The sequence below is a fragment of the Phyllostomus hastatus genome, unplaced genomic scaffold (assembly GCF_019186645.2).
Source record: "Phyllostomus hastatus isolate PE091 unplaced genomic scaffold, TTU_PhHast_1.1 phas_contig_40, whole genome shotgun sequence".
Taxonomy (NCBI): domain Eukaryota; kingdom Metazoa; phylum Chordata; class Mammalia; order Chiroptera; family Phyllostomidae; genus Phyllostomus; species Phyllostomus hastatus.
Window position 1 is genome coordinate 14,779,315 of NW_025333872.1, and position 72,089 is coordinate 14,851,403.

The 72,089-nt window shown below is 41.7% G+C and overlaps 2 protein-coding genes and 1 long non-coding RNA gene across 3 annotated transcripts; 1 reads left to right on the forward strand and 2 right to left on the reverse strand.

Moving 5' to 3' along the window:
- Nucleotides 1-683: 683 nt before the first annotated feature.
- On the reverse strand, nt 684-6,147 carry IL17F (interleukin 17F). Its single transcript, XM_045842838.1, has 3 exons — nt 6,139-6,147; nt 2,073-2,278; nt 684-948 (listed from the first exon to the last, which is right to left on the reverse strand). Exons 1-3 carry the CDS (start codon nt 6,145-6,147, stop codon nt 684-686), a joined length of 480 nt encoding a protein of 159 aa, XP_045698794.1.
- A 17,890-nt stretch (nt 6,148-24,037) lies between these two features.
- On the reverse strand, nt 24,038-43,151 carry MCM3 (minichromosome maintenance complex component 3). Its single transcript, XM_045843863.1, has 17 exons — nt 43,002-43,151; nt 41,809-41,921; nt 41,139-41,347; nt 40,538-40,668; nt 38,350-38,588; nt 37,682-37,790; nt 36,857-37,010; nt 36,383-36,514; nt 35,572-35,780; nt 33,430-33,604; nt 32,940-33,066; nt 31,960-32,110; nt 29,800-29,940; nt 28,720-28,823; nt 28,138-28,226; nt 27,620-27,689; nt 24,038-25,265 (listed from the first exon to the last, which is right to left on the reverse strand). Exons 1-17 carry the CDS (start codon nt 43,077-43,079, stop codon nt 25,067-25,069), a joined length of 2,430 nt encoding a protein of 809 aa, XP_045699819.1. The 5' UTR covers nt 43,080-43,151; the 3' UTR covers nt 24,038-25,066.
- A 394-nt stretch (nt 43,152-43,545) lies between these two features.
- Nucleotides 43,546-57,837, forward strand: LOC123821956. Its single transcript, XR_006786190.1, has 3 exons — nt 43,546-43,925; nt 55,308-55,928; nt 57,394-57,837. It is a non-coding gene; the product is annotated as an uncharacterized LOC123821956 (long non-coding RNA).
- Nucleotides 57,838-72,089: the final 14,252 nt, after the last annotated feature.

Here is a 72,089-nt window from a genome sequence, read left to right on the forward strand (position 1 = left end):
TCTGATGAAAAAGTATGAAAAAAATGACAGGTATATAGAGCTTAAAATTTGGGGGGCTACAAGGTCTGTGAGTACAATCTGAGATGAACACGAAGTGGTTTGTAATCATTAATACTTTATTATAATAGTACTTGATATATTAATTTTTCTCCTAAAATTTTAGAGTCAACATATCACAAAAACATGAATGATTTCATTGCAAACATAAATATCAGGCCAACCTCATCTAGATTTAGCAAATGCTTAATAAATGTATATATTAGATCCTCCTCCCCACCCCGCCCCCCCGCCCCGCCTCAGCGTGGACAACTCCTCCCACACAATTACGTTGCGGGTATATTTTCTTTGTTTCTATCCGCAGGGAACAGAGGCCCCTTGCACCAACAAAGCACCCAGGGAGTGGTGCTGCATCACAGCGACCGCATGGTGGTCATCACAGCACATGAATGGTGTGCACCAAGGGCTCCTAGATTCTCCTGGATTCGTTTTCAGAGGTTGGGACATTGAAATAGCTCAGGACTATGTTAGCATTCGGAAAGCCCCCAGAAAGTTAACACACCTAATACAAAGCTTTGAGAATTCCGTTCAGACCTCATTAAGAGTCCCATGAAGTGGTGAGAATCGGGGACGACACAGGACTTGTTGCAGAGCGCTGGGTGAGGCGTGGCACTGCTACAGCTTCTTCAGCTGAGTTGATGTGCAGCTCTCAGGTCACGTGCATAGCGGATGATGGGGGCGACGCAGGTGCAGCCAACAGTCACGGTCACCTTCTCCAGCCGGAAGGAGTGAGAGCAGTCCTGGGGCTCCCTCCGGAGGACCAGGAACTCTTGCTGGATGGGGACAGAGTTCATGGAGCTGTCTTCCTTCCCCTCGGCATTGATGCAGCCCGAATGTCTGCACTGGGCCTCTGCAATCTCAGAGGGGAACCGGTGAGGGTCCTGGGTGATGCTGCAGGAGGAGCAGGTAAAAGCCGGTGGTGAGACAGGGTGGGGAAGATGGGCAAAGGATGAGAGCTCTGCTGCACTGGACAGTCACCTGCAAGGCGGTGGTTCTGAGTAACCCAGGGCTGCAGCGCAGGCTTGGGAACAGACAGCCTGTATTCACACACAGCCCTCTGGCAGGTGTTTAACTCCCTAAGCCTCAGTTTCCTCAACTATAAAATGGAGATTCTCACATATCTCTCATGGAATTGTTGAGATCATTCAGTGATACAAATGCATATTCAATGCCATACCGTAAAATGTTGGCATTCAATAAATGTTAGACCTTTTAGTTCATTTCTTACAATGTTATTATTAAAATTATTATCCATCCTTTTCTTAGAGACTAAAATCACCAGTAGGCCTCCCAATATACAGTCTACAAAGTCTGCTGCTTGAAAAGGAAAACCAAAGCCCCAGAGGCTTGTAAACCCAGTGCCTTCTCTCACTTTCTCTCTCAGTAGCCTCCTTTGCCAGGGGGCATAAAGGCAGTCAAGCCAAATCAGCCAACTTGCCACCATACACACTCCCTTCCCGTGGGAAGCCATACGGGCAGCCCAGAAGCATTTGTAACTATTCCTGGAGTCTGTTTTTATACTTATATTGGGAGGATTTAGATGAACTTGATATTTTAGGAATCTATATATAACACAAAGTCACAAGGCTACCCTGCACCTTCCCACTGAGCACCCCACTTCCCAAACACTCTTTCTCCTCCACTCCGCCCTCTTCTTTGTTCTTTGAAGACCATTGTTTAGTCTGGGTGGATCTGTCTAAACTAACTTTTCTGGTTCCCACTTATTCCCATGCAGAGATGTTTGCGTGGGCTGCTTTAAAGAGACCTCTCTTCCAACACAGAAAGACTCCGTGAAGCAGAACAAGGCACAATGGGAAGTTGGAAGCAAAATAGTAAGACTTTCAATCACCTAGCCCAAAAGAGCAAGAAAAATGGGAGCTCCCGGGTAAAGTGGGGTTTCTGTTTTTAAGAGTAAATGTGAGGGCTTTTGGCTTTTCTAAATTTTCTACTTTCTGATTGAAATAAATTAACATATTTTTTCAAAAGACAGTGAAGATAGTTTCCTCTGCACTTACTTGTAATCCCAGGGGGAGCTGGAGCGGTTCTGGAAGTCATGTGAGATAGAGGCAGCCTGGTTTTGTCTGAGGATGCGAATGTCAACCTTCACACTGTTGCCCTCCAGAGGAGGACAAAGGGCAGCGCCCCCCGCTTTGATGCTTTTCCGAGCTGCCCCCTCCCTCAGGAGAGTGAGTTCTAATATCAACAGCAACAGACACTTGACCTGGAAAATAGCAGAGGTTGTAGCTGGTTAGGGACTCTGGTGTCACTTGTTGGCAAGAGACATCCCATGATGTGCCTGAATTTGGCATTCCTGGTCTTTTATGAGATCATAGCTTCTCTCTGAACCTCAGATCCTCACCTAGAAACTGGAACAGTCATACACAGAAATGTCAGGGCACCAAGCTGAGAACTAACCTCATTAGCCTGATGGCTGAGCCACACAGTGTGGGAGCTCCTAACCAGTGAGACAGAGCAATGACAGGATCTGGGACAGGGTTTCAACCTTGACCTGGCCTCTTCCTGAGCCTCTGGTTTCTCTTCTTTCCAACCGGATGGTAATCTTGCTTTATGGTAATATTCACAAGGTTAAGTGAAATGTTCTATGTAAAGCACCCATAAATCTATCTAACAAAAAAATAGAGGCTTACTAAATGATGAGTCTTGTTTTTATCGTGTTTCCAACATCATACCCCATGAATCCTTCACAGAATCCTTCCTTCCAGTCGTTCCTTCACCTATAACACACTGCCCGCCACTATCTCTCCGAATCCCACCCTTCCATCCAGGCCCCGCTCAGGCATGGTCTCCTCCAGAAGCTGTCCATAAAGTAATTCAGTTAAAAGTATGTTATTTATCCTGAAATCATGAAAGTCTAATTTAACCATCTACCCCTCAAGCATCTTTTCTTTACTGTCTGGAAATGTTCTGTTTGTGTTGGTGTCAGATCAGCACCCACTGGACTGTAAGTTCCTGCAGGAGAGCGTGTCACAGATAGGGGGTTTAATAAACACTCTCTGGAAGGGAGAAAAGCGGCTGAGTGAATGAATAAACAAAACAATACAGTTATATTAATAATATAGTTAATCTCCCACAATCTCCCAAAGAAAAACACTATAGCAAAGTTCCAATTATCCACACTAATTGAAAGAAGCAGGGGCACTAATAATGCCCAACAACAGAGACTATGGAACTATTTCTCTTTAACTCCAGAACATAAATATTTTTTATACCTGCACTGAAATACTGGTTTATTTGGTGTTACAGGCATGCACCAAGAAAAAAAGTTCTCTGTGAAGACCTTACAAAATAAAAGAAGAGCTAAAATCCCTTCAGCTTCCCTTTGTCATGACAGTGCTTTGCTCCCCTCGCTGTTACCAGGGACCCTTCCTGGGGATGGATAAGGCCCATCAGCGACTCTCAACATAATGCAGAACAAGAGCTGAAGCTGAGTTGCTTTCATCGTCTGGCCTAAGTGTTGCTCAGGCCCACACCTCCCATGAGTTAAGGTAGGTGAAGCAATCAGACACGTTGGTTAAAGGACCTCCTTTCTCTATCTTGCAGATGCTGGAGGCAAGAAATGATAAGAGCAAACAAAAAGGTTTTGGTGTCATCCTGCTGTACCAGGTAGTTGATACTAGAAAGACATTGAAAGTGAGATTGACCCAGATATGCCTGACTGAGGCTGATTTGCCTTCAGATAATCAGCACTCATCTACTTTCATCCCCCACAATCATTCATTCATTCAACAACTTTGTCTCTATGGTATGGTGATTCTGAACACGGGCTCTGGAATCAGATGTCCTGGGTCCATAACTCAGTTCCAGTACTCTTACTAGCTGTGACTCAGTTTCCTCCACCAGAAAATGTGAAGATTGAGTGATATGATCCACGTAAAGTGTGGAGAACACAGCTGCAGATGGTAAATATTCAGCACAGGCGATGATTATTAAATCAACATTGTTCTGATGATGCACAGAGGACAGGAAAGATATGAAATTTGTCCTCATGCACCTTCTATCTGGACACAGCACTATGAAGTTTTAAAAAGTAAAAGGATGCCCTGCTTAGACAGGAGGGTCCTTAGATAGCTTCCCAAGCCCATCTTCCTTAGAGTTTTTACATAAATTCCTCCTTTGTGTTTTCTCTTTTCTCTTCTGCATCATGTTCACTAAGTCTTTGTTATATTTCTTACCAAAGCTTTCAAATAACTGGACCTTGCGGTTATATGATTTAGCAAAAATTTCCCTGCTTCTAATAAGTTGTTATTACATTTGCTTATGTTGAGTATTTTAGAAAACACTTTCACCTCTCTTTAAACTTCAGATTCTCCCAACTTTCTCGTTGAGTAGGTAGAGCTGGTGAGGTAATTATTCCCATTAAACAGGTGAAAAAGTTGTGTTTGAGAGGAAACAAGTAACCTGGTTGGCTTCACTAGCCTGCTAGTGACAGTCTGGGGGCTCAAACCTAACTCTCAGTGGTCACTGCTATTGCAATTGTAGACCCTCATCGTTGTTACTAACATATAGCCACTCACAGGTATTTACTCTTAGCTTTGTCCTACTAGAGGAGCCAATCATTTTAAGCAATGTGACAGCTGTGTCAGGAATGCACACGTGTCATAGGTCACATGGCCTGTTATCAGGAAATCAGAGGATATCTGCAAAGTCCTCTAGTTTGCTCTCAAAGCTGTGGCTCTGAAACTATAGATGTGAGTGGTGATGTAATACAGAACAGAGGCTCTGATAAGGCTCTTCCTAGTTCTTAAGAACATATACAACACTTCTCTGAGAGGTTCAGAAATCTTGCTTCTGAACCATTCAAGGAGAAGAATACTGTACCTGGAGCCATTAAAATTGGGTCCATGTCCCAGTTCTTGTGTGAACAGCACCCAGTGGTATTAAATCATTCAACTTGAGGTGTTGTTCATGTGTATAATGGGGAAACTAGTTCCCAACCTATCCACTGGGTTGATGAGAAGTCTCAGAGGTAAAAACAACAATAATGTTATTATACTAATATTTAAACTCACTGGATACTTTCTCAATCTTCTTTTACTGTTGTACTAAAATGGCCAAGTTAACTGAAAACTATGTATGCATAGATCTGCTATTTCAGAGTATAGATTTAGTTATTTGCAATGGTATTAATTAATCCCCCCCAATCCCATGTGGGGCATACCATTATTACTGCCCAATACTGATAAAGGGAATAAAAATGCAGAGTGGTTAAAATTTACCCCAAATCCCACATTTAGTAAGTTGTGGAACTAGGTCTTACTCCAAAGCCTATGCCCCTAAATGCTGCACTTTATTGCATTTCTTGTCATCTCTAAAACAATATGTAAATGTAAGTATTATCATTACCATACACCATGACTTTTTTATGAAACCCAAGCTCTTTTAAGTTGCATGGCCTATTAACAGGGGAATTTAAAAAAGGGGGATTATTTAAGGCAATAAGATGGTGAGTGACTTCCCAAGCTCTGTTTTCATTCTCTTCTATATTAAAAAGTCTCCCCAGGTCTTACTTCCCAGGCAAGATTCTAGACCCGGGGAGGTAGGTTTCCATCACACTAACATCTCTCTCTCCTCAGAGGAATGAGAGAGCAAAAGTAATCCATTACCACAGACATGGAAAATTCCCCTACCCTGGGAGCTGTCCAAAGCTCATCATGGCATGGTCTCACTTCCCTCGCAGGGCACTCCTTCTCTACTGTAGTCGTGGGGAAATCATTACACCTCTTTGGACCCCAAGTTCCTTGATATGTATCTCCTAATAGCTGGCTAGACTCCCGCATGAGATTAGATTTTTAAGCCAGTCTATCTCTACAAGGGTGGCCACAGGAGAGATAACATGGTTTGTGACACCAACTCTGCAAAAGCCACCAGGTAAAGAGCTGATTTATACCCCATTATAACTTCTAGCTATATTTTCTATTTCTCCACCAGGCAGATGTGAAATTAAAGCCAGCTCTGTTTTGAAAAGAAATACCCCCAATAGAACCTAATTCCCTACAATTCTGCTTTTCTGGAATCCTAGGGAGTAACTGTACCTAAACAAAAATTGTTGTTACTACTCACCACAGCCATGTTATGCAGGATAGTCATTGCTGTTTTCCTCTGGCTGCCTGCTTCGTGCAGTAAGCTCCTTCTGTGTGTTCCGTGAGTAGACCTGTGTTGTGTCAGTGAGAATACCTGTTGGTTTTATAGCAACCACTGTCCTTGTTTCAACTGACCTGCTTACACTCTTAGGTTGTGGTTGCCCTGAAGTGACTGACGAATGTAGTTTCTTTTTCTATTCCACTTCCTGAAGGGAAATTAAAGGGGGACCCCAAAAGAGATGACGGAAAAAGGACCAGACCTTTCTTTTCTTCTACCCCCATTTCCACCCCCACTACCCTCAAATCACAGCAAAGTCCTTAACTAATTTGCTACAGAGATTTAACCAATAGTTAAAAATTGCTGTCATGATATTTTATGGTCTTCCACAAATGGCTAAGGCCTCTTGACATGAACCGTATGTTCTACTTTCTAGTCATGCAATATGAACCATGATTTAAGTGGGAGACAAGTCATCCTTAGAGAGGCCTTGGTATTAAACGGCAGGCCTCCATCTAGCTCCAATTTAAGAATGGAAAAACAAAACCAAAGAAATGAATGACATCAGTGAGAGATTCGGAAGTTATATCCCCAGATAGTTTCGTGGTAATCTGAACTAATTCTATCTTAACCCAATGGTTAGATTCCTACTGATGCTTAATAAATAATCATTATTAATACAACATATAAATGACCACTATCTTGGCTATCTCTGATTGAGGATGATTTTTAAAACTAAATGGATTAGCAAGTAGAGCCTTTAAATGCTCTGATGTGTAATTTTAAATAGCCTGCAAAAATTTAATTTGTCTCAGTTAAGTGCAGGTCAACAAACATTTATTAAGCACATGCTATGTGCCAGGTATTTACCTTAGTAATACACAGATATTTTGAAATAATAGTAACTTAGTATTTTATATCCATTAAGATTAAGTAAAAATATGCATGCTTGTCCAAAATAGCAAGACACATTCTATCACAGCAAAGTTATTTTCATCTATCACATGTTTGACAAACTTTCCCCCATTTTCTTTAACTGAAAAAATGAAGAAGCATCTCTTGGGTTCATTGGAAGACCCTCCAAATTTTATCAAAATTCTTTTGTAATGATGGGCCTTTCATCCACATTTCTATTCTCCATGACTGTGGATTCTTCTCTGCCCCTCTCCTCTGAAACAATCAAAAGTTTAAGTCCTATAAAAAAACTTTCTTGAATTATTCTTTAAGGCATCATCCCTTTCTCATTACCTCACTGCTCATAATTAGTTTATTTCACACTTGCTTATATGTTTTAGGAGGACTCTCTGGCATATTCAATGGCCTTGGGGTAACTTTAGTTTCCCCCCAATAATCTCTACCAGTCTCCTTCTCTAAATGTGCATCCCCAAATATATAATCTAAATTAAAACAGTATATTTTTATGGATACACAGATTCAAGACAGGTCTCCTAGCCAGCCCCATCTAGCTAGACTGAAGTGCTTAAACCCATTTGATAGAGAATTTTTAAGACTTCACCAGATACATCCTTCCACACATTCAGTAAAACTAACACCATGAAAACAGGAACCATGTTTTCATGTATCACTCATGCTACCAAAGCAATATATGCAATAGACCCTTAAACATATATTAGAGTGGCTGAACCATTCACCTTCTTCAAGGGTCTCTTATCCATTCAGAGACATGCATAGAAGACTACACCAGCTCTCTTGAAAGAGGGAACAAGTAAATTACCTTGTATTAAAAATGCCTAATGTAATACAAGAGGATTTTCTGGATTGCTGGGGAAGACTAAATGGTCTTTTGTGTAAGAAAGAAGCAAACATGGATGTTTTACATCCTGTGGTCACAGGATGTAACAGCATTTTCACTCATCAAGGTAAAAGTAACTAACTTAAGAGGTTAAACCAGTAACCAGCTTTCACCAGGTTTGAAGTGAATCAACAGATTCAGATCATTATTTGATCTATAGTATAAATCATGTGCTAATACTGGGGACACAATGCCAAATATATAATGAACACACCACTGACGGTGTTGGAAGCTCTTCACTAACTGGCATGTACCAGCCATGACCCAAGCTGTTACCAGCTTTAAGAGTTTCCGTAAAGCAAGTGGAGACACCACTCAACACAGTGACAGCTAGGGCACTCTACACACAATGCAAGGGCCCACAGAGAGGCAGCTGGTACTCTGCAGTTCCAAAAATGAGTTACACACAACCTCACATGAGGTAAAGCATTTTGCTGGTCAATTATCCATGTTAGCAAGATTTTTTTAATGCCCAACTACATGTTTGTTCAGGCCATTACAGGTAATAGACTGTACTATTATAGTCTTTACTTTAATTAGTTTAAAATCTTATTATGGAAAGAAAGCAAACACACACAGAGTAACCAAGAACATAATGACATGAGATTGTTGGAGATATGTATAGTTAAATGTACACATTTAGTTTTATTTATTTATCTTATATCTGAAAACATAGCACTATTGAGGGAATGCTACATCACATGGAGAATTTTAATCTTAGGTCACAGCATTAAGAGTTCCTGGTTTTGTTCCCATAAGCTTTCTTTGAAATGACCTATAAATTAGTATCTTTTCTAATGTGTACATAGCTTTTAAAAATAATTTTTGCTCAATCCAGTAGTCATGTCAGCCCTATGTAACAGGAATAGAGAGGATCACATGAATCATAAAGTGTCAGGTCACTGGCAACCTGTAGGATTAGCTAGACAAGGATCACCTGCAAGACTCCAGACGTCAAAGACAGCTATTGCGAAATCTCACTGCCTACCGATGGCTGTTACAAAACTGCATACAGCTTTCGTGATATGTATATTGAACAGTGCTGATCTAGGCAATGAAAATAAGTAAGGGTTAATAAAATGTTCCCAGTAGATTAAATGCTAACAATGTAGCAGAAAGAAAACCTAGTGGTTAAACACATTCAGTTTTAAATGTCCAACCTGAAGAAGTTTTTATGGGGAGAAAGGGCTGGGTGAAAAAGTTGCCGGGATTAAGAAATACTAATCGGTAGTTACAAAATAGTCAAGGGGATGTAGAGTACAACATAGATGATATAGTCAATAATATTGTGATAACCATGTGTGGTGCCATGGGGGTACTGAGAATACCAAGGGGACCACTTTGTAAAATACATGATTGTCTACCACTGTGCTGTACACCTGAAACTAATATAAAATAATATTGAAGGTAAACTATAATTAAAAAATAATTTTAAGAAGAATTTGTATGTTTACTCAAATCAAGACATGCTGCCATAACCTAGTACTATATATGTGGATACAGAAACTAATGCCTAGAAGTGAAGGGCACCCAAAGCAAAAGGCTAAAATAGTGGCACTGTCACAGAGGCCAAGTGGCAGGCTGTGGCGACCTGCCCTATGCAATGGAAAAACTTTGGGCAGAATTATTCCCTGCAATGACTTAAGAGGCAGATACTGTACCTAGACATACAAAAGTTCTAGAGGAACTGACTAGAAAACAGAATGTTAGTTCTGTGTGTGGATGCTATTTTCTGCATCTGGCAAGGCAATACAAGAAAGAGAGGAGTTCAGGAAAGAATAGGCAGGTTTGCAAACAAAAACAAGAGAATGAAGGGAGTCCAGAAATTCAGAGCCTTGCAAGATTAAACAACAACAACAACAATTTCTATCCCCCAAAAGCAAAAGATAAGATTGAAAAAGCCTTTGAGGGAGAAATGTCCAGTAAACCCTTTCAACCAAATAAATTTCCTGTGGGCAAGACTTAACATGAAGCATCTGTTACATCCTTTTAACTGAATAAAAGAGCTCAGAATAAAGAGTTTAGGGTATAGTTCTAGTAAACCACCACTAAATCGAGACAGAGAGAGAGTTAGAGGAATGCAAGGCAAAGAAACAGAGATATTCTGGGTTATTCTGGGCATGCCACAAAAGAACCAATTTAGATAAGAAGCTTACTGAATTTGTGAAAGAGTTCTTGAAATTAATCATGAAGTAATGATTAATTAGGGATTAATTAGGGAACCAACCCTCAGCCCCCTAACCACCTAGGAGCAGGAACGAAGGCACCAGGGAAGGCATATTGCTGACACTGTTACAGCTGTGGCAAAGAGATTATCGGGGCAAAATTACCTCCCAGGGGTTGGAGCTGGAGATCACAAAAAGTTCCTGGGAGTTGGGCCCCTCTCGGGTCTGATTCAAGAACTTCCTACACGCCCTGGCTGCAGAATCCCCACAATGTCAGCCAAGCAGGATTTCAAGGTTGCCACAGGTCAAAACTACTGTGCCTCTCCCACTCTTTCTTTTTCCAAATAGAAGTATTTAGTGCTATGTTCCTGCTCTCTTCTACCCTTTCAGACCTTATATGATGAACTACAGTATACCATTTAGAAATTCTAGACTTTGAGCTACACACTCTGAGAGGATAGAACTTTTGGCTGCCCTCCCTTAGGGAGAGGGTGAAGATATTACATGTGCACGGAGAATGAACCCAGTACCTGGTGAACAAAAGGGTGGACTATGGTAGACATAGTGATCCCCAAAATGCTGTTCTTCTCTACTTCCAGGAACCTGGAAGATTATACTTCTTTGCCTCTTTGCTGTGTGAGTTGCTTTGGCCAAAGAAAAGTGAAGCGTTTCGCTTCTAGGTAGAATAATCTAAAATCCATTTGTTATTCTCCATGACCGCTCCTCCCCTGCCTCAGGAATTGTGTAATATGTGCGGAAATGACGGCACAGTAAAGGGTCTGGATCTCTGAGTGAGAACCATGAGCAGGGCCTCCCTGCTGACCTAGCCGGACCTGTCCGCATGGTCAGGAAACAAGCCTCGGTTTTTGTAAACCACTGCAACTTGGAGACTGTTGCTGCAGCAGATCCTAGTCTAAACTGACTGATAGAGACATTAAATGATTTTACAGCCTTCTCCATTTATTTTTACTTTTTATCAGAGCTGTGACTCCTCATTAAATAGCCAAACAGTATTATCATATATTTGGTTTGAAGGATACTTATAAAGAATTAAATGCAAAAAATAAACAGACTTATTCACTATCTTATTCATTAAACCAAAGCTAATTGTATACTTTATTTTAACTCCAGTGTTATCTCCAAATAATATTAAAACACTTCTACTTTCCCTGAATATTTATTTATGTTAAGGTCAGACCCTTCTGAATAAGGGTTAAGAACATCATGTCAGAATGGCCTCAAAGTGCTATGTTTTTATTCCCAACCTTTAAGCCTCTTGCAGCTCTTTTCCCCCTCAAGCACAAATATTCTTTCTGGCACAAATAGGCCAGTCAAACCTATTTTTTAATATTTTATTTATTTATTTTTAGAGAGAGGGGAAGGAAAGGAGAAAGAGAAGGAGAGAAACATCAATGTGTGGTTGCCTCTCACGTGGCCCCAAATGGGGACCTGGCCGCAACCCAGGCATGTGCCCTGACTGAGAATGGAACCAGCAACCCTTTGGTTCACAGCTCACACCCAATCCACTGAACTACACCATCCAGGGCTAGTCAAACCTATTAAATATATAATTTACCTGCCTTTTGAGTCCCTAGATCATTTAGAAAGTCCATATCCCTTTCCCTTTCAAAGCCCCACCTCTCTGTCCCCAATGAAGAATTTTTTTTTAATTTGGAAACACAACAGCATCTGTCACTATAAAGCTACAGACCCCACAAACTTCACATCATCTTTACCCCTCATCCCCTTTAATGGAAAAGATTATTTCCAGGCTCAGAATCCTTTGCACCTATTTAGTTTTACCTATTTGAGTCAACTATTCAAACCTACTTTGTATTTGCTATAATCTCCATAAAACCACGCTTCATAGCAATTAGCTCTTTTTTATAAAGGTCAACATATTTTCATGATGAAAAGATTTTCAAGCCCTGACTGGTATGGCTCAGTGGGTAGGGGATCATCCCGCAAACCAAAAGGTCACTGGTTCTATTCTGGTCAGGGCACATGCCTGGATGGGGATGTGCAAGAGGCAACTGATTAATGTGTCTCTCACATACCAATGTTTCTCTCCCTCTCTCTCTCCCTTCCCTACTCTAAAAATAAGTAAATAAAATCTTTTGTTTTAATATTTCCAAGAACAAAACAACATTACTTTGGGTTTAAAGATTAGAAAGAGATCATTATAATGATTCTTTGTCAGATGAAAATACTATACCAGGGTCTTCCTGTTCTGATGCCTGTGGGATCAGGAGTTACTTGGGGCTTAGGTCATCACAGGATGAAAGACACAGAAGCCCTTTCCTTTCTCCACCCAGAACTGTCACCCAGTCTTTCTGAGCACGTGTGTGCACATGCTTTGGTCTCAGAGAGTATAATTTCTGATGAGAAACATTAATAACCTAGGAAAAGAGTCACAGGGGAGAAAGATGAAGAAAGGGCATAGAAGCAAAAGCTGAGAGAGAGTAGAAGTAGGGGGTGGCGGAAAGACTTAAGAAAGGAGTTCCCCCAGAGTACTGTGTGAGTATCCTGGGTGGGACAGGGTGGGGGTCACTGGAGAAAGTTCCAGATCAAATGGATGAACCCCTCAATTCTGAATCTATTCTATAGACCTTTAGAGGCTTTTGCACCAGAGTTTTATCTTTGTTAACTAAGATACAATTTATTACACTCCCTTGCTGTACCAGTCACTATGTAGGTACTTAACATGGGTAAGAAGAAGAAAAATAAAAATACTATAAAAAGATAGAGGAGGAAAATGACCACAACAATTTCCTGTGTCCACTAGTACCATGAACTTTATGTCAGACCAGATGGCACTTCTGGTTTGGAGAGAATTTACCGTGGTTCATTTTGGAAGCTCACGGAGCCTATTTCAGCATACAAACAGAGAGCGAAATTGCTACATATACAAATAACAGGAACTTGATTCTTCCCTGGAGAGAAGAGAAATGGAGAGAGATGCCAGTAAGAGACCAAGCTGGGTTGGCAAGGAAACTTTTAAGAGTCATGAGCTTAGCATTCAAATTTTTCCCACATCTACATTGTGCTTTAATTTTCTTCCAATATTTCCAGGTCTAAGGGAAAATTCTTTACATAAAAAACAGTCATAATGTCTATACAGCATCAAAGTGACGTAGAGAGATAGTAGCAGCCTCAGGAGGGGAAGCAGCAAGAATGAGTCAAGCGAGAACTGGAAATGAGAAGGCAAGCTCCATCCCTCACCCCACCATGCAGGGGCGCCGTCCTGCTCAGTGTGGTCCTGGGACCAGCAGCATCTAGCTTGCTAGCACCTGGGAGTTTGTTTAAGTTGTAGGATCTTGGGCGCGGCCCTAAACCTATAGAATCAGACTGCATATTCATAAGATCCCTAAGTGATCATATCACATGGAAGTTGGGGATGCACTGCTTTAGGGAACATAAAAGAGAGGGCCAAACTTCCCACAAAGTACGGTGGGGCTCACTAGATGCATTACATTTTGTGAAACTGAGGAGGTGAGAGACAAGCAGCCCTTAAAGTGATTGGGATAAGCACACGGGAGCCTGAAGTCTCACAGCTGCACTCCCTTATAGCTGAGAAGCGCACCTGTTCTACTCTGGAGGTTCCTTGACAAAAGGGACCCTTGATGGCAGGGGCGAAGGGAACAATAGGAAAGTGACAGGAAATCGAGCAGCAGCTGGTCTGGGTTGGCCTAACTGAGCTACCCACAGGCTAGTGGCAGGCAACTCAAGGTTTCGTGTAGACCTTCACTTACTCAGCAGCCAGGCTGATTTCCTGCATCGGGTGGATGGAATTAGTCAACATGTCACGGAGTGCCAACGCCTGGGGAAAGCCCGTGTGAGCATCCGTCAAACACTGTCGAATTTTCCTGGCTTCCTCCCACTGAAACCTCTCTTGAGCTTGTTTCTACCAGGTCATCCAGGAACTAGTGATGAGCAACAATTGCTCCTGGGCTGTCACCATAGGACAAAGTTCTAGGGTGGTGAGCTGGGGGGGCCAGTCTAGCTCCAGAAAGGTGACCTCGCACTCCGTTTTTTTGCCTGTAGATCAAATAATCAATTTCTTAGACATTGGCCCAAATCTAATGGGTGGCCCCAGCCTAGTTTATTAAAGAAAATCACCATCCCAGACCTTTCACATGAACTCATTTCTCAGCTTCTGCCCCACAGAACGGTTTGTGTTTCTGAGCCCTGGCCATCTCTGAGCCACTTCCTTTTCCCTAGGATGACCATTTCCGTTTGCACTGCTCATTGAGGTTCCCCCAAAGACCTGGCCTCTTCCTTAAAATCCGTCTCCTCTGACCTGCGATGCGCTTCTGCCTTTCCCTCTCCTGAGCTCCCCACTAACCCTCATGGCACTTCATTTAGCAATTACTTTTCTCCTGTCCACTTGGATGACTATGTGTGTGTGCTTTTGCTTTTTCAGTTTTCAAGGGTGTATTCCTAGTCTGCTCTTAGACAACTGTGACTTCTAGGCTGTTGTTTTTTTTTATGTTTCCCCCCACTCCTACACCCCCAGGAAATTATTCTACCCATAGCTGGTGCTCAGGGAATATTCACTCAATTTGACTTAATTTGATATTGATCCTGGTTAATTTCCTCTTCCACCTGGTTTTTTGCTAATAAGAGGATCAGAGTATGTCACCACAAAATATGTCATTTGGGCATAAGGACGATTTTAAGCTGAAGGCAATGAGAAACAGCAGACTCAGGAAAGGCTGCCCTCCCCCAGTCTAAAAGCAGGGCATGAATTTCCCTTTGTAAAGGTGCCTCCCTCTCTTATATTAGAAAGAGGACGGTGACTCTTAATCACAGGGGAGGGAGACAACTCATCAATGGAGTGGGCACCAACTTGAGTCTGCATAACAAACCCTACTAAACAACCCTTAGCTTCTGTTGGTTTCCCCCATATATTCCCTTTCCTACAATTTACCTCTGCTGGGCATCCAAAACCCTCTCCTTCCCTAGTCGAGTTAACTCTGAGTGCATATGTGGGGTGGAGGGGGGAGGACCAGAGAGAGAGTAACAGAGACAGCCACTCCTCTGAGAAATGTGTCACTTTCACTCCTGCAGGGAACTGACTCAGAGTGATAAATCTCTGGTTCTTCTAATTTTCGCAGAAACACTGTAGAATAACAGAATGAAATGGGCTTCCTGTGAGGGATGGTTCTTCACAGAGGTAAGGAACTGAAGGATGTATGGAGAAAGGTGGAGGAGAAGAAAATAAAGAGAAAGAAGAGGATGGGTGTGGAAAGGAAAAGGGGAACCCAGAGGAGCAAAGAGAGGTGTGCCCAACTTATCAGGGCTCATTACACACACTCTCTCCACTATAGCTCACCAGAGGGAGATCACGGGAAGGTGGTCGGGAAGGGACATCAAGGGGAAAAAAGACTATGAGAGGTTCATGGCTGGGCATGCAGAGCCCAGCTCTTAGAGAAAGCTTCCTGCAGAGTGCACACATTTATGTCCATTATGCAGGTTTTGTGCTGAGCAAATCACCCAGGAGAATGTCCCTGTAAACTCTTTTATCCCATGATACCTCTCACACCCTACAGAGGTCCAGAGCACCTCTTCACCTAGCACCCAACTTAGCCATTACGTAGGATGGACTTCTCTTCCCCTTTGCTTCATCGCAGATTTAAGGAGGTGTGCGGGTCTTTAGAGATAATTTTGTTCAGTCCTCTCAGCTGATGATGGTTGGATGGCTTTCCTACAGGCAGCCCCTGGGAGAGGAGCCCAGCCTGGACCCAGGCCTTTTGACTCCCTCTACTCTCCATCTGCACATGAAAAGGTCTCTCTTTCCAAGTCTTCCAAGGCCATTTTTTTTATTTAAAAAAGTGCTGCTAAGGGAGGAAAATTATTATATGAATAGCCTTACATTGTAGATCAAGCCAAATGGCTCCCAAAGCATTTTCATGAACATTTTTAATTATATTTTTATTGATTATGCTATTACAGTTCTGATTTTTTCCCTTTGCCCTCCTCTACCCAGCAGCCCCCACTCCCTCAGGGAATCTCCACACTGTTCATGTCCATGGGTCATGCATGTAAGTTCTTTGGCTGCTCCATTTCCTATACTGTACTTTATATTCTGATAGCTATTCTGTGACTGCCTATTTGTAATCCTTAATCCCCTCACCTCTTGACCAATTTCCCCACACTCCCTCCCATCTGGCATCCATCAAAACCTTCTCTGTATCCATGATTCTGTCTCTGTTTTTCTTGTTTGTTTAGTTGGTTTAGTTGATTTTTTGGATTCAATTGCTGATAGATTTGTATTTTTTGCTGTTTTAGTGTTCATAGTTTTGATCTTCTTTTTCTTAAATAAGTCCCTTTTACATTTCATATAATAATAGTTTGGTGATGATGAACTCCTTTAATTTTTTCTTGTCTGGGAAGCTCTTTATCTGCTCTTTGATTCTAAATGATAGCTTTGCCAGGTAGAGCACTCTTGGCTGTAGGTCCCTGCTTTTCATCACTTTGAATATTTCTTGCCAATCCCTTCTAGCCTTCAAAGTCTCTTTGAAAAATCAGCTGACAGTCTTATAGGACCTTCTCTGTAGATAACTAGCTTCTTCTCCCTTATCTTTAATCTTTGGCATTTTATGATGTGTCTTGGAGTGGGTCCCTTTGCATCCATCTTGTCTGGGACTGTCTGTGCTTCCTGGATTTGCATGTCTATTTCCTTCCCCAAATTAGGGAAGTTTTCTTTCTTTTTTTTTTCAATTAAATTTCTGATTTCTTGCTCCCTCTCTTCTCCTTCTGGCACCCCTATGATGCAAAAGTTGAACCTGTTAAGGCTGTCACAAAGATTGCTTACACAATCCTTATTTTTGTGGATTCTTTTTCTTCTTATTGTCCTGATTGGTTGTTTTTTGTTTCCCTATATTCCATACCATTGATTTGAATCTCAGCTTCACCCACTCTACTATGTATTGTTCTTTATTTCAATTACTGTATCCTTAGTTTCTGCCTGGGTCTTTTTTATGCTGTTGAGGTCCTCACTAACTTCCTTGAGCATCCTTATAACCAGTGTTTTAAAACTGCATCTGATAGATTGCTTATCTCCATTTCTTTTAGCTCTTTTTCTGGAGTTTTAATCTGTCCTTTCATTTGGGCCATGTTTCTTTGTCTTCTTGTTCTGGCAGCCACCCTGTGTTTGTTTCTATGTATTAGGTGGAACTGCTTTGATTCTGTGTCTTAGTAGTGTGGCCTAACGTAGTAGGTGTCCTATAGGGTCTAGTGGCACAGCCTCTCCTTTCAACCAAGCTAGGTATTAGAGGACCACCATTTGTGTGGGCTCAGCACACCCTCCTATTGTAGTTGAGCCTTGGTTGCTGTTGGAAGATCAATGAGAGGGATTTACCCAGGCCAGTCAGGTGCAAGAACTGGCTGTGGCGACTGACCACCAATCTCCACCCTCCATGGAGGATCAGCTGTGCAGGGACAGGGTGGTGGTACTTCAACGTGGTCTGAAGATGTTTACTGGGTACATCAGCCCTGGGGTTTCCCAGGTGGTGCAGGCCAAGGTCAGCCCCCACGTGTTTTGCCCAGGGTCACCTTGCATGAGCTATGAAGCAAGATGAGATGGCTGCTACTTATGCTGGGCTTAGAGATTCCCAGGTGAAGCCAAGCTGTGAAATTGATTCACCCTGCATTTTGGTTTTAAAGAGGCAGGTAAAGAGGCGACTCTTTAAACCTGTGAATCCAGACTGGCTGCTTCTTGTGCAGGGCCTGGGGCTCAATGGGGCCAGCTTGTTGCTTATTTGACAGGATTTAGGACATTCTGAAGCATGAGCCAAGACCAGCCATTCATCTGGGAAAGCAGCTTGGATGGGCTCATAAATTGGATGAGGCAGTCTCTGGGGATGTCCAGGGCAGGCCAGGCAGTGGTAGCAGGTTGATGGAGTTTCAGATATGGTATCAGTTTGTCAGCTGTGTGGGGAGAGGGTTCAGAAAAGGGACAACAGCGAGTGCCTTGATGCCAGACACTTCCAGTTCCTCTGTGTATATCACTGGTGCCTTTCAAGCTGCTACTCCAGTGCTGGGGCTCAGAGGGAGTGAGACTGAGTAGATGAGTCTGTGTGTGAGTTAAGAGGAACTGCTTGAGGCTGCAGAAGTTTCTTCCACTGACTCAATCCTCGCAGGTTTTTTCAGCCAGAAGTTGTGGGGACTTATCTTCCTGACACTAGAACACCGGGCTGGGGGGCCTGGCATGGGGCTGTGACTCCTCAGCTCCGAGATAGCCCTCCCGAATTTTTATCCACCACAAACCAGTGAGGAAGCAGCCTTTTCTGCGTCTGCACCCCTCCCACCAGTCTGGGTGGATGTGGTTTCTTTAATTCCATAGTTGTCAGACTCCCCTTCAAGAAGTCTTTATTTCTGACTGTTCTGAGTGATGGCTGTTCTATATTTTAGTTGTAATTTTGACGTGGGTATGCAAAGAGGCAAGCCATGTCTGCCTATGCTATCTTAACTGGAAGTTCATAGACATTACTGTATTTGATTCTCACAACAATCCCATGAGAAAAAGATGATAAATCTCTCCATTTCACAGATGAAGTAATTGAAACTTAGAGACTGCATGGAAAAATAACAGGGCTAAAATGCAAACCCACGGCTTTTGACTCCAAGCCAGAGAAGGAGAAATAACTTTCCCCAGGCGCAGGCTAGAGAAGTTGGAAATGAAGATGCCCTGGGCGCGGTGGCCAGGGGACGGGCTGTCGGGGGAACAGACTTACAGAGTGAGCAACATGCTCTAAGTGGTGTCAGGACACCCAACTGGCTCTGCCTGTTTGCTGAAAGTCATGAAAAATGAAACCAGTCTTTTTCTTATTCTGAAGGCTTTTTAGCCTTTTCATATTATTTATACACATGTACCTATGTATTAACAAGATAAATGGAGACAACATCCAGCCAGCGGGTTTTGATGACAGCTCATAAGATACCTTACTCTACCAATTTTTCACCTCCAGCTCTCAAAGATTAGAGTGGTGGAAAGTTGTCTGTTCTGCCCTTGCTGTTTACTATAGGGAGAATTGTTAAACCACTTCCATAACTCTGCAGGTACTAACGAAGGTATTGTATGAGAAGTGTGTGGTGTGAGATCTTAAATATAAACTTAAAATTTAACAAGATTAAATCTGGTAATTTTAAAAAGAGTTGGCGATAGAGATGATATCAAGTGTTAGCAAGGATGTAGGACAAAGGGCACCCTTTATATATACATGTGGGAATATAATTTGGAAATTTACTGGAATATATCTAAAACATGAATAACATTCATAGTTTTGGTCTAGCAGTTATACTTAGCAGTTATACTTTCTAGGAAATTATCCCTAGAAAATAAAAAAATATCAATTATATATTCATATACACACATGTATCTGGGGAAATAAGCCAAGGTATGTTTTCTCTGGTTACCATCTGATAGCAGTTTCTGTTTACTCCTTGTGGTTATTTTCTAGTGTTTCTCTAACAAAAAGATACTGTTGTATAATAAGAAAAAGTTATATGTGAATTGTTTTTAACTTTAAAAACTAAACAGTTTTCAGGAGGGTAGTTTCCTGGTAACTATGATGCCCACCTACCGCAGCACACACTTTGTGGGAATGTACGAAACAGCAAATACCAGTCATTGCCAAGTAAGCTTCTTGGCCTTTAGAGTAAATCGCTGAGATTATGCAGAGAGCATTATACACTAAGAAAGGTCTTTAATTTCATCTCTGCACACTGACAACCACAGGCCTTATCACCCCAGGATTGCTCATAGATGTAGCTCTGACCACCTCCAGCTCCTAAAACAATCTCAGCACTTTGAAGTACTAAACGGGAGCAGCAGAGCATGGTGATTAGAACAGGACAGTTAAGAATAAAGATAGCCCTGAGTTTGAATCTGAAGTCCACCTGACTAGCTATGAGACCCCAGGCAAATTATCTAACCTGAGCCTATTTCCTCTTCTATAAAATTGGGAAGATAAAATCCACCTCACAAAATTACAGGAATAATACATAGGAATGAGATCATTTATATGATACTTAGGACTTAAACGCTAGCAACTAGCAGGACCACACCTGCTCAACTGTCCAATCACCAGGTGCATGAAATGTTTCTGGAAGTCGAAGTTTGCGTGGGAGCTTGGGACCTTTATACAACATCCCAATGTTAACTGTTTGGTTTCTTATTGTCCATTAGAGTGAAGTGTGACACGTGAATGCTTGCATTTCTTCTGCAGACTGGATTTTCAGAATTCTGACTTGAAGTTCAGAGTTTTGGAAACATTCTTAGTCCTTAAACTCCTACACACAGTGTTCATTAATCTCAGTCTCAAATGCCTAACCTGCAACTTGCTGATAAAATGGCTATATTGTGAAGTGTGACTTTCAAACACTTTTAAAACTGGTTTTAGAATTCACCAAAAAAAAATAGTAGTCATATTAGGGTGGTAAAATAATTTTGTTCTCTATTTCCTCAATAGTCCATGTTATGTTTTATTAGACATAGCGATACTTTAAAAAATAAAACCCATGCACATAGTTAAATCCAACTTTAGGCTGTTTTTGGATATACAGGGTGAGGTCAAAATAAGTTTACAATTGTTCATATGGAAAATAACAATACTTAATAAATAACGAAACAAGAATAAACTGTTTCATATACTCACAGCTGTAAACCTACTATGTGCCCCACTGTATTATCTGTCTTTATTATAGCTCATTCAGGGCTTCATCCATTTAAATGACTAGAATAGTAACCTACACACACACACACACACACACACACACACAACACACACACACACACACACACAAGATGGCATGACCTGACCTTTCTATGCCAAGGTTAAACATTGGTACTTAAAGGTAGGAAGGCTTAGCTTGTTACAAGAAACACCTGCTGGGAGAATTATCATCAGAATGGTAAATCTCAGCAGAGGAGGCTAATATCCTCCTACAGGTGATAGGAAAATACTCAGGATTTAAGAGTAAAAATATTTAGGAAAAGAATTGAGAATCTTTTCAATTCTCTCCCTTGGGGAAAAACAAAAGAGAATGAGCTAGAATTACATGCTGGTTAATAACGGAGCAGACAGAAACCAGCCCTCATCACTGAGGCATCGAACCTGAAAAAGAAAGTGAACCAAGTCTGTATTTCAGTAAACTCAAGTGGAGCTGTACAAAAATTGTTTCAAAATTTTCCTAGGAATTAAATCTCAAGATAATTGGAAACATCCTGGAGTTCTACCCACAAAATACAGGGTCCAACAGAAGTAACACCTACTTGAGTGTGGTTGGCAGGCTATGTGTCTCGCACAAAATGGACAGCAACTTGAACATTTCACCTAAAATGCCATATGGTGTGCTTGAATGGGATAATTACATTACAGAACTACATGCTTACGATTTTGTAATAAAATAGGGACTTTGCTTGTGCCAGACCCTGCAGAGAAGCAGACCTCAGCACTCTGAAAAAGGTATTTAACAAGATGATAGAAGGCTCCTTCTGACCTTGCTAACATGTCTCATGGGTAGAACTGACTCAGGGTGTTCAGTCATATTTATTACCAGAAGGGACCTCAGAGATCACCTAGTTCAACCACCTCCTTTTCCAGATAGATAAAGAAACCAAGCACTCCCCTCTAAGGAAGTGGCTCACCCAGCCTGGCATGCTAACACAGCTGCACGCTGTCAGAAAAGGAACTTGGACATAAGGCCCCCACTTTCCAGTGCAGGGCTCATTTCCCTCTGCCAACTTCTGGCTCTCCGGAGGTTTCCTGTGCAACCGCTGCAAAATACACCACCTCTGCTTCCCCACCTGGCTCCTGAGGGGAGGGGAGGGGAGGGGAGGGGAAATGGCAGGGCTGTTTTTAGGTCTGCATAGCTGAGGCAGCCAGTACACAGGTGACTCTCGCACCTGCCTGATTCCGTTTCAGTGATGTCATCTCAGACCAAGTCTGGAATCAGTAGGACAACTGGTGTGATTTGAAAACTGGAAAATGAGAAGGGGATAACCTAAAGATTCTCTGGTTTCTGGGAGCCTTTTTCAAAGCTCTTTATCTTCCTCCTCCATGTTGTCTCAATAACCCTACCTCACAGGGATACTATGAGGGTTAAGGTGGCAATGCCCGTGCTGGACAGACTTCAGGCGTTAGGAGAAGCCGAAGAACCCACTTCCAGAAGCTGGGAGTAGGGGGTCCTCCGTGTGAGAAGTGCTTGAGTGGGAGCCAAACTGACAGCACCAGGAACAGCAAGGAAGGGAAGAGTTCAGGAACTCAAGGGAGAAGCCACTTTAAATGGTTTCAATCAAAGGATCACTTTTTAGAAAAGAAACACCTATCAAAATGAATCATTTTACTTCAGTGAAACCTGTAACTTGCAGTACTAATGGAAGAATCAGGGAGTAGTTCCATGCTGGTGGGCACTTAACTTAACCCCCTGCTCTGTTACGTCTCACAAGCACGCTATGGGCAGTCATCATCCCATTCCACAGGTAATACAAGAAGCAGCACAAAACTTAACCAAAGTTATTTGGTCACAGAGAGGAAATTTAGTTCCAGCAACTTAGCAAATCCTCTCTTGAAAACTATCCTTTTGATATGGATGTTTCACTTATCCAGGAGAGTTAAAAAATAAGGCAGCGTAACTTTTCAAGGTACAATTTATTTCTCTAGGCCCTACCAATTATTTTAACTATTTCGGATGGCAGACCTAAATGTAAACACTTCTCTTTTGGAACAAAGCCCGTGTTTCTTCTGACAAATCTGGGTCATCACTGCAATCTATGCCCTCTGGGGCCACCAGCCTGCCACCTCCCTCACCCGGAGCTGCCTTTCTCAGGTTCGGGCAGCAGAAATTGAAAGCTCTGGGCAATAAACTTCTTTAGGTGCTTACTGACTTCTCTTATTTTTTCCTAAGTTGGGAAATAATACACACAAATTTTTAAAAACTCATGGTAGAGATTCATTGAGTCCCTAACAGTTATTTTAATACAATTAATATCCATTGTGGCTGCCTAAAACAGCCTTCTACCTTCTGTCCTTTCGTTTGCTTGCGGAGAGCTGAGCTGTCAGCACGGTGAAGTTGGTATTACAGGTACCAACAAAATGCTGGGTGCTCCTGGTTACTCTCCCCCTCTGTGTCTCGGTTTCCTCAGGAGTGAAGGATAGAGAGTAAGAGTCCTATTGACAAAATGTTTGGCCTTTTTGGAACATATGACTTGAGAAGACCCCTGAAAACTCCTGGCTTTTCTTTACACCGGCACCCCACCAGTAGCTTCCTCCCTCCCCCCATTCTCCGCTGGTCCCTCAACTCCTATAGCTCTTTACTTTGTGCATCCTTATTCGGTATACAGGGATGGGCAAAAGTAGGTTTAAGTGAAAGTTTGTTCTTATATTATTAACTTTTGTATTGTTTTCCATACACCCTGTAGACCTACTTTGCGCACCCCTGCCTACTTTTCATTTTTAGAATGCTGACACATTAGACATACATATCCTCAGCCTGCAGGCCTCAAGAGCAGGAAACCCCACCTTTGCGCCCACTGTTGCCTCCAGCACATCATACCCATTACCGGTCTCAACATCAAACTCATTCCGGGACTACTGTACTGCCCTCTCCCCTTTGAAACTGGGCTCACTCCCACTAGGACCTGGATCTCACATTTGTGAAATAAATCACAATGATAAAATGGAACTCCCCAACAGTGCTGTCTTCCCCTCAAAAACCTTATGCCATGAAAAAATAAAGAAAAAAGAAAATGTGCTTCACAGCTTCAGGGGTTGGGGCTCCTCCCAGCACAAAGAAGGAAGGAAGTGCCTCACCCATCTGACAGCGGAGAACCTGCGGACCCTCTGCTCTTCCAAGCAGCTTCCAGTGCATGTGACCCAGGCCCCCAGAAAATCACACATTTTTAATTTAAGTAACTTTAAATGTTTTTCAGAAGGTATTCAAACCATACAACAGTAGAAATATTGCGCTGGCCCCTCTACAAACTTCTGTACAGACTAACGAATCCCAAAGGCTTTACACACAGGTGTATGTGGTTTCACAAGAATCCTGTAAGGAAAATCTCTTTATGGGCAAAACTCACATGATTTTGAGTATATCAGGTATTGTTTCTCATGAAGAGGATTTGATTCGGGCTCAAGAAGCCAGTAGAGAATCAATTCTCCTCCTAGACTTCCACTCACTGGCCTCCTGTGGCCATTTAGCTATTTCAAATCAGCAGGGTCTGGTGTGTAAAACTTAAACTGATAAATGCTGGTGTCACTGAGGAAGAAAACTGCCTGAAGACCTAACCTCCAGAGTGCACGGTAGCCTGCTGCCACCTTGTGGTGGATTCATGCAAATATAGGAGCAGTAAATCTTGTAGGGCAGAGCTCTTGAGAAAAACAAAATGAAATGTGTCTATAACAGCACACAGTACTAAGGCCATATGCATAGAATAAGAATGGGTAAGTATATTCAAAGTCTTGAGTATTTAGGTCAGAGATTCATCGTATTGGTCTTGACTGGTGTTTGTGCAAAGAAAGCTTTCGTGGCCTCCATGACTTGCTTCCAGAACTTCTCTCCACCAGTGTAAAACGACCTAAAGCCTGCTCTAGACCAAAGTGCTTGGGAGAAAATAAAAGCCAACCAACACAGAAAGGATGAACAAAAACCAGATGAGCCCCAAAATACTCAGAAGTCCTTTGTTTGGGGATCCAGTCTTTTGCGATGAGAGGCAATAGTCTTGGCTCGTTCCCACTTTACTCTCTACCTCACAGCAGTTTTCATTCCCAAAGTTGCCACCAAGTCCTGATTCAGCTTCCGCACATGTCCCTGGGCTTCAATTCAATTAAACACTGTTACTCATAGGAATAAAGGCAAAGACCAAAATGGGGATTAGGGTGGGGACTTTCTCAGCAGATCTCCAAAGTTTAGACATGAGGCCTCCTCAGATGAGGAAGATGATGCCCTCCGACACCATGACCTGGTTGTCGTCCTGCATCTTGCTCAGCGCTGCCTGGATCTCCTCCGAGGAGAATGGCTCTTCTGTGTCCCGGTTGATGGATTCCGTGAGGCGAGTCATGCCCACTGACTGGGCATGGGCTTCCCGGAACACTTCCAAGAGGGCCACCTTGAACGCCTTCAACCTGCCCAAGACAGGCAAACATGGGTGAAGGAGGAGTCGACAAACCCAAATGCTTTCAGGCAAGATCTGTGTTGGCAAAACCTAAGGTGTTAGTGCAGTATAGTCACCCCCTGCACATACACACACGCACGTGTGCACGCCTCTGATGGCTGTTCCATGCCCGAGTTTCCCCCTTTAAAGCTAAACTGGTGTATTTCAGAGTTTACTGAAACCTTCAGTTTGAGCACACCAAGAAATAAAAGTATTTTAAAATAAGAGGCCTTTGAGGGTGTGGGGAAATTGGCATTCCCATACACTGTTGGTAGAAATGTAAACTGGGATGGCATCTTTGGGAGGCAATTAGCAACACGTACTAAAATTTTAAAGTACATATCCTTTGACCCAGGAAGTCCATTTCTAGAAATTAACCTTACAGCTAGCTACACTTGCACAAATGCACTGATAAATGAGAATGTTCTACTGTAAACAGATTTATAAAACCTAAATATCCATCATTAGAAAACACAAATAAAATTTTACACATCCATACCATGGACACTCTGTAATAATTAGAAAGAGATCTGTATGGGCTGATTTAGAAAGCGCTATCAGATGCAGTTCAAATTATCTCTGGTGAGTGGAATTACAATTGATCTTAATGTTTTTTCCTACTTTCCCATGTTTTCAATTTTCTTCAGTAAACATATTGTGTTGTATGCGTGTTTAAGGTAATAAAAGAAAAAATCAAACCTTAGTCAGTTTCTTTGGTGTTCAGTAACAAAATTTATAAATAAAACTTTCTAAAACTAATGGTAAAACTCTTCATCTCAAAACAAATAACAATTCAGTAAGAAAAAACAAATACAAGTATCCAGCCATGTAATATGAAAAGCAGAGACATTCACTGAAGATACAAGATACAAGAAACTTTGTACATAGGACAATGATGCCTCAGTCCCCTTCAAAGTAGGTACCTTGGGACCTCACACAGTTCTCCCAGCATCTGTTCCACTGTTCAAAACACTGCAGAATCTTTGTTGGAATCACCATCAGCTGCCCCATCATATTTTCCTGAATTGCAAAACGAATTTTGCCACAACACATTTCATGCCAAGATCCTGCTTCAAAATCTCAGACACAGTAGTTTTTGGAATCCCCAGATCAGCTTCTAGTTCTCACACTGTCACACCGACCCCTGTACACATTCATCATTCTCAGGTGTTCTGCTTGTTGCAGGCCTTCTAGAATGTGGGTCACTTTCAACAGATTCCTGACCATCTTTGGAGTGTTTACACCACACTTTTATTTGCGCTATACTCATTGCATCATCCCCAAAAGCCTTCTGAACCCCCCAAATAGTTTCTGCGGAGGAAAGTTCAAGCTTAACACAAAATTTGATGTAGACTCATTGCTCTACTCTCTCAGCTCAATCATTTTGAATGTGACAGTCACACAGAACACACATCACTAAATAGTGTCTACCACCCTCACTGACCAGTACAGTGAGGTCATCATTGTTCATACATACACATTCCAGCCCACTCTCCTTGGCTGCCAGGGTACATTGATGTCGTGCAAACTGTTCTGCTTACATTAGCAATGGCTGGACTTCTTCCAGATAAGACCTCATACATATGTATATATTTATATTTGTAAATATGTGCATATTTTATATTTAAATTTACAAATATATATAACACTTAAATTTATAAACATAAATACATACTTATGTTTATGTTTTATATAAGTATAATTACATATTTTATGTTTATATATTTATATAATTATATCATGTATATACAATATACTTATTTACTAAATATACAAATGTTTACATTTATAAATATATACATACTTTTATATTCCTAAACATATATATTTGTTTTTTCCTTACTGAATTGTCATGAGATGAAGTTTTTACCACAAGAGTTTCAGAAAATTTTAGCTATAAATTATATATAAATCCATTTCTACTTTTCGTGTATTTTTACTTATACACCCATCTATCTATCTATCTATATCTCCTACTGAGAAGAACCAAAGGTTCAAAGACACAAGTTTTGTCCTCGCTCTAACTTTTCTTCCTGACCTCACAAGGCCTTCAGGTTTAAAATTCCCACCCAGAGAGAATTATTTAGAAAGCAAATGGTAAAGTATAAACTAGGAATTATTTTTGTAAAGGGTATAGAAGAATTCTTTACAAACTATTTTTGCAAAACTTCTTAAGTTTTAAATCAGAAACAGAGTATAAAATGTGTTTTAAGATTCCTGTGCCCCTGGTTCTGAGCTCCACTGACAGGCAGCTTGTTTCACGCTCACTCCCCCAGAAGATGCCCGTGCTGTGCCTGGACACGTGGAATTCACTTCCCTACTCACCTGGACTCACTCAGCTCCACCTGCTGGGATTCCGTGGCCTCCTGTGTGTCCGCTGACTTTGGAGTTTGCACTTGAGAGGATAAATGGTTGCAGAGTGAGAAGACAACAAGGTGAAGAAGCCATTTGCAAAAACACCAGAGAAGTGACCATTTCTGCTCCCCCTCCCTCAATGACCCTGCTGAAAACTATTTCCTGGGGTTCCTAAGGGACCAGGAAGGACAATTAAACAATTAGGATACAGGGAACTCTCCAACAAAGGAACAATGTAAGAATTGTGTCAGGCAGGAGACCCTCAATACGCGTTATCTGGGCGCTGGCGCCAGGCTTGGCAAACAGCACAGCTTATTTTCCAAAGTTTTACTATGAGTTTCTGAGAATCTCTTGGAATAAACCTCTTGGACACAGGGTCCCAAGCAGAGCAAATGCGAGGCCCCCCCGATAAAATGCAATGCACAGAGCAACTAAAACATCAGGAGTCAAAGGAACCACCTCATTATCAGTAAGGGACACGCTCTTACCTTGAGGCATTTCCTTCTCTGTGTCACTGAAGTCATAGGGGTCATATGAGTCCCCATCCCTGGCATCTGAGTGATGACGAGTCTTCCTCCTAAAATACCCACAGCAGTTCAGAAAAGCTTTAGGAAGCCCTACCCTGTTCCTCCGACCATGAGAAACAGAACCAGAAGTTTCTAGAACCAAAGTGACACACTAGGCCCAGGCCTGTATGATCTGTTACTTTTCCTGCTTCCCAATGCTTTTTCCCTATCACCCACCCTCACAAATTCAACCATAGTCCCAGGAGGAATAATTAATCTTGAGGAAAAAATTCCAAAATGTATACTCAAAAACTTCTGAGTGAGTTACCTACCGCTCCTGCCATTCAACATTTCTCGAGCAGGAAAGAGGACAAACGCCATCCCTCTGAAGACAGTGAGGACTCACTCACTCTCCCGTTTGTCCAAGTCAACTTCACCCCAAACCCTGAAGATCCAGGTACCTTTCCTGGGAGAACCCTACGTGTACCAACCCGATCCACCCTCCACACCTCCCCCAGCCCTGACTGGAGTCTTTTTCTCTCATTTCCTTTTGCCCCACCTTACCTCTTCCTCTTCTGTTCTTGGTCTTCCTGGCTTTTCTCCTCTTCATCTTCCGTCTCTGATTCGTCCTCATTTTGCTTCTTACGTTTCTTCTCCTTCTCCAGAACCTAGGGCCAAGTCAAGCATGTATGGGTGGGCGAGAGGGGTCACTGATGCCAGAGAACTGAATGAAGACCACTGAGTACGAGTCCCTTCTGGACCATCAGCAGAAATGATGTCCATGGGTCTAATGACTCACTTAAGCCTCTCTTGTCCCCAAGTCCCAGAACAAGGACCAAGGGATAGGCTGCTACCCATCTTTAGAACTGCTGGGTGATGTGTTCAATGCCTTTCACACAGTAGGCACTCAATGAGTGTTTACTGAATAAAGAAATGAATGAAAAAAGACAAAAACAAAAACAAAACTCTAGGCGATAATGGTTAAGTGGGAAACAATTCATTTCTTTATAAATCAGGTGTTTACATTTAAGACTACCCCCACCCTAGCAAGAGACAGCCAAGAAAGGCTTATCAGACCCACAATTAAACCCCAAAAGGCTACAGTTCACCAGACTCGGGGATGGGGGTCCAGGGACAGGAATAAAGAGTAAAAGGGAGTCAAGTCTTCAAGGTCTAAAATGACAGAGATGCAATGTCAGAAACAGAAATATGATGAGAACCAAGTTTGAGAGTTCAACTTCTGATGTGAGGTTTTGAGGTGTCACTAGAACACCTACCTGAAGAGGCTGCCAAGGGGAAGGATACAGAAGGAAGAGGAAGATTATCAGGATCAATCCTTTAGAAACATCTACTCTTCTAAGAGGAGAAGGAAACAGAGAAGCTACAGCACATCAGTGAAACCAGCATCCCTACAAGGGCTCTAGCATCAGTATTTTAAAGCTTTCCGGCTGGTTCTCACATGCAGCAAGCATTGGGAACCACTGGTGCTGCAGGTCCCAGAGAAAGGGAGGCCAAGTGAACACTGGCAGACAGATGCTGCTTTCTGCTGATGACCCAGACACAGGTGACAGCCGTGGGGGCTCTGAAGTCCGAGTAGCAATGATTAATTCAGAAGAACCTCTCACCGAGCATCTGAATCCTCACCTTTTTGAAATAAGCATACTGGACCAACTCCACGGCTTCCTCTGCATCCTGCAGGTCCACAGTCTTGCTCATGCGGGCTTTGGCATGGGCCGTGGCCAATCGAATCAGAGTTTCCAGTGTCCGCGCTGTAACTGGAGATGTCTGCAGAAGAAAACAAGAGGATTACTCATCCAGAATTACACATATTCTTCAGGCAAGCCCACCATCCCCACTGCACCGAAAAGGAAATGACACTACCAGAAAAGCTCTAGGAAGTCCAAGCAAAGGATTCTGAGCCCTGTGTTCTCTATAACTACCATATACACTTCAGAAAGATGAAAATTATCAAGGAAATGTGTGTGAGAAAGTGCTGAGGGAGGAGTGGGTGAATAGGAAAGAAAATTAGGCATCTTACAGCTGGAAAAGTTAAAAAAGCCTAAAAAGAGTACAAAAGTGATGGGAGAGAAGTAATCCCTTACAGCAGGCCTGAAATGCATCAAGAACTTTGCTTTTATATTCTTTGTGTCATCATACACTCTTTCTTGGGTAGTTTTATAGATGAGCAAAATGAGACTCAAGTAATTTGTCCAAGGCACATTAAGGGAAAGGTATGAAAGAGGACACATTTTTAGAAGTTGGCTAAACTCACTAAGTCCAGAGGAAGAGCAGAACTCTGACATGTTCTTACCAAATGGGTTCTCACGGGGTGGGCGCCTGTCAAACTAGGGTGCTCTTATCCCTTTTAACTATTATTGTCTGAATAGGATCCCTGGCCTAAAGAATCAGAGTGTGTTTAGTACTAGACGTATGTACTTACTTTTTTTAAGTCCCAGGTAATTCTGATGTGCCCTTCTAGTTAAGTCCTGACATTATCCAACCTTCTCATTACTTTATGAATAAGGGAACCATGACCTGAGAGGTGAAAAGGATTTGTGCAGGGTCCAAAAACTAGCTGAAGACCTGGGATCGGAACAAAGGGCTGGGACTCTGCCACACCTCTCCTCTCCTGCTGAGTGACTCATCAGTGATGGATGTGGTTAATTCTACTTTCAAGTTTTCAAAATTATCGCTTAAACCCAATCTGACATTCAAAAACAAATACATTCATTTATCCAAATCTGTCAACGATTTAGAGAGTTAACAGAGTTTGCAGGTTATATACTCCATTATAAGCTCTGATTGGTATACTATGTTCAGTGAGAGGGCCTTTGACACTCTGGAATGTATTCACATGATGGGAAACTTAAAAAGACAAGACGGGGGCTATTTAATCTGGAGAAAAGTCATACAAAATCTCCAGAAAACAAAACTGAGACCCATGGGTAAAAGTCACAGGGAAGCAGTTTCAGTTCAGTAAGTAGAAGCATATTCTAACACCTCAATGCAGTGACACACTAGGCATGCTTTCACTGGGGGTGTCAAGGACGTCCTGGCAGGAATTCTGGAAAATGGAATGCCTGTCCTGGTGTAAGGCTGGAGTAGGCGATCTTGGATCACATCTAAATCCAAGAGTCTGTGTCTCTATCGCATAACGAGGGCTTTGGGCTTGGGTTTGTGAAATCCTGTATGAACTGAAGTGCTCCAAAACATTTAGATAAATCCATGGGCTGGTGCATAAGGTTTCAGGAATAGCTCTGGAAAACCAGCACAGTTGCCCAGCTCCAAATCATTGGTCAAAGTCCAATTCAAGTATCACAGTCTGGGAATCCTTTCCTGAGACACATACCACTTTTGGGAAATCTAAAGGAAAAGTTGATAGTGTCTTCATCCATCTCCAGCATTTTCAGGTGCCACACTGTGATTTGTATTTTAAATCTGCATGTATGACCTTTCTATCTACCGTTTTGTCTCCCCGTCCCAGATCTGGGCTCTTTCATACTTTAATGCTACATGTAAGAAAATAGAGACTAATTCCGTTACCAGAAGTTGTTCATGTTTGCCAGCTAGATCACGGCTTCCAGGGGCCAATACTATCTGAATTGACCTGATACATACTATCTCTGGGGCTCTCATTTCATTTTCCTCTGAAAACCGAAATGATTAAAATTGGGTGAAGACCAGAAAGAAAAAGGTAAAAAACCACTACATCAAAATGGTTTCAGAGCTCTGAGAGGAGGCACTGTTCCCCAGCCACATATTTACGGGGGCTCCCGGGCCCCCCTTGCACTCGGGGACTCTCACCCGGGCTGTGTCAGAGCTCATGCTGTCTTGGCTGCGCAGACGCGAGTACTCCTCTGCAATGTGGGTGGCCGACTCCTGTGTTAGGATGGGTTTGATGATTTTGGCCACGTGGATGTACTTCTTCATGAAAGCTGCACTCACCATCTTCTCCCTAGACCCACACACAGTGAATTCCACTGCCCGGCCACACCTCAGCACCTGCTGGGGATAGTGGCTTTGCCTCTCCTTAGAGAGGTCAAGGGGCAAAGCAGACACAGCCTAGAACTCATTATCAGGAATCTCATATGGAACACATACAAGGCCCTTTCACATATTTTTATTTAATTCCACAGATATTACTTAGGTATTACTTGTGAGGTAAGAAGTTTAGGTATTATTTGCCCTATTTTATAAATAGGAAAGCTATGGCTTAAGAGATGCGTAAGGAGACTCAAATTGTTTTCTGACTCAAAACTTTTTACTCTTAAACCAACAGGTGTGAAGATTACGTTATGCTCCCTACTGCACCACAGCCGAGAATAGAGGTAGAAGACCTCACATTTCATGCTTCAAGCGCCTGATCAGTTTCCTTTACCCAAATCCACTTGCAAAGCCTCCAGAGCTTGCCATCTACAGACCCTTCACCATGAACCCAACACAACAGCTGCATGATTTGGGCAGCCCTTCACATACGAGGGTGACATCACACCCCCACCATCGGTTAGGTATGCCACCAAGCCTTGTATTTGAGGAAGACATCAGAACCTAAGTTTAATCACCCATAACCATTTACAAGGCAAATGGCCAGGAAAAAATGGTCTATCTATGGACCCAGAAGGAAAGAAAACAGGCCCACATGGTTAGGACTCCAAGCATAATCTTAACCTGGGCAGCATATATACATACACCTGCCCTAATGTAATACAATATTAGATGTACACATGCTCTGATATGACACAAATCTGAGGTTCCCTCAAGGGACAAGTATGAGAAATGCTCACTTTTTCTTCCTGTTCCCATGCAGAAGGTTGTCATGCTTCTCATAAATCTGGGTGTCTTGCTGGTCTTCCTGATTAAAGTTGGGATCATCTGTGGCCAGGATATCCACGGCACTACCCAAAGGCATAGCTAGAAAACCCAAGTTGAGAAAGTAAGAAAGAGCTTAACCTAGGGGAAATCGCTTCTTCTATAGTACAGGAAGGGAGACAAGATTCACAAAGCAAGGACCCATAAGAAAACAGACATGTGGAAGTCACAAGTAAGGAAGGTGGAACCACCTGGCCCACAAAAGATGCTTAAAGGTGTTCCCAGACCCAGAAATGGACAAAAGACACACCTAGAATAATCTCCAGTGAGCAAGAAGGGCAGGTGGTCAGGCAGAGAAGGGCATCTTTGACATCACCCCTGACACCCACGACCCCCTCAGTTGGGCCTTATATAATGGGATCTGTTTAGACTCCCTTCCCTTCCTCACTCTTCTTATGGTCTCACCATCGCCATCCTGCTCCCCTGGTGCCCTGTAACGGTGCATCCTAAGGACGTGGTCCGAGACCTCCCGGTCCTGCTCAGGGTCCATCTGATCCAGCATGATGAAGAGTAAGTCAAATCGGGATAGCAGCGAGTCCTGCAGCCCGATGTTCTCCATCGGGGTCTTGTACTGATCATACTGGGAACACAAGAAAACAGTAAAGTGGAGGCAAAAACCAATCAATACAAAGGACAAGGAAGTGCCACTAATAGGCTGTGTGTGGCTCTCAGAACCAGCCTCCTCCTTCCCAAGCTTTATTCTGCCCCTCTCACTCCCAAGGCAGGACCAACCCTGAAAAATGACTCCCTCTTCCCTACCTGTTATAAAGACAAGACAAACTGGCTAAACCGGAAGCACTTGGAAACTCTGGAGCCCCTTACTCAGAAGGTAATGAGTAAAATAAAAATGACCAATAATCTATAAGTCATAACGTCTTAAGGACCATGGGAGTTTTCTCCTGGGAGTCAAGAATTCCTATATTCTTTCAATTCAAGGCTGATTTAGGCTGATGCCTACCCCACACACACTTCAGTCAGAGGGTCTAACCACCTTGTATGTAAGATTAATAATTTTTCTGACCAGGTTCATATTTCCAGACTTGCCATTTTCTCCCTACATTTCCCTATAATCCTTCAGAATGATGTAAACACACATTAGCATTAATCTGAAAACCTGCAGTTCTCAACCTGCACTATCATTAGAACCAAACTATGGAGCCTTTTTAAACCATAGTTACCAAGAGCCCCAACACAGAGATTTGGATTCAGAAACTCTGGGCTAGGGATCAGGCACCTGTATGTTTAAAAACCACCCCCCAAAAAGGTATTCCCACTGTGGGATTGCCAGAGCCTACCATGGGCCTTGGGTTCAAATCCTAGCTTTGTCATTTTCTAGTTTGTGACTCTCAAGCAAGTTACCTAAACTTTTAAGCCTCCATTCTCTCATCTGTAAAATGAGGAAACTACCTAACCTCACAGGAGTTATTATGAGGATGAAAGGAGTTGATAAATATAAGACATTTATAAACATTAGTTAATAGACTTATTATGGCAGAATCTTTAAAGAGGGCAATTTGGCCCTAGCTGGTGTAACTCAGTGGACTGAGTGCCGGCTGACGAACCAAAGGGTCGCTGGTTCCATCCCAGTCAGGGAACATGCCTGGGTTGCGGGTAGGTCCCCAGTAGGGGGCATGCAAGAGGCAACCACACATTGATGTTTCTCTCCCTCTCTCCTTCCCTTCCCCTCTCTCTAAAAATCAATAAATAAGATCTTTTTTTAAAAAGAGGGCAATTTGGTGATCTCTAAATTTTTATTTTTACCAAAATAAAAATGCATGTAACTCAATACAATAATTCCACTAGTAGGTATTTAACATACAGGCACATTCCCAAATGTATAATGTATAACAAAACACAAATAAAGGGATGTTCATTGCAGCTTCATTCACAAAAGCAGGGAGGAAAAAGGGATAACATCAAACACTTATCAAAAGGAAACTAGTTAAACAAATTTACTATAAATCCATATAATGAAATACTAGATAGCTGTTTTAAAAAAAGGCAAAACTCAGCAAACCCCAACTGGAATAAATACAAGATTACACCTGAGCACATTATAGTCATACTAAGAACCAAAGATAGAGTAACTTTAAAAGGAGATAGAGAGTACATTGTTGGTACATGATTAATTTTTATGTTCTGAAAACACTCAAGAGCTGTTACTGGCTATCTCTTGGGGAAAAAATAGGAAAAGAAAGGCTTTTAATTTCCATATTGTATCTCTGTTCTGTTTGTAAATCCTCCTACCACATGTATGTAGTGCTTTCATTTCAATGTCAACACAGATTACCTGGGAGGTGACACTGCAGGTCATTTTTGTTTTCTTTGTATTTCTGAAGTTACTTCAAATAAGTAACTTTCCAGGGGGTTCTGATGTGTATAATGGGCGAGGAACCCTGGCCCTACACCAAGGACGGTAACAAGACAATAAGCTGACTTTGGCCTTGGCTTGTGGTTCCCCTGGGTCACCTGGACTGAACTTCTCAGCCCAGTTATTCAGCAAAACTAAATGAAGGCAACAATGGTTAAGTGCCTGATTCCACTGACCCTGCCATAGACGGGGTTGGCTGCTGCCAGAACACTGCAGCGGGCATTCAGTCGCGCGTGGATGCCAGCCTTGGCGATGGTGACCCGACCCTGCTCCATCACTTCGTGGATGGCGGTGCGGTCCATGTCAGACATCTTGTCAAACTCATCGATGCAGACCACGCCTCGGTCAGCCAGGACCATGGCCCCCGCTTCCAGACGGCGTTCCCCTGTGGAGTGGGGAGGTAATAACACATGCTACGGTCCAGGTTGGAGGGGACAGAAGGGAGATTTCAATTCCCCTTCTCAGCACCTCTCACTGTCGCACATGAGAATAGAGTGAAGTCAGCTCCCGGACACTTAGAGGAATCCCTGGTGGGTCACATTTTCAAGCTCCAACCTGAGCCTCATCTCCTTGTTCCACTTTGACCCCTAAGCAACTAGCCTCCAACCAACTTCCTTCATAGATTTTCCTCTTCATCCTCATCCTCAAGTAAATTCCTAACTAGATCTCTGTTCTCTTTCACTACTATTGAAACCCCTTCCTCTAATTTAGGAAATAGTACAATCTTTACTTTTATTTCCCTTCCAATTCACTTTCTCCTTCAATACTCTTAAATAGCCTTCTGGGAAACATTATTGCCCACAGAAGTCGACCCAAACTTAAATTTAACTCACCCACTAGTGCCACATGCTCAGTCCTCTACAGTCTGGCCCAAACTAACCCCTCAAGTGTATCTTCCCAACAGAAGCCAGTACCTAGAGCAAGCGCCAAAAGTTACGCTCCATCTCACTGCCGGACATTGCCAAGGACCATTAAACACTCCCTCACCTGTTTCCTGGTCTGTGGTCACAGCGGCTGTCAGACCCACTCCAGAGGAGCCCCGGCCAGTGGTAGGGATAGCCCGGGGGGCAGTGCAAAGCACATACCGCAGAAGCTGAGACTTGGCAACCGATGGGTCTCCTGTAATCGGATGGCGGAGGGCAGCGGTGACTCTCTAAGAAACTCCCCCACACTCCCCAGCAAGTTCTGCTTTTATAGAACAACTCTTGGAATAATAGAAAATACAGTAATAGGTTATTAACATTATTTCCTTCACTTTCCCTTTAGCATTCGTGGAATATATTTTAGATATATAAAAGGAGATCTAGAAATAATAACAAAAAGACTCATTTTAGCTTTTTGCCCTTTGATGGAACTGAAATACAGCCAGGTATAGAACATGCCATCTTACAGGCTGCAGCGTCCCATACCACACTCTGCAAGGGAAAGCCAAGCATCTACAGCAAACCCCCAACACCATACCTATTAGGAGAATATTGATGTCCCCACGGATGTGGCTGCCGTTTTCTAGGTCTCGTTCCACCCCTCCCAAGAGCAAGCAGAGGATTGCCTTCTTGACATAGTCATGCCCGTAGATGCTGGGGGCCAACGACCTGGCCAGCTGGTCAAAGATATCCTACAGAGAAATACCAACAGCATGAAAAGCCTAATGAGCCTAAAAGCTTCCTCTCTAAGACAAATCTCAGCCACCAGATCTTCAGAACAGGTCCAAAGAAAGCCTAAATTCCAAAACTTGCTTGGAGAAATCTTTAAGAAAAAAAGTGAACCCTGATCATGAATGAAATCTGTTTATCTTTATACTCTCCAATGATATTAATCAATAAATGATCTTAATTTTTAAGCCAGAAAAGCGTTTCTAGGTTCAGTGAATATGTATTGTGCTTCGGCATAACTTTTATCACACATGCATTACATTTTGTTCAATTCTAAATATGAATAGTGTTTAAAAAGAAAAAACAAATTGAGAACTAAAAAATAATATATTTTAAATTTAAGTTACAACGCATCACTATCTTTAATAAAGACTCACTGGTACGTACTTATTCTAAATCCTATTCTTTATATTAGATTCACCTAGCAGCCCAGCAGGTAGCACAACAGAAATATTAAAGAACATAGAATAAAAACAACCTGTTACTTGCTGACTGGGTCGAAACTAGAAGCTAGCACCAAACACTTCAGAGGAAAAACCTTGGCCTTCCTCCTGATCCAGTTCAAAGGTGGCCATGCCCAAACACAGCCCGTACAAATCTACCCCCACCTCAAATCACTGAAGGACATCCAGACCTTGGAACGGGTTTTACTGAACTTCTTGATCTTGGCTATATCCTCAGCAGAGAACGAAGGCTGAATGTCCTTGCTCATCTGCTTCACATTACAGGCGATCAGAATTGTCCTGGAACAAAGAAGAGAATGAAGAGAAAGCCTGTTACTTTCCATTCCTAACATCAGAACTTTTTTACGTTAATAATCTAGAACAACAAACAAAAAGAAAAGCAAATGAAAGAAAGAAAAAGAAAAGAAGAAAGGAAGGGAGGGAGGAAAGGAAGGAGGGAGGCAGGGAGGGAGGGAGAAAGGAAGGAAAGCTATTCTAAATTAAACAACTGATTCTCTGTTCATCCATGACCTAAACACGCAGACGATGCCTCACCTCAGGAATTTATCTCCTGCTGATCCACAGAGCTTCAGGCAGAAGATGTGGGAAAGAGGTAGGAATACACAAGATACTGCCAGGTAAGCCATGAAGCTACAAATCATACTACCAGTAAACCCAACTCTTAGAATAAGGTAATATTAGCAGCGTTATGATAGAAAAGAGGCATCCCATCTCCCAGGCAGGTACAGTGCTCCACCTGTCTGTTACAACTCTCTGGATTATGCCAAACTAGAGAAAGACCACCACCAGAAATGGGAGCTGCCAACAGCATTCCAACACTTCAAGACTGACCCTTTACCTGAAGTTCCCAGAGGTGTAGCCTCCCTTCTTTCCAGGAAGGCAGCGGTAGGTGCCTACCACCTGGACGCGGTCACCAGGCTTCACTTTATCCACCAAGTCATCATCCAGAATGACATCCACTGAGCGGGGAAGCTGGCCAGCGGGGGCCTTCTCTGGCATCTCCTGGATGGTGATGGTCTGGTGGTCCTTGTAGACAGAAAGGCCGTATTCTGTCTCAAGGGGATTGTTTTCCTCATCCTGGAAAAGGCACACAAAAAGCACAGTTATCTTGCCCTGCCTTAGAAATACTCCACTAATTTGGGGAAGGGAAACAGATAAAATTTGAAGATGACTTCATGAGATTTTAATATCCAAAAAATAAAAAAAGCCAAATATCTTCTCTAGCTTTTCAACTTTATCTGTTCTAATAACAAACCATCCAAATGGAAGAAGCAATCCATAGTCTGAAGGGACCATGGATATATTAAGATCTAAATTAAGATTCTTCTGCTACTAACGCTGAATATATGCTTTCTCTGTGATGCAATATTTCCACTCCTAGGTAATACCCAACAGAAACACTCACCCAAAGCCTTATACTACAAAGTACTCAGAAGCACTATTCCTAATAACCAAAAATCAGACAATGTCCAAATGCCAGCAACAGAATGGTTAAATAAATGTGGAATATCCACACAAGTGAATTATACAACAATGAAAATGCATGAAATACACCTATACACAACATGGATAAATCTCACAAACAGAAGCTACCACAGTGTTTATAAGTATTTATTTAGATAAAATATAAAAGTAGGCAAAAATAATCTATGCTGCTGGACATCAGGACAGCCCAACACAGTAGCATGGGCCCTCAAAAGGGACTCCTGATTGCTGAAAAGATTGTTTCCTATTTTGGATGCTGATTTTATAGGCATTCATCAAGTTGTATGCTTGTACGCACTTTCCTGTATGTATGTTAAACTTCAGTAAAAACATTTTTAAATTTTTGTTTCTTTACAACTTGAATTTTTTAAAAAAACACAGTACTTACTGAATGCTTACTATGCACAAAATACTGCTATCATTTCATGGAATTATCTCATGGAATCATCACAGCAATCTTTAACATTTTACAACAGATTTAAAAAGAGGTTAAATATATTCCCTAAGATCACACCATACGTAGCGGAGCCAGGACTCAAGGCAGGTATAACACCAAAGCCCAAGCTCTTAAGCACCACCATAGACACAGCAGCTCCAGAGACCTAGCCCAATATATTTCTCGGCTCAAGAAAAGAAACTTGGCCACAGTAGTTGGTACAAGAGCACTCCTTGAGTACTTCCCAGAGAAGAAATTCTAGGAAGTACATTTCTAGAAAGTAGGGTAACTTAGAAAATGCAACTGGCCTATACAAGTAAAAAGACATGGGTCCCAGTCCTCAGGGTCATCACCAGCTGGGACCATAAGCAAGTCACTCAACCTCTCCAAACCTCCACATATCACCTGGAGGTAGACTGAATGATTCTAAAGTAAAATGCAATTACAATTCTAAGATACTCTTGTTTTAGTTGTTTATATGTTAAGATTCCCCCAGTTGATAAAATTGATAACATGGGCTGGGTCTTATTTATACCTGTGCCCTCCATGGTGCTAACAATTCTCTGGATACAGTAGCTCTCAAATAGAATTAACGGTGGGAACAGGTATTCTTTGATAGAATGAATTTACACATCAAGTAATCAATATTGGTCATCTTCTTTTGTCTCACTAAGGCTTCACATCATCCTCAATTCAGACCAACCTGCACACTAAGAATAAAGCCATTGCTTACACCAACCTTCTCTCACACTGTAGTAAATGCTCGCAAAGAGTTCACAGCAGCATCATAGTGTATTTTTCCACATTACTTAGACTATAAAAGTATAACTTTGCTAAAAGATTGATGTAGATTAAATGGTGTTTTCCTTTTTTTCAAGCACTCCATAATTTTCTAGTGAGTATTTATTCTTTCTTAAAATAATAAAAATTGTCAACTTTCCATATTTCCTGGCTAACAATCTATGTTTCCATTAGATTAATCCTTAATCCTTACTTTTCACCCTATTTACTTTTAGAAGACTCCAAATATTACCCAATTAGCTGCATTAAAACCAATTTATTTGACTACAACCTCCAAAGAAGCCCAATCCTTCATTCCCCTCACCTTGGTGGGATAGACAGAGGTGGAGGGAAAGGCCACCAGGGTGGTGAGATCAGAATAACGTCGCTCTATGGTCTTCTTGGTAGCAGGACAGTAGTGGACACTGCGGACAACTTTGGGACGAACTAGAGAGCCTAGGAATGGAAAACGTGCATATACATTCATCCAACTAGACAGTGATAAAGGTGGGACCTCACCCGGGCAACCCTATGATGACTCCAAATACTAATGTTCCAACTGGTTTAAGCTATTTGAGTAATACTTGTCATTTATTCACCTTTACATTTATATATAAAACATCACCATACCCATGTAAAACTTAAAGTACATCCGATCCCAATTGAGAAATGGAAGTTCAGGGTTAGAAAGAGGAGACTGCCAAGAGCCAAGATTCCTCCACTCTGAGCAGAACTCATTATTCTGCTGGCACGGGCGGTCATTCAAGGTCCTCTGGATCCCTGAGCTCCTCCAAGTTTCACCTGGTAATTTCATGCTCCACTTTTCTGATGCCACAAGCTGCCCTGCTCTATTCCACCTCTCCTGCTTTCCCAGCACCTTTAAGTCTATCCCACCTCCATTCTGACTCTTATTTTAACCCACTCACACTTAGTGACAATGCCCTCCACACAGACTACACAGCTGAGGAAGCAGGAGGTCAGAGTCCGGGGAGAGACGTGCTTGGAGCCAAAGCTGCCCTCCAGTCCTATGTAGAACTCCTCATACTGCTTGGCATAGGTGGCATCAATGGAGGCCACAAAATCCTTTAAGGCCCGCTGGAAGGCAACCAGCTCCTCAAAGGCATTGTTCAGGAGGCTGCATATGGACAGGAGAAAAAATAATTAGGCAGAGAGGACAGAACTCAAAATAACTGACCCTCAAAACAGAAGCAGACCTGCCCTGAAATTTTTTAAAAATGATTTTAGAGAGAGAGAAGAAGGGGAGGAGTGGGTGGGAGAGAGGGAAGGGAGAAAGAGAAACATCAATTTTTTTATTCCACTTATTTATATATTCATTGGTTGATTCTTGTATGTGCCCTGACCAGGGTTCAAAGCAGCAACCTTGGTGGATGTACACCGACAATGCTCTAACCAACTGAGCTCCCCGGACAGTACACAGAAGTGGACACCCTTAAATGATAAAGGCCAGGGAGTAAAGGTGAAGCAATGAGAGCTTCAAGGTCGAAAACATTTCAGCCAGTTCCAAAGTGGGGAAGAGAGAAGGGAGCCATTCTCACCCAATGCCAGGATATCCCCTTCGAAACATTTGCCACTCACCGATTAGCCCTCTTCTCATTTTTCCTGCGTAGGTCATTCACATTAACAATCAGCCGATACTGGTTGTCGCTGATCAGCTCCCGAACTTTGCTCTGATAAATTCCCTGGTCTTCCTGCAAAATAGCCACCACCACCACAAATAACAATAGCCACAATTCAAAAGTGTTTTTAAACAGAGGCAGCTCTCAAAGCAAGATAAATATCAATCTCTGCAATAGAGCTGAACCCCAATTTCTGCCATATTGTCACTCACTAGCCTCAGATTCTATATACACCCAAAAGGAATAGTGCAGAGATTATGACTTCCTCAAAGTTCATGCTATTATTTCTATCATCAACAGCTTTTGTCATTTCTCAATCTTTAATGGGGAATTAAAATGAGTCCATAATTAGTATAAAAGGACAATAAATGCAAACGTTGTTAAAATGTAAATTAAGTGGGACTTTAATATTCATATTTAAATGAGTTCCCATTTAAAAATTATAGACATAATTAAAGCATTTTAATTCCTAGTCATCTGTATAATACAGAAACAGTTCTCCTATCTAAACTAAACGAGTTGGGAGCCTCAGGTATTTGTTTATGGATACAGCATCAGCAACCTTCAAGATGCTTTACCAGCATTCTATGGCTTTCAATCTGGGATAGTACACAAAACCCCTTCACCTGCGTAACAATCACTTTTTCTCTGCATCTCATGTAGTACTGAAGAAGAATGCTGCCAAATGAGGAAGTCGTGATTTTCTCCTCCCAGCAGAAAATCAGTCCCTAAAACCTGGGACCCTCAACGCAGCGGATCACTACCATCCTATAGCAGAGTTTCCCCCACCTAACCCCCCAAGTTAAGAGAGCCGGGAATGATTTCCAAAAGGTCCAAGTGGACTTTGCCGTTTTGTTTGCATTTGAAGAAAGCCTGTCAAATTTCCCGCGTCCTGGCCATCACTCCTACTTAAGAGAAAGTCGCAGGACGACTCTCTAAGGTTCAAGAACAGAAAACCAAGTAAGAACTGACTCCACCAGGAGAAACTTAGAAGATCCGAGTGGAAGGCTCCTGCTCCGGCCGGCCTGGCCCACCTCTACCTGCCGGCCCGTTCAATGCCCTGCAGGGAGCGGAGTTCAGCGTGGCCAGCCTCCACCTGTTCTCCCCGCAGGCTCCAAGTTCCCGAACCTCGCAACCCAGCGCCTCCCTCACCTCGTCATCCAAGAAGTCCAGGTAATCTCTCTGCGCCTCCCGCAGCTCCACGTCGTCCAGTACTACGGTCCCCGCCATGCTTGTCAACTCACAGCTACCTCTTCCAGAGCCACGCAGACCGTCTTGGGTGACCCCGCCCCGGCGCGAAAACTTGCGAGCTTTTCCCGCCACCAAAAGTTACGTGAGGAAGGGGCAGAACCTCTGGGAGGATGTACATATTCTGATTGGTTAACTCTTCTTACCCAAAACCAAATGCTACCCAATCGAGAGCTTCTACTTCGCGTTCACTAGCGGCGCCAAGTGGCCGCAGGAAATGTATCTGCCTGGGCGCTGTGTTTCTCCCCTCCCTGTTGCTCCCCCACTGGTGGGAAAGCTGACCAAAGAGGGCCGAAAGGAGGCTCTTCGAGACTACTCCACGAGCAGAAGGCGGGTGAGAACTGGAAGCTGTGCATTCTGGGAGTCGTAGTCTTCCCCCCCTTTCCGGATGTTTGGTGTTTTTCAATCACTCGTAAAGTCACCGCCGAACCGGAAACAAACTGGCAGACGGTAGCACTGGAAGACTAAACGTCAGCGAATGGGGAATTATAACGCAAGGAAATGAAAACGTAAAAGCAAATAGTTTTTAAAATATACATTCAAATCAAGTGTGCTGGATATCTTTCTTAAGCAGCATCCAGGGAAATAAAGTGAATTTTGAGAATCTGAGATTGAGAATAGAATCATAGCACCTTTATGTATGGTTTTGTAGTTCAGCGACCCATTCGGTAACAGAATACCGTTGCCTGAAATACCCCGTAAAAATATAAGGCCGCGGAGGAGCGTGAAGTGAAAGAGAAATTTTCGGTGTCTACCCCGCAACCCTAGAGAAGGCCTCATGTGTTACACAAAATTTTGGACATAATTACTACACCATCTTTCAAACGGGTAAGTTAAAGGCTTTCTCGCCTTATAAGATCACGGGGTCTCTTAAAATAACAGTTAGTGAAAGATAAACACATGAAGAAACAAAAAAAAGGGGGGAGGTGTCAAGACACTCTTAAATACCGATCAGTAATTAAGATAAAGCAAGTCTGAAATAGAAAAGAGCCGTTGCATTTCCAAGTTTTGTTTGTTTTTGGCCTTTTACAGCTTTTAAATATTTTTTAGTTTTACATTTGAGTTATATACAGCAAAATGCACAAATCTTAAGTCTATAGCTCAATGAGACTTTATTATGTATAAACCCATGTAACCACCCAATGCACAGTAAGGAACAGTCTCATTACCCCAGCATGTTTTTAATTTTATGGAACAGGAAATGAAAATACCAGATTGACCAATACTAGCTATCTGTTAATTCTATATCTGAAGTTTTGGCCAACTACTTATTAGCTTTTTTAAGGTCTGTAAGACTCATTGTGCCTGTATTCTAAGTATAATCTGCCTAAACAAAATAAATATGCTATCTATTTGTATGTATATGTATTTTTAGTTATTATGCAGATTAGGGTATTGTGTCATCCTGGTGGGCAGGTAAATCTATCCTTAGAGGAAAAAATACCAGTCTTCTCTGACTGCTTGCTTTTCTTTAACAGGCCAAAAACAGAAAAATCTAGAATGAGGATTCTGTTTGCAATTATATAGTAAGGAATAATTACTTATAACTTAAGAATGTCTTTATCACTTGATCACAACTGCCATATTATGGATATATTGAAGGCAATACTGACAATATTTTCTGCTCTGGAAAAACTTGAAATTGACACTGTAAGAACTAGGAAGCTTAGTTCAATGAAAAATAAGTAACTTGCAATGGAAAGTCCAAAGTAGTGGAAGTATGAAAACCAAATCTTTGAATCTAGCACACTTCTCTGGGCTTCATTTTCTTCATATAAAATATGAGGAAATTAGAAAAAATTCTTAGTAATCTATCCCACTCAAGCATTCCACGAACCTACGGAGAACTTGGAGACTTGGAGACAATTCCATTTATCAAGTCTTTAATATCATCATCTTCAGCCATGAAGGACATACAGATATTTAATTGGTGTTTTTCCCTTCTTAACATTGGGGCATGAGATGTTTGAGCAGGGAAAGGATGTTTCCTTTGTTATCTCCTGCTCCTTCAAATTGCAGAGAGAATAATTGATCAGATTGATGCTTTAAAAAAATTAGAAGCATTTGCACATATCTCATACAGAGTCTAGCTGAGTTTGGCCAAAGGTTCTCCCTGCTTCTTACTCAAAATAAAGAAGCATATGTAATCTGATAAAGTTGTATATCTATGGTTTTCTTTTTTGTTCACATTCTTGCTTTCCCTGCGTATCCATTTTCACTCCACTCTTGGCCTTGACAGACCTAAGTAATCTCCAAAGCTAAACACTAGGGAGCTCCTTGGAGAGCAGAAGTTTGCAGGAAGATTGGAAAATAAATTGCTGCATTTGTAGTACTTTTACTTTTCTGTGTCCTTGGGGGAATAAAAAGTACCCAAAAGCATAATGTAATTTAAAATTTTTAATAAGTATTATTAAATAAATATCATTTATGCTTACTAAATGATATACATATGCATGTATATATGTCCTTATTGAAATCAATGAATAATATTCTATGTTGCAGAACTTTTCAAACAATACCCTAAATACCCTACGATTAATAACTAGCCTTTAGCATTCAAGAAAGCGCCATAATCCATTACAGTCCTTTAACGTTCAAAGGCCACAAAAGCTTGGAAGTCAAGAACTACCTCTCTAAGGCCAGAGCAGTTTAAGGAATAACCTGCAGGCCCAGGCTTGCCCTGGCCAAGCAGATTGTTCTCTTCTGTGATAGGGACAAGTCAGAATCTTCCCCTGATGCTGTAGTGTAGGGTCATAAGCACCAAGACAAGCAGATTTTCTTAACTTAATTACTCTCAGTTTTCTAACCTTTAAAAATATAAAGACAGAGGCATGGATACATGGAACAGACTGACAGCTGTCAGAGGAGAGGTGGGTGGGAGGGACTGGATGAAAGAAGGTGAAGGGATTAGCCAAAGAACATATATGCCTGACCCATGGACAAGGACAACAGTGTGGTGATGGCCAGAGGGAAGGGGGGCAAGGACAAGAGGAAGCAAAATGGGAACATCTGTAATAGTATGGGCAATAAAAATAAAGAAAAACATAGAAAGTTTGGTATGAAAAAAATAGGATAGAAGTTATATCTAGTTCAAAGAATGGTTTGAGTATTCAGTGAGCTAATAACATGAAAGACTGAAAAATGTTCCTGGCATGTAGTAAGCACTAAATAAATGGTGGTGGTAGTGGTTGGAGAGGGATCAAGAGATGTTGAAGAAAAAAGGTGGGGGAGCAGCCTGGTACATTCCTTGAACAATTCAGACAACAAAACTCAAGCCACTCTTCCCACTCCCACCAAATTTGATAATAGAACCAATGCAAACACTGTTTTGAGGACTTTGTTTGCTGTAAATCCAACTGGCTAAAGGAATAATACATTCATATGGGCCACAGTATACACGGTACACTCAGTACACACAATAGTCTGGTCCAACTCTGCTGGTGTTGAAAATCATCAGAGGCATTTGACTTATGCTTAATGGGAAACCAAATGGTCCCTGGAGTTAGCCACTGTGTCTTGTAAAGAGAGGAGAGTCCCATAGCACCTGCCCCTATCTCTTGTTTCCTAGAAGCCTTTAGGTTAGATGTGTTACAAAAAGCAGGAAAATCCAGAAACCAAAAGATATCAGTGACCCTAATTTCTCCATTAAATTTGACAACACAGTTGGGGTCTACCAACAACCTGTGATTCATTGTCATTTGCCAATGTTAATTTCAGCAATCAGGTTTCTTAATCCCTGAAAAGTCATCCCCATTCCTAGTTGCACAATTTCATTGAGAATGTGTTTGAAGAATTTTGCTTCAGTGCTTAGATCCACAGATTTGCAGGGGAAATTACCCAAAACTTGTTGAGTGAATATGAATACAGTATGTAAGATTCTCTAATAACTTCATTCTGTAAATCTGTCTAGATATAAGTGCATTTTTAAAAAGTCATTTTATTCTCTATAATGTGTCAATGCAATGAAATTAAAAGATTTAGCCATATCAACCAATCAAATATCAGTTGAGCATCTGTATACCTAATTCTGCCCCTGACCAGACACTCTACATCAGTGCTGCCCAGCAGAAATATAATGCAAGTCACATATATAACTTAAAATTTTCTGGTACCTACATTGTAAAAAGTAAAAACATGTTAAATTCATTTAATAATATATTTTATTTAACCCAATATATCCAAAATGTCATTTTAACATGTAATCAATATTTTTAAAGTATTAATGAGATATTTACCTTTTTGTGCTAATTCTTAAAAATCTAGTGTGTTTTTTATACTTCACCTGTCTTCAGACTGGACACACTTCAAGTATTCGATCATATGTGGCTAGTGGCAACCATACTAGCACAGCTTTAGGGTGTGAAAATCTATCTCTTGAAGTAGCTATGATTTAACTTGAAATAATAGCAACCATTTATGGAACATGTACTATAAACCAGATACTATGCTATGCACATTACCACATGATCTCATTTAATCTTTCTAATACCTTGTGATGTGGTTATTTTTAATCCTCATCTTACAGATAAGGAAACTAACATTTAAAATATTACAGAATCCTACACCAATAAGGGACAGAGGCAGGATTTGAACCCAGGTCTATATATATGGCTATATTGAATAGCATTTAAAAACAAATGACTATTTAAGATTCAGTAGGATATACCTAAATGTTAAGTGAAACATTCTATATTTTATACTGTATATTTTAAAATACTTTAATCAACTTTTAAAAAGACAGTCTGTTGTATTCTTAGTGCATTGTAGTTTTTCTTTCTCATTTTACTTTTTAGGTGTAAAGAGACATTTCTCTGGACATGATGAATACCTTCTGCTGATTTACAGATAGGCTAGCATCCGTGTGTCTCCTGGAACATTTGTGTATTCATTCAATTGATCAATTATGTGTGAGTTGTGTATGAGACAGTACATCAGGCACTATTTACAATCAGTTCTTATTCTATGTTACCCTTCAAGTAAACTCTGTGTCATCATTTTGAAGTTTCAAAATACTTTAAATGCCTGTCATTTGTCATTATTCAAACAACAGGGCTTTGAGATGCTATATGTACTCACACTATAAATAACGCTGTGGGTATTTTTATTTAGGTCATAGGGGAGGTACAAAGATCAAAAGTTTACAATCTAACATGGAAAACAAGGTACAAGCAGAAATAATCCTGAGAAAAAGCAACCTGTGTGTAGGCATGGTCCAAAGTGCCATGTGCAGTAAAAATGGCAGGTGTGACTTACACAGGGGTGATGAGGTAAAGCTAAAGAGAGGGGGTAGTATTCGATGTGAGGATCAAAAGGTGGGCAGTGTTTCTTCTAGGGAGATGGGTCAGCAATGACATTGAAAGCAAAATGTAAAGGCAACAAATGACCAAATCCTTGGGAGACTAAGGTAGCTAGGATGAAGGGTCAGCCTAAGAGGTCAGTGCAAGATAGGACTGGAAGCAGTCGGGTGTACTGGGCCTGGCTGTAGAGGACACTGAACAGCAGAGGAAGAAGACTGTGCTTGATGCAGGAGGCAAAAGAGGGTCATTGACAACTTGTGAGCAAAGGAGAGACTATCAATTGTGCTTTAGGAAGATTAATCTGGCTGGAGGATATGTATAAGGGGTTATTTAAAAAAGAAAAGAGGTCTGAAGAGGTGTTCAGAGAAAAGACAAAAAGAAAAGAATGAGACAGACATTTCAGAGGAAAAATGGACAGATCTAAGGCTCTTTGGATGGAAATCAGGATGAGGGAGAGAGAGGAATAGAAATTACACATGTGTGTGTCAAATAAATGCATGGGCCTCACACACCATGCCTCAGGGGCTTGCAAAATGCATGTAAAATGTTAATTATCTTTATTAAGATATTAATTTAGAATGAACAATTGTTTTGCCATCAAGACAACACAGGAAAAGAAATGTAAGGCATAACCAAGTCTCTCAGGGGAATATACAGTAACTTGGACATTTAGTTCTGAAACTTTGTCTAGGACAGTATAGAAAAGGAGGGAAAATTATAGTTTTATTAAACTTTAAAACAAAGTGTATATATCAACTATACCTCATTAAAGCAAAGTATGTAAATTGTATACTTCATTCAATCAAGTTGATTCTAAAATTCTAAGCAAAGAAAATAATAAGTCAGAAAAAGCATGATGGCTACATATGGTCAGCTGGCATGGTTGGGAGAGAGCCAGTGCTCTCTGAAAGAGACTGAATATTAATTTTAACTGACCCTGTGCCATTTGACTAAGAAACTATGGTTCTGTCCACAGCATGCACAAGTAGTTTGATAGACCAAAAGCCAGGGTCTCAGAAAACTGAATCTCATTGCATCCTCTACTCACTGAACATTTAGCAACATGGAAACAGAATTTAAAAGATGCTTGTGAGGCACCTTGGGATACAAACCCCAGAAATGGTTGTATTGATCACTCACTTGCTCTTTATAGGAACATACTAAGATCACCTTCTCCATTCCCCACTCCAGCTCATTCCCACAGTTCATGTCAGAATCTTCCTACATCCTTCTAGCTCAGTTGTGGGAACATTTAGATAAAATGAAATACAAGCCTTTATTATCCTTCTTTCAGCCCTCCAATATGCTGTTGTTTTTGGAGAATATAGAAAACCCATTAACACTCTAATTTTGTATTTTAAGTGCTAGAAAGATCAAAACAAAAATCTGACTAGCCAAGGTTTAGTTTTTACTCCTTCTCCCTACTCTTTTACTGGATTCTTTGATAAGCATCCAAAAACCAAACCCAGATGGATATTTTTCCTGGCCTGTGTTCATCTGGTTAGCCATCTGCTTCTCTCTTTGCTGATACAGGAAGGGGATATATTAAAAAAAAAAAAAAAAACACAGAAGGTGTTGGCTTAGAGCCCTGGAGATCTGGGGAAGGTGGCTTTTAAAATAGCCATTCTTTATTCACTGCCATGCTCCAATGCCACCTTCATTAATTGGAAATGGAAAGTCAGCCAATAGTGTTCATTAAAAAATATATCAGAGTTCATGATAGAATGTTAGTGCTTAAGTCATCTTAGAGGCCATGTTAGATAAAGCCTTGTTTCATATCTAGACAACCGAAGTCCTGAGAAATTCAGGTAGATCCCAATATCAATATATTTAAAGTAAGTAAAGAGGGTTTTGTGGGGTTTTTTCTTTAAAAGGTAAAAAAATACTCAGGACACAAGATCCTGAAACAAAGGTAGATTTGAGCAAATCAAACTTTTAGAATTAAAGAATAGTTTTTGGGTGGTTCTTTTTCTTTTTTCTTTTTTCCATTGAGAGAGAGAGGGGAAGGGAGGGAGAAAGAGAAGGAAAGAAATCTTAATCACTTGCCTCTCATACATGCCCTGACCAGGAACTGAATGCACAAGCCAGGCAGTGCCCCAAATGGGAGTGGAACCAGCAACCTTTTGCTTTGCGGGGTGATGTCCAGTCAACCGAGCCACATCAGCCAGGGCAAAGAATTCAGTTTTTGAAAGGGTAAATTAATGGACTGGTTAAAAGCAGGATAGATAACATCTGAAAAGAGAACTAGTAAACTAGAAGATGGAGCTGAGAAAAGTGCCACAATGCAGCAGAATGGGGGAAATGAAAAACGTAAAGAGAAGTTAAGAGGAATGAATGATAAAATGAAAATGGGAATTCCAGATGGATTTAAAAAATGAAGGAAACAAAAGAAATAATAGCTGAAAATGTTCAGAATTGATCAAAGATAAGAATCTTCAGAATAAAGAATCATAATGAGCCCTGGCTGGTGTAGCTCGGTGGACAGAGCGCGGGGTGCGAACCAAAGCATCGCAAGTTTGATTCCCAGTCAAGGCATATGCCTGGGTTGCAGGCCATGGCCCCCAGCAACCAAACATTGATGTTTCTCTCTCTCTCTTTCTCCCTCCCTTCCCTCTCTAAAAATAAATAAATAAAGTCTTTTAAAAAATACAAAAAAATCTTTAAAAATAAAGAATCATAATGAATCTTGGGCAAGGAATATAAAGTTAAACCTTGACTTAAAGTTAAACCTTCACTGCAAACTGCAGTGAAACTCAGGGTGCCAGAAATATGGGGAAATTATTAAAATCAATCCAAAAGAAAAGAGGAACAAAAGTTTAGACTGACAGCTGATTTTTCACCTGTAACAACAAAGGCCAGAAAACAGTGAATAATATTTTCAAAGGGCCCAAGAAAATAACTGGCAACCCAGAATTATATGCTTTGCTATTAAAGAGTTAGGGCTAAATAGAAGACTTTCAGAATGACACTCCAGATCTTTGTTGAATGGACTATATGTCTGCTAGGGCTGCCATCATAAAGTACTGCAGGTTGAGTGGCTTAAACAATAAATTTGTTTCTCAGTTATGGAGGCTGGAAGTCCCAGGTCAAGATCTGGCACAGTTCAGTTTCTGGTGAGAGCTCTCCTGGTTTGCAAACATCCATCCACCTTCTTGATGAGTCCTCAAGTGGCCTTTCCTTTGAGGACATGCAGAGAGAAAGAGGAGTGGGGAGGAGAGAAGAGAGAGAGAAAGAGAGAGAGAGATCTCTTCCTCTTCAAATAACACATATTGTATTATGGCCCCACCCTCATGCCCTCACTTAACCTTAACTACCTCTGAAAGGTTATCTCCAAATGTAACCACCATCACTGAGGGTTAGGACTTCAACATATGAATTTGAGGGGGACACAATTCAGTTCATAGTAGATTCCTAAGGCATACATTACAGGAAAAAAGAAACTAAGTACAGAAGTAAGGATTAAACACTGGTGAGCAAAGAAATTGGTAAACAGAAGGTAAACCTAAAGTGTTGACTCTAAAAAGCAATATTATTAATAATAAAAAAATAACTAACTTGGAGGGAGGTAAAAACTAAATGAGAATAACTAGTTTTGCCTAACAGAACTCTCTACAATGATGGACATTTTCTATATCTACTCTGTCCAGTATGGGAGTCATTAGCCACATGTGGCTATTTAGCATTTAAAATGTGACTATGCAACCAATAAAATGAATTTTAAATTAAATGTAACATTAATTAAATTTAAGTAGCCACATGTGGCTAGTGATAACCATATTAAACAGCACAGCTTTAAACAATAATAATGACAAATGTGTAGAGCAGACTGGAGTTAAATATTCTAAGGTCTTTGTTTCTTCAGAAGGAAAACAGACATTTTGAAGGCAGATATTTAAGGATAAATGATTTAAGGATAAAGACCAGAAAACTGAAATAGATGTATCATTTCCAAAGTAGTAGAAAGAAAAGAAGAAAACACCATCACTACACAGAAGACAACAGGAAAAGAGATGATAAAAAAAATCACAGAAAAGCATGTTAAGCAGAAGGTATAAGAAATATGACAGAAAGAAATAAGAAACACACTGGTTTATTTTTACAGTGGAATACTGAAATTTCCTGTAGCCTCATATATCAAGAGAATACTAAGTGAAAAAAAATCAGATAACAAAAAATATGCACAGTATTAAATCTGTTATATAAAGTTTTGAAACTTACATTGTTACCGTTCTTTAAAAACACACAACTATATCAACAATAACAATATGCATGGGAATGAATGATGCAACCCAACTTATTAGTGATTTCTTCTGGAGGAGGGGCAAAGGTAGGGGGAATAAATCTATCACTGAATATAAATATTTTTTTAACAATTTGAAGCAAACATGACAAAATGTTAACATAAAATGTGAGTGGCAGGTACTTGGGTTTCAAACTATATCATTTGAAACTGGTAAGAGTTTCAAACTATTATCTTTTATATATGAAAATTCAAATTCAAAACAAACACATTAGGCCAAACCATCCAGCCAGATACTTTCTTCTTTTCTATGTGTTAGACTATTTCTGTCTGACTAGTTTAGATCTTAGAACTTGAACTTGATTTCTTGTCATTTAGGAAACCTCAGTTGACAAAACAATAATCTAACATAATGAGTCCTCTTCACAGCAGGAGACTAAGGACCTGGACAGCCCAGTTCCACTGGGAAGTTCTGTTTCCTTAGGACAGGAGTCAATAACTCATTTAACTATGTGCTCTGTTTGTGAGGCAAGAGAATGCTTTGGGTACCACTGGACAGCTGTGGAGGAGAAAGAAAACAGGGGGAGAAGAGAGAGGGAGAGAAGGAGAAGGAGTTATAGTAGAGGACTACCAATTGACCTTGCTCACCCCCAACATATCCCTGTAGGAAAGTGGGATGGGATGACCCCATCTCTTTGATGTCTTTCTGTTGTTCCTTTTATTGTACTGCAATTACTGTTTACAAATCTGTCTCCCCCACTGGACCATGTCTTACTGCCCTTCTTACCTTGAATGCTTAGCACAAGACCTGACAGAGAGTAAGCCTTAATGAACATCTTTGAATTAACGTTGAATACACAGCTTTAGATCTTAAGCGATTTCCTGGCGTCTCACTTAAGCCCTCTAAGCCTTTCTCTTTTGCTTTACCCCCTTCTTGGGTCCTCTTCCAAGCTCTCACAATTTGAAACTTTAAGCCTTTTCTATCACCACCTCTAAGCTGGGACACTCAAACCAGCTTCTAGGCTTCACAGAGTGCTTTGTCAGGAGGACAAGGAAGGTAGACTGGGGGCTGTGTCTGGAAATGGGAGCTTTTGGGGCAGCAGGCCAAGAATCCTGAACCTGATGTTTTCACTTTATGGAAGCTGTGGCAGAGAGCTATTGTCAAAAGGATAGAGGAGAGGGATGTGGCAGGCAGTTCCTCACACCTAGTATTCATTTCCTTCCTCCCCTGTGTCCCAGTCTGAAGTGTGGGGCCCCCGGTCACCTTCTCACACCCAGTCCTGGCTTTCTGAAGCCAGCCCTGGTCTGATAACAACCCTCTCTTTTCAAGAGAAACCAGCAGGTACTTACAGCTTGTGGGCGGTACTATTTTAACAGAGACAGCAATCTGGCCACACAAGATGTTTCTGTTAACTGTGTTGTGGGAACTGGTCTAGTCTGCTTGGTTGCCATTGAAGGGATTTTCCAACGAAGACGTATGTGCAAACAGTCTATTAGAGGGTCACTGGCCCCACCTTGAGTGTGCTTGCTCATTGGACACCCAGCGTAGATCTGCTGGCCCTTTAGCAGTGAGCTATTCTGGACCCAAGCCGAAGTGGAAGCAAGTAGGCAAGGAGTCTACTTGAAGCTCAGGCATTTGCATACTTGATGAGACAGACATGAGTGGGCAAAGCCACCTGTGGCCTACTTGAAAGAAGTTGACTGCCTCAAGACAGGCAAGGCAACGAGTGTATATTTACCTCTCCCTGTCACAGATTGGGGTGGCCAAGGAAACTGATAGCCAGTCTTGTTGAATTCTGGGCAGGTCTGTGGTCTCTGGTGGGTCAGCTGGGGTAGATGACCCCTACAGCTCCCTGGTGCTGTCCCCCGCCCCTTCCATAAACTCTAATCTGAGCAAAACAGGGCAGAGCACAAGGACCTATGACATTAGCAAGTTCTACTATCTTGGAACCTCCACAGCATCATCTGTTGTACCCAGCACACCACTGATAATTTCCAGCAGCTAAAGGATCACAAAAGCAGCGGCCATAGAAAATTCTGCAGTGGTAGGGCTTCTCTGGGAATCCTTTCTTCAATACCATTGTCCCTCACCTGTTGCCATACCAGACACTCTCTGCACTAGAAGTGAAAACAGACTACAGTGCTATCCATGTTAACCTTGCCTACATGTAGTCTACCCTGACCCTCCTGTCACTCACAGGGGTATGAGGGAAGAAAAGGAATCCCAGTCTTACTGGCCCATAGCCTCCAGATGCTCTAACAGGGAGACTAGGCACCAGGAGGCAACTGTGGATTCGTAGCTCCCACTTGGCACAAAGGACTTGCCCAAACATTGTGCCGACAGATGTGACTAAACTTTAGCCTGGCTTCCTCCTGCATTAAGCTGTGTCCCTAAAGGTGACCCCAGCAATTTCCCATCTCTTCTTCTCCCCTTTTTAGATCCCCAAAGTCTCCTAGCCCCTTTTTGTTCTCTCCTTTTCACTTTCTTATAGACCCTCTTAGTTATCTCTAAAAGTTCTAACTCCCTTTAACCCCTTAAAAAACCTTAGTCACCTTTGCCTTAGTTGGTACTGAGTTCACTTGACATTGGAGTCTCTCTTCCCTACTGCGATAATCTGAATAAAATCTGTCTTGCCACCTTAACAAGTGTCCAGTGCTGTTTGTCTTTGACAGGACCAGTCCAGAACTTGCACTGATGGCCTCAGCCCTCATGCTCCCAGGCCAGGAGCTAGCGGGACCATGCCAGGCACCGCAGCAGAATCCACCTGGGGCCCACTGGGCTCCAGCAGAGATCCAGCATGTGCTCGTCACCATGGAGAAACCTGCCATCAAGAGGTGCCTGAAGACAGTTCACCACAACACAGCAGCCTATGATGATGTGGCCAAGTGCCTTCAGGAGCAGGGATGTGTCTGACATGCATACCAATGTTGAACCAAGTTCAAGGCCCACAATGTGGCCTGTAAGAATGTCCGCGTGGTCATCCTGCACTCTAAAAAAAGCTTCTGCCAAGGGCTGCCCCTTCTACAGAGCAGGTCATGGGTGGCAGCAGCCCAGACCACCTGAGGGAGCAGACCCAGCCGTGTGTGGATGAGCAAAAGGTTACTCTCCCCAGCAGAAGCAGCAGTAGGAGGCACCAGAACCAGAGACGGAGATGGAGACAGAGTATCATTTTAAGCTGGAAGTGGAAGCATTAGAGCTGTCCAGTGACCTCATTCCTGAAAGCCCAGCTGGTACCCAAGTTGACAAGACAATTGAGATGGACATTAGCCAGGGAGTCCAAGGACCTGGGACAGGTAAGTGGCCAAATGTGCTCTACCAAAGCCTTGATGCCATGGAATTGGTTGGAGAAGGAAGTCATAAATGATAAAACCAAGATCAGGACCCCTCAAAATTCCTGAAAATGTAAAAAAGCATGGTTTCATTACAGATTTTAGAGTCAGCATATGTAAGCTGGAAGGGACAGCTGGAAATTGTCTTCAACCTTTGCATTTTGCACCTAAGGAAACTAACTCAGAGGAAAGTAATTTGCAGAAGGTAACACTGCCAGTTAATGCTAAGACTGACACTAGAACCCAAGCCCAGGGATCCTTCCACTGGCTTATACTGGCTCTTGCCTGAAATGTAGTTGATAACTGGCCCTCATGGTAAATTTTTCTAGTCTTAATTCTGGGACCTGGAAAGAATAGGATCAGAAGAGCAGCTAGAATTTGCTCTTTCTTCTCCAAAAAAAGTCCAGAGGAGGCCAGAATCTCCAAAGAGAAACCAGCCTCAGAGATAGACTCCATCATTAGCCCCAAACACTCCAGGGGTGTCTGCAGTGCCCCCTGGAGCATGGGCAGGCTGAGCGTGCCATTTCAGCCCAATGCCAGGACTCTCAGGGGCCCCCACACTCCTACTGCCATTATTGCAGCTGAAATGGCAGAGAGCAGGTGGCTGGTCAGCAAATTGACCTGGAAATCAGTGGCCCAGCTACAGGGCCACCTAGACCAGCACAATGCCCACATGGCAGTCCTGATCCAGCTGGCCAGAGGCAGTTACAGTCAACACCAGGAGGTGGCAGCCATTCTCCAGGGCATTGTTGATGATTCAGGACATTATCCATGAGGGAGTACCTCACCTCGGTCATTTCTAGGCCACCTGAACCAGGAATGAGACCTATAGCTCCTGCCATACCCTGCTACCTCAGGACCTTGGGGAGATTTCTCCACTGAGACTGGGATTTCTGCTTCTCTTTTCTCCTTTTTGTTTTAGGAGAAATTTGCAAATTAAATAGAGGAAAAGAGTAGATAGCAAGGTGAATAAAAAGCAAGGGGACTTGGGATTTTAATAAAAACATCTTCGCATGACAGCTGCTAGTATTTTGTTTTTTTTCTTTATGTTTCATTTGGTCTCAGCCCCATAGCAAAGGATGGACAAGCCTCTGTATCAGAGCTTCTGATGGTTGCAATCAGGCCTTAGCCGAGAGAGGCCATGGTGGACAGGCCTGGGCCTCTCATTGCCCCCAAGTCCCTCTTGTCATCAGTCACACATTCAAGCAACATTTGAAGGTCTACTATATGCCCATGCATTATATAAAATATAGGGTATGGTATTCATTAGTAACAAAAATGCATATTGTCTTTGGAAAACAGTATGGCAGTTTAAAAAAATTAAAATTAGAACTACCATATGATGTAGCAATCCCACTTCCAGGTATATATCCAAAAGAATTGAATACAAGGTGTCAAAGAGATAGTTACATACCTGTGTTTATTGCAGTATTCTTTGCAGTGGCGGAGAAACAGAAGCAACATAAATGCCCATTAACAGATGAATGGTCAAACAAAATGCAGTAACAGATATACAATGAAATACTACGCAGCCCTAAAAAGAAAGGAAATCCTGCCACATGCTGCCACATGGATGAACCTTAAGGACGTTATGCTGAGCGAAATGAGCCAGTCACCAAGGACAATGCTGTCTGATTACACTTTCATAAGGTTTCTAAAGTAGCCAAATTTATAGATATAGGAAGTAAATGGTGGTTACCAGGGTCTAGGGGAGGAGTTACTATTTTATGGCCAAAGTTTTAGTTCTGCAAGATGAAAAGTTTCTGGATATCTGTTTCTCAACCATGTAAGTTTACTTAACACTACTAAACTGTACTTAAAATGATTAAGATGGGTGGGTAACTTAATGATTTTTTACCACAATAAAAATGTACATACCACCTGTACCCTCATGGACCTGTGCCCTTATAATTTTTTAAAAGATATTTTTATTGTTGTTCAATTATAGTTGTCCCCATTTTTCCTCCATTGCTCTCCCCTGCCATGCCCACCCCCCTCTCTCCCACATTCAGTGGACTTTCTAATTTAAAGGAAAGATAAGCATTAAATAAAGCTGCAAATAAATGAACAGCACTATAAAGAAAATGAGCAGAAAGAGCAATCAAGTGAGACTGGGGACCAGATCTGATTGATGTGGTCCAGGAAGGCCTCTCTGGTTGTGCGCACATTAGCTATGGATAGGCTGGCCAGCCCCATGTCCAGATGTAGAGCGGTCCTAGGAGGGAGTCTCTGCCCACTCAGTTGCAGCCACTGCTCTGGTCACTACAATAAGGATGGCTGTGTAGTGAGTGTCCTTATAACAACAAACACACTCCAACTTTTCTTCCTCCCTGGACTCCCAGAAGCACAGTGTGGGCTGAGGGTGGCAGCTGCCTGAGCCTGCTCCAGGGCATCCTTTTCTGTGTGTGGTGTTGTGGTAAGCCTTTTATATATGAATTTTTCAGTCTTCTAAGCATGGACATTGTCTATTCGAGGCCTTACGGACTCAAAGCACCTTTGGTGTTTCGTTCACAGTCTTGCACAGAGAACAGGAGCTCTGTACACACTCAACTCATAAACACTCATCTCCAACTAATCCTTGAGGGAGTAGTCTTAGTGAATATTTTCAAACTCCCTGAAAGGACGTGTTCTTCTTCGTGGAGGGAAGAGGGTTACCTTTGATTCTCTCTCACAAAATTATGGTGAGAAGCCATTGGACAGGCCTCTCTTCTTCCATACCTTTGGCCATCTCAACCTCTGCCCAGCTGCACAGCTCCCATTCAGCCCAGAGCCCTTCCGTGGCCATTCTCAGGCCTCTTCCTAGGCACCTGCTTTCTGTGTTTTCAGAAGGTTAAGGATGGCAGGCCGGGAGAAGCAGGGCCCTTCCCCCTTCCTTTCTGCAGCTACCAGCTCATAAGTCTCCACCCAGGAACTAGGGCCAACTCTGATCCTCAATCAAACTTGTTTGAGGCCTCAGAGAATGCTACTGGGTCTGGAACGAGAAAGTACAATGACAGCATTTTCACACTAGAAATGATGCAATGCTAGAGTGAGAAGCAGACTTGGAGATTAGTGGGACTCGCTCATGTGACAGAGAAAGAAGTTGAGATTTGAAGAGGCTCCAGGACCCAGGGTCCTAGGCTATGGACTCCATAATGCAGAACTTTTCCAAGTTTAGAGTTCACTCGAAGGTTATTATTTGGAAGGGTCAAACTGATCATGTTACCCCTTGCTTAATTCAGTCAGTGATTCCTTTGGGCTCATATGAAGAGGTTCAACAGCCTTAGCTTAGCATGCAGGCCCCTGCCTGCCTCTGCAGCCCCACACTTCCACTTCACCCTAGCTTCCCCACTGCAGACCTACCTGCAGTTCTCCCAAAGTGCCACACTGCTTTCAACCTGTGCCTCCTGCAGGTCTCACTCGCTGGAGCTCCCTCCACCATGCTTACCCTTTACCACTTGCTCAAGGGTAAATTCTTACCAGTCTGCACAGTGTGGAACTCCTCTTCTAGGCAGCCCTATGCCCAGCTCTTATTATATCACATCTTGCTGTTTTGTAACTATCGGCATGCTGAGCTTCCCCCCGCACCAGAATTCTTGAAGGCAAGGACTGTAACTTTTCCACCTTAGCATACCTAGTGCCTAGTACATGGCAGGCACACAAAAAGTCTAGTGAGTGAATGAGCTCAAGAGTACATGCGCTGCCCAGGAAGAAGAGGCTGGGAGATGACTTCTTGCCTTGAAGGATCCCTTCAGCATATCTGTATCCTCTCCCAGTTGTTAAGCACTTTATCTGAGCTGGGGGAACGTGAAGTCACTGAATGTCAGAGATGGAAGGGACTTCAGAGCTCAAGAGAAGCAGGGTTGTGTAGTAGCTGGGAAAGCAGGATAGAAAAGGGGTGTGACGACAGAACCAGAGGTCAGAAAGGAGTGAAGATGCTATGCAGCTGATTGCGAAGATGGAGAAAGGGGCCAGAGCCAAGGAACGTAGGTGGTGCCCAGAAGCTGGAAAAGGCAAGGAACAAAGTCTGCCCTAGAGCCTTCAGAACCAGCAGAGCCCTGCCATGTCCCGACACTGCACACCAAAACTGGTTTGGGACTTCTGACCTCCAGAACTACAGGATAGTACATTTGTGTTGTTTGAAGCCACCAATTCTGTGGCAACTTGTTACAGTAGCAATAGGAAACATACAGGTTATTGGTGTTTGAACAGATTTGTTCAGAAAAGGATGGGCATGTGTACGTGTAAAACTGTAAATGTAGATGTTTATGAAAAGGCATAAACTTTATGGGTGATAAAATCAACACTCAAGAAACTTAAAGTAGAACTAAGGTGAGTAGATCTGCCACTGTAAACTGCTTGGGCTACAAAGCAGCCACACTCCTGTAGCCAGTTTCTTACAAGCCTCTTTGACAGCGCAATGTTCCCCTTCTGGGGATGACAGCATGCTTGGGGTGTTAGAAACACTAACCTCAGTGCTTCACTCTCAGGAAGAGAGAGGGGAGGGTTAACATGGGAAGACAAAAGAAGGCCTGAAGGAGACATTCAGGGGAACATGCAGAATGGATAGTCCTCACCATGAATTGGCTGGGCCAGGAATGCCAGGTACCAACTGAGGGCTTGGCACACCTGGAACCCCCGCTCCCGTTGTGCCTGATGCCCCTCCTCAGGCTGGTTCTGCTGCATGCCACAGCTAGGGTAGAAGCTCTGGTCCCACTCCAGACAGCAGGCAGAAGACCTCACCTCAGTTGATACACGGAGTAGAGCAAGCAACAGCCACCGACCACCTCACAGATTCACTTTGCCTGACATAGTGGCTTGTCTGGGAGACACTGCCACTGTCCTCTCAACTGCCTGAAGGCCTGCTCAGTGGTGCTGCACACCACCAAGAGCTGCTGGTTGAAATGCAGCTCCTCAAGGCTGATCGTTGGTGGTATGGGGCTGCCAGCCACTGATGGAGAGGGTACACTCCATCACCAGTGAGGACAGGGCCTATGTCACGTCCCCTGTTTCTTGTTGGATGGGGGTAAGAGAGTGCCGGCATCTCCCTATGGCAAAGCTAACTTGCCTCCAACACATGTAGGCTGTGGCTCAATCTTGGGAAGCCGACAAACACTTGGGTGAAATGAAGGTCAGGACCAGCCGTAGCTTGAGGAATTACTGAAAAGTACTGGCACCCATTAGGATAGTTCTTTTCCTGCCTTTTAGCACTGGACACCTCACTACGTGTGTCCCCAATGGCCCCAGCACACGTCAGGAAGCCGTGTTTGGTCCAGAACCTCTTCACAAACCCCACCTGGTCAGGCTGGTTTTCCTGGATGTATGAAATATAGCACAGGTGGCATCCACTGCCTCATGGAAGGCACGTCCACTGCTAGATCTGCCTGCTCCCGAGAGCTTAGCCACACAGTGCGGAGGCGCCCAGGAGGCCAGCTGACACATTCTCCTGGCTGCTTTCTGAGGCACAGAGAGAAGCAACTTCATGTGGGTGACTTTCTTCTAAAGATGCAGGGCCAACTTTTTGCAGATAGAGTAAAATGTCTCCTGAGACACCCAGAAGGCTTGCTCTCATCTGTGGGGGCTAAGTCTGCTGGCTCAGAGGGCCTGACAAAGATGAGATGGTATAGGGAGGGCCCCGGTCCTGTGGGCTCTTCTTCCAAGGGAGAGGGACACCGCAGGCATCGGTGGCTGTATAAGTAGAGAGAGGATGACCGTCTGGGTCCTCAGGTGTGGAGGACAGGTTGACTCAGGTGGACCTGCATGGCCTGGCCCAGGGCAGCCACTTTCTCAGCCACAAGCGCAGCAGCAGTGGCTGCCAGTGCAGTGGTTTGTGCAAGAAGCTGCAGTGCCCCTCCGAGCTGGATCCATGAGGCATGTGTTGGGAGTTGAGGATGTCATTAAGCAGAGTTTGGCAGAGTGATGTGTGGGTGTGTATGCCTTTCTCAGTGATGGGCAATGAGATACCTCCCAGGCAGGTGTGGGCCCCAGGAAGCTCAGGGTTGAGTTAGCTGATGAATATCAGGCCTGCCATTATGAACTGGACAAGGGTGTGAATGTAATTACATCTGTGTAAACCACACATCCACAACTTCTGTCCATTTTCCTACAGATGCAGTCAGCAGTACACGAGCCAGGATAAAAGGGCCCAGACTAGGTTCTTACTGTGGATATCAGCTTTCCTTCTCTTCCTCCCAGACCGATGACTTCCTCTCCTTAATGACTCTATCTAGAGGACTTTTAATTTCTCCTGGCTTTCTCTCTTCACCAAGCAAACAAATTGGTGAAAATCTATGGGAAGTCCCCTCCCATACACTAAAATCAAGAAATGCCCAGAAAAAACAAACTCCACCATTCAATTTTACTTGCCCAGATCATCTGGTGTCCTCACCAGGAAGCATGTGAAGAGATCGTTAGTTACTTTTGGGTTTGTTTTTGTGGTTTTTTTGTTTTGTTTTGGTTTGCGGGTTTTTTTGTTTTTGTTTTTGTTTTTGTTTTGTTTTTTTAATAAAAGAAAAGATTCTTTTCCATTTCAGGTACCTGGCTTTTAATTTAAAAATTCACTCTGAAGCCCTGGCTGGCATAGCTTAGTGGATTGAGCTCGGGCTGCGAACCAAAGTGTCGCAGGTTCGATTCCCAGTCAGGGTACATGCCTGGGTTGCAGGCCATGACCCCCAGCAACCGCACATTGATGTTTCTCTCTCTCTCTCTTTCTCCCTCCCTTCCCTCTCTAAAAATAAAGTGAATAAAATCTTTAAAAAAAAAATTCACTCTGGATTTCAACCTTTTTATTATGAGGAAAGACCTTAGAGTCTTTCTCTATAAGGCAAAACAGACTTTGTTATTAGCACTTAGCTCCAGATCGCAGAGTTGCAACATTGCCAAGTCACTTAGAATATCCTTATGAGTTGCCTGATGCTAGAACTAAGAGGCTGCAAAGGACTTCTCCACTCACCACTGTGATGCCTTTCCTGATGTTTTTTTCTTCATGAAAATCTGCTTCTACAATATCACGTGTCCTTTGGGCTTCTCTTTCCGCAAGAGCTGGTGTCCATCCTAGGCAGGACTGTTCATATCCTGGCTCCATAGGCTGTTCGACCTCAGGAAAGTTCCTTTCCTAGGAGAATTTTGTGTCTCAGGTGTTCTCCTTGTAAAACAAATAGCTTGAACTCACCTACTCTAAAGGTCCCTTGCTGTGCTCACATGCTGAGGTTAATTTAAAACACCAGATCCCACAGGCTGTCAGCCAAGATAGCTGAACTGCATCTCAGAGCTGTTTCTAAGGTAGTCTAATAAATATAATGTGGTGAGCATTATGAACGCAACAACACATTCCTCGAATAGTTATTAAGTCTTATGTGCTGGGAATTGTGATATGCGTAGGGGATAAAATGAGGTATCATCAAAGACACTAAATTTCATGTGGGCTATTGGATCAGTAGCTTAGCGAAAAGACATGCATATTTAGTCCTGCCATTCTAGAAGTGCCTGTTTCTAATGGGAAGGTCTGTGCTTGCCATTGGTGCTGAGTCTCGACTCAGGCAGTATTAAATACTTTGGCACTTAGGCCTACAATGATTTCGATGAATCCTTTCATGTAGCGAATAAAAGTGTTTTCTAAAACTCCATCTGGGTGGGAAAGAGATCATTAGTTACTGTCACAATGTTGGGGCTTACTGTAGTCTCACCATAACAGTATTTTCCCCAATGTACCTGTCTGGAAAATCACTCCCTTACTAAACTTTCTGGCATCTTCCACTTGGAAATGACAACTTAGTCAACCCCCACTGCAAGAGAAAACATGAGTTTCTGTTCTGGTTTTCTTGCCTTATGACTTCCTTTGATGTAAGACATCTTCATAATTAGCCTTTAGTAACACCTCCTCCTCACATATTCAGAACTCCTTGCCTGATGAGGCCACTTCCTCCTTGGTTATTAACTCAAGTTATCATCTTCAATGTCAGGTCTTTTCACAAATTGTTTAAAGTTCCTCTAAGCAGTCATAGACTGCTTACCTTGGACCCTATGAAGAGAGACGGAGGCGAAGGGAATTTCAGCTAGTTTTCTCCCCGCTCCATTGCTTACCCATCAGCAAGTCCTTTTGCTGCCAATTCGCCATTTTCTACAAAAAGAGGAGGACCAACAGCCACCACCACCCCTCAACACACACCCTTTAAAAAGGAAAGGAAATAGACAAAGACAGTTTAAGAACTTAATTTTTCTCATCCAGGTTTGAAGCTGCTCTCATGTAAATTAGTTCCCCAGCTCATGTTTGCAACCTGCTGGAATCCCTCCATTCTCCCAAAAGTTTGCTCTCCCTCCCCACTCTGCCCGCATTACCCGCTCCAGGTAGTGTGTAAAGGAAAAGCTGTGTTTTGTTAAACCTGAAAGCTGTATTACTTACTCCCATGCAGCACAGATGCAGATGAACCGTGGATTCACCTGAAATGACTTGCTTTCCTGACTGTCTGCTTCACCCCGCCCCGGAGAAGGGCTTCTGTTCACCAAACTTGAACTTCGGTTCCAACAGGGGGCAGTCCTACACCCACACTCCTCCCTCCCCAGGAGCCCCTGGAAGCAGGTGGTAGGGGAGGTATTCACCTCCAACCTGCGCCCACCCTGCAGCCCAGCCAGCTAGAAAGAAAAAAGAGGAAAGTGAGAGAAGAGAGAAAAATAAAAACCATTCAAACTAAAAATCAAAACCTGCAAATCCTGGCTTTCTACTTCCTCTCTTTGCAATAAGATTTCTGAAGCAATAATCCTTGGTACAAGATGTTGGCCCTTAGAGGACTTTGACTGGTAGAGAAATAAATGCTTAAATTCAACCTGTGACAAGATTATGCTGGCTTTGTCAGCACAGTTCTAGTCCTGTTGCTTCTACAGCCAGTTCTGTGGTGGCTTTCAGAGTTGTTTCCTCCTCTGTAAGGGAGAGTGTAACAGGCCGATAGGCTGTTGGCACTTGAAACAGTGAACACCCAGAGGCCAAGCTCATGGTCCCCATGAGCTGAGTCCTGCCTGCGACTTTAACATTTTTTAAATTACTTGCTATTATTAAAATATTAGGAGATCCTTATAAAATCTGGATTTCCAGTTGTGGGGGGGAGATTCACATTTTCCATTAACACTGTACCTATATTTTCTACATATCAGCAAAAGAAAGTCATTCGGTGTGTTAGATAGAGTTCTTACAAAGCTAGAGTAGCACTATGCTTCCTCCCAGTTCCCAGCAGGCCTGTGTGAAGGCCTCTGCTCTACCCCAGATCCAACCACCTGGTGGCACCCTAGCCCAGAAGACCGATCCTCATCTTCGCACACACTTCATAGGGACTCTCTGAGGCCCTGACCTGCCTCTCCCAAGCATGAGAAAATATTTTGGAAAACCAAATTGAAGCCTTCAATTGATATAAAACCTATGCAAATTGATTAATCAGAAAAATAAGTGAATTTATCCATAAAAATAAATTATTTCAGTATAAATAAAAAGAAGATAATAAAATAATATCAAAATACCTATGGAAGGATATGATTGTGATTAACATTGGGATCCTGTGCTTCCTTCTTTCCCCTTTCTCTAGCCCCATAACTTGTAATGTTCCCATTATCATTTGCCTCTCTTATCCCCTCTCCCCTCCCACAAGTACCACACTGTTGTCCATGTCTGTGAGTTCTTTTTCCTTTTTGCTGGATCTCCACCCCCTAACCTCATCTACCCATAACTGTCAACCTGCTCTCTATCAATGAGTCTGTCACAGTTGTGTTTGTTAGTTCAGTTTGTTCATTAGATTCCACATATGAATGAAATCATTTGGTATTTGTCTTTCTCTGCCTGGCTTATTTCACTTAGCATAATGTTCTCCAGATCCATCCATGCTGTCACAAAGGGTAAAACTTTCTTTTTGTTACAGCCAAGTAGCATTGCATGGTGTAAATATACCGTAGTTGTTTTATCCACTCACCTACTGATGGACACTTGGGCTGCTTCCATATCTTGGCAATTGTAAATAATGCTGCAATGAACATAGGGGTGCTTATGTTCTTTCAAATTGGTGTTTTGGGTTTCTTTGGATAAATTCCCAGAAGTGGAATCACTGGGTCATAAGGCAGTTACATTTTTAATTTTTTGAGGTATCTCCATACTGCTTTCCACAGTAGCTGTACCAGTCTCCATTTCCACGAACAGTGCAAAAGGTTCCCCATTCTCCACATCCTCACCAGCACTTGTTGTTTGTTGATTTATTGATGATGGCCATTCTGACAGGTGTGAGATGATATCTCATTGTGATTTTAATTTGCATTTCTCTGATGATTAGTGATGTTGAGCATCTTTTCATATGCTTATTGGCCATCTATACATCCTCTTTGAAGAAGTATCTATTCAGGTCCTTTGCCCATTTTTTAATTGATTGTGTGTTTTTTTGGTGTAGGGTTTATAAGTTGTTGTTTATAAATTTTTGTATATTAACCTCTTATCAAATATATCAGTGAATATGTTCTCCCACTCAGTGTGTTGTCTTTTTATACTGTTGATGGCTTCCTTTGATGTGCAAAAAAATTTTAGTTTGATGTAGTCCCATTTGTTAATTTTTTTCTTTTGTTTCCCTTGCCTAAGAGATATATCAGATAAAATATTGCTATGAACAATGCCTGAGATTTTGTTGCTTATGTTTTCCTTTAGAATGTTTATGGTTTCAGATCTAACATTTAAGTCTTTAATCCATTTTGAATTTATTTTTGTGTGGCATAAGAAGGTGGTCTAGTTTCATTTTTCTGCATGTATCTGTCCAATTTTTCCAACACCATTTATTGAATTAATTATCTTTAGCTCATTGCATATGCTTCCTTACTTTCTCAAATACTAATTGGCTATAAAGGTGTGGGTTTATTTCTGGATTCTCTATTCTGTTTCATTTTTAACCTATGTGTCTGTTTTTATGCCCATACCATGCTGTTTTGACTACTGTGGCCTTATAGTATAATTTGATATTAGGTATCAAGGTTTCTCTAACTTTGTTCTTCTTTCTCAAGGTCACTGTTACTATTCAGGTCCTTTTGTGGTTCCATATAAATTTTTGAAATATTTCTTCTAGTTCTGTGAGATACGTCATTGACATCTTCATAGGAATTGTGTTGAATCTGTAGATTGCTTTGGGTAGTATGGACATTTTAATGATGTTAATTCTTCCTATTCATGTACACGGCATGTGCTTCTACTTATTTGTATTTTCTTCAATTTCTTGTTTCAGTGTCTTATCATTTTCTGAGTACAGGTCTTTTACATCCATGGTTAGATTTATTCCTAGGTATTTTATTCTTTTTGAAGCAATTGTGAATGGAATTGTTTTCTTAATTTCCCTTTCTATTAATTCATTATTGGAATATAAAAATGCCACTGATTTCTGGACATTAATTTTGTGTCTTGCTACTTTACTGAATTCATTTATCAGTTCCAGTAGTTTCTTGATGGAATCTTTAGGATTCCCTATATACGGTATCATGTCATCTGCAAATAAAGACAGTTTTACTTCTTTCTTTCCAACTTGTATTCCTTTTATTTCTCCTTCTTGTCTGATTGCTTTGGCTAGGACTTCCTGTACTATGTTGAATAAGAGAGGTGAAAGTAGACATCCCCTGTTTTGTTCCTGATCTTAAAAAGAACACTTGTAGTTTTTGCCTGTTGAGTATGATGCCGACAGTGGGTTTGTCATATACAGCCTTTATTATGTTTAGTTGTGTTCCCTCTATTCCCACTTTGCCAAGAGTTTTTATCATAAATGGGTGTAGGATTTTATCAAATGCTTTTTCTACATCTATTGATATGATCATGTTGTTTTTATCCTTCATTTTGCTTATGTAGTGTATTACATTTATTGATTTGTAAATGTTGTACCAACCTTGCATTCCCAGAATAAATCCCACTTTATTGCAGTATATAATCTTTTGATATATTGCTGTATTCAGTTTGCTAATATTTTGTCGAGGATTTTAGTTTTAGCATCTATGTTCATCAGGGGCATTGGCCTATAATTTTCCAGTTTTTTTGTAGTGTCTTTATCTGGTTTTGGAATTAGGATAAAGCTGGCTTCATGAAATGAGCTTGAGAGACTTCCCTCCTCTTGAATTTTTTGAAACAGTTTCAGCCCTGGCTGGTGTGGCTCAATGGATTGAGCACTAGCCTGTGAACTGAAATATTGCTGGTTCAGTTTCCAGTCAGGGCTCATGCCTGGGTTGCAGGCCAGGTCCCCAGTTGGGGGTGTGCGAGAAACAAGCCATTGATGTTTTACAAATAGATGTTTCTCTCCCTCACTTTCTCCCTCCCTCCCCCTCTCTCAAAATAAATAAGTACAAGTTTTAACAAATACTTTAAAAAAGAAATAGTTTGAGAAAGAGGGACATTAGTTTTCCTCATGTTTGGTAGAATTCACATGTGAAGCCATCTGGTCCAGGGCTTTTGTTTGTTGGGAGTTTTTTTGATATTCTTTCAATTTTACTAGGTGTAATCTGTCTATTCGGATTCTCTGATTCTTTCTGATTTGGTTTTGGAGGATGGTATGTTCCTAGGAAGTTATCTATTTCATTCAGATTGTTCACTTGGTTGGTGTATAGTTGTTCATATTTTCTTACAATCCTTTGTATTTCTTTGGTGTCACTTGTTATTTCTCCTCTTTCATTTCTGATTTTATTTATTTTAGTCTTCTCTCCTTTTTTCCTGATGAGTCTGGTTAATGTTTTGTCAATCCTGCTTATCTTTTCAAAGAACCAGCTCTTAAATTCATTGATCTTTTGTATCTTTCTTTAGATTCTATTTTGTTTATTTCTTCTGTGATATTTATTATTTCCTTCCTTCTATTCACTTTGGACTTTGTTGTTCTTTTTCAAGTTCCTTTAAGTGTACAGTTAGATTGTTTATTTGAGCTTTTTCTTGTTTCTTGAGACAGGCCTATAAGGCTACGAATTTCCTTCTTAGGATTGCTTTCCCTGTGACCCACAGATTTTGGGTCATTGTGTCCAAGGTATCTTTCGATTTCTTCGTTGATCTCATTTTTGACCCATTCATTGTTTAATAACATGTTATTTTTAGCTTCCATGTCTTTGTGTATTTTTCAGTTTTCTTCTTGTGGTTGATTTCTAGTTCCATAACATTATGGTCAGAGAAGATGCTTGATATGATTTCAGTCTTCTTAAATTTATTGAGACTTGTTTAGTTTCCTAACATGTGGTCTATCTTAGAAAATGCTCCATGTGCACATGAAAAGTATGTATATTCTGCTGCTTTGGGGTGAAATGTTCTGAAGATATCAATTAAATCCATTTTATCTACTGTGTCATTTAATGCTGCTGTCTCCTTGTTGATTTTCTGTCTGGAAGATCTCTCCGTTGAAGTCAATGGGGTGTTAAAAATTTCCTACTGTGACTGTATTTCTGTCAGTCTCTCCCTTTATGTCCATCAAGATGTGCTTTACATATTTAGGTGCTCCTATATTGGGTGCATAAATATTTACTAGGGTTATATCCTCTTGTTGGATCATTCCCTTTATCATAAGGTAGTGTTCTTCTTTGTCTCTTACTGTATACTTTGTTTTAAATTCTATTTTGTTGGATATGAGTATTGCTATCACAGCTTTTTTTCCCCTTTCCATTCACATGAAACATCTTTTCCATCCTTTTACTTTAAGTCTGTATGTATCTATCATTCTGAGGTGAGTCTCCTGGAGGCAGCATATATATTAATCTTGCTTTCTTACTCACTCAGCTACCCTATATCTGTTGATTGGAGCATTTAAGCCAGTTATATTTAAAGTGATTATTGATAGAGGTGTATTTATTGCCACTTTATTTTTTAACTATTTTCCTCTGTTTTTTTTTCTTTTTCTTCTTCTTCTTAAAACAAGCCCTTTAACATTTATTGCAGTACTGGTTTGTTGTTAACAAACTCCTTTAGCTTTTTCTTGCCTGGGAAGCTCTTTCTTTCTCCTTCAATTTAAATGATAGCCTTGCTAGGTAAAGTAGCCTTGGTTGTAGGTCCTTGCTTTTCAGCACCTTGAATATTTCATGGAAATACCTTCTGGCCTGAAATGTTTCTGCTGAGAAATCAGATGACACAAGTCCCATAACTTTTAATAGTTTATTGAAAATAACAGCCATATTTACTGAACACTTACTGTATACAAGGCAACCCTACAAGATTTGTACAGTACTGTTATTATCCCCATTTTATGATGAGAAAGCTGAGACATAAAGAAGTTGAGTTACTTCCATAGTTCACAAAGCTAGTGAACTGGGGAGCCGGGATTTGAACTCAGCGTCTGATTCCAGAGTGGGAGTTCTGGAGCCTATACCTTAGAACACCTTGAGGTCAGGGAGATAAATCTGCCTTTTTGTGTCTCTCCAGATAGATACATATGCTAAAAATCCATTGAGCGATGGAAGGAAGGAAGAGGGAAAGGGAGGGTGGGAGGGAGGGAGGAAAGAGAAAAACTTGTGGGGAGTGGTGTACACTTATCTTCCAGAATATGTAAAGCTGCCCTATGATTCAGTGTTTTCCTAGTTATGATTGATTACCTGGTAAGTAACCTACCCTTATTTCTAGTCCCAATCTCAATGTTATCTCCTCTATTAATCCTTTTCTGACTCAGATGTTCAGTGGCTGTCAGAGTTGCACCTAGTTCCCGCCTGCATTATTGTGCTTTTTGCACTTACTGTAATTTTGCATGCCTGTCTGCCACAGTCTGCTGAGTTCTATGAAGATAGGGTCTCTCGGTGGCTGCCTGATACTTAATATGGGCACAAGTCTGTAAATCAGTAGATGGCCTTTTTTGAGCTTGATCACATATTAACAAGTAATAGCTTTCTTTTCTTTCACTACTCAGCACATACTTTTTCTTCGGTTTAGAGTGAGTAAGGAGTAATGATGGATCTCCCAATTTCATTTTTGTTCATTCTGAACCCACAGTTGGAGAGAATAGGAAGGAAAAATAGCAAGAAGGATGCCAAGACCAAGGAAGCTTCAAAACAGTATATGCTACAATTTCCAAGGCAGCCTGCTTATTCATTCAACAGCTGTTAAGCACCTACTGTATGCTGGTGCTTTTCTCAGCAAAGGGGTACAGCAGTAAGCAAAACAGTTTTCTTTTCTCATAAAACTTATGTGGGGAAAAATAATAATCATGTAAACAAACATACCAGTTTTTAAAAAATAGTAAGTGCTATGAAAGAAATAAAGCAGGGACCTGGGGTAGAGCGAGCAGGGTGGGCATTCTAGAATGGGTGATCAGGGGAGGCTTCCCTGCAGAGGTGACCTTTAACTAGACTTGAATACTGACATGGAGCCAGACCTTAGTATCTGGAGAACAGTGGTTTGGGTAGAGGGAGCAAAAAGTACAAAACACGATGCTTCTTTGTACCATCGGCCACAGGGATGAATATCTGAATGCTGTCTAAGAGTTAGGTGGTATACTATTTATAATATGAGTGATATGGTCACTGATGTTCAAGGACATTTATAATGTGGCTATACATCTTATCTAACTAACCTAATTACCTCTTCTATAATTTAGCGCTCTTTCCCTTTAATAGCACCAATGCCCTTCCACACATCCAATATTTATCCATGTCTCTGATTTTCATTTTGCTCTTCTCTTACCTGAAATATTTTCCCTCTCCTTTGTCCTTCAAGTCTTAGTTAAAATTTTATCTCTTCCATTAAAAATGATTTTTCAGTTGGAGCTGCTTAGCACCTTGATGTGGTGAATAGGCAATACTACATAGTTGATAGAATTGTATAGAATTTAATACATGCACAATGAATACAAGTAAAACTGGGGAAATCTGAATAAAATCAGTGGATAATATCAATGTGGCTATCCTAATTTTACCATTATACTATAGTTTTGCAAAATATAACCACTGAGGAAAATTGGACAAAGTATGCAGAGGAGTTGTCTCTTTTACTTCTTACAACAGCATATAAATTTACAATTGTCTCCATTTTAAAAAGTGAATAAATAAAAATTATATTTTATGGAAACAATGAAGTTTAAAATTCTTTCTTAATTTGAAAATAAATTTTCAACTTGTTATGGATCCATCTGTCTATTCTCCAGCCTACACATTTCTAACTCTCTCATTATAATGGGCAAAATGCCTTATCTA

Coding starts and splice junctions, on each gene's coding strand:
- IL17F (XM_045842838.1), bottom strand. Junction 949..2,072: donor AGCTCCCCCTGGGATTACAA/GTAAGTGCAGAG, acceptor CTCCTCCTGCAG/CATCACCCAGGACCCTCACC.
- MCM3 (XM_045843863.1), bottom strand. CDS start 43,079: ATGGCGGGGACCGTAGTACTGGACGACGTGGAGCTGCGGGAGGCGCAG. Junction 33,067..33,429: donor AGGGGAGCAGGATGGCGATG/GTGAGACCATAA, acceptor TGGGTTTTCTAG/CTATGCCTTTGGGTAGTGCC. Junction 28,824..29,799: donor AGTATGCTTATTTCAAAAAG/GTGAGGATTCAG, acceptor ACTTGGCCCTAG/GTTCTGGAGAAGGAGAAGAA.